The following is a 72,089-nucleotide window of genomic DNA, read 5'->3' on the forward strand; positions in this document are numbered from 1 at the left end:
GTAGCAGAAGCTCGCGATAAGAATGTGAATCAACAGTCCGAGATGATCAACAGAAGTAATATCAATCCAGGATAAAAAAGAAAAGAAAAGGGAAGTGAATCCAAAATGCAGAAGCTGAGACAAGAGGTATATTTCTCAAGACATGACTGACACAAGCATGGTGTGTCCGATTTTGATCCGAAAAAGTTGAAGAAGAATGAACTAGCACCTGCAGCTAGCAAGTGTCAAGGTTCAAATCTAAAGTCTGCATGAAGAACCATTCAAGACTCAAGATCAAGCTTCAGAAGACTTATAGATAGGAATCTTGTAACTCGTAGTTGGCATGCTTAGTTAGTCTTTTACATTTTGATTTTTGATGTAATAACAGGAACCGCGGACTGGAATCTCAACGGCACCTCAATCGGCTTTCCACCTCGGTACTCCATCACTCTTCCTAATTCTGAACTACACGTGGCCTGATTCCTTTATAGCCAAGGATATATAGGCAGCTCAGATACCAGGCCTTGATCACATTCTTCTTTCTCTTAGTTTTTGGTCTCCCTAAATAAGGGTCGGGTCAAAAAACCTGTCTAGTCGTTCTTTGTCTGAAAATACTTTGTGTTTCCAGTCAAAGAAGGACAGCTGTAGACATGTGATTTTTGACCCTCCCCGAAACTTTTTATATTTTAGCATATAAATATTTAGTTAGGCCTAATATCGTTATTTCAACTAATTTCGACTCTTTTACTTTATTTCGTCACAAAATGAACAAAAATATTTTCTTTTATTTAGCTAATTAGAATTTTATCTAGTTACTTTTAATTTATCTACTTTACATAAAATTCAAAAAAACAAAAATAGTTCCACTTTATTTTTAGGAATATTATTTTAATCTTTTGCAATAATTTTAATCTAATTCCTTTTTTATCTTTTAGTATGATATTTGAAAAAATACAAAAAAATAGATTTGTTTTAACGGTTAGTCTTATTTTAATAGTTATTTTATTTAAGTAGGATTAATTAGTATATAGAGTAGTATTTTAGTCTTGTTCACGGAGAAAGGATAAAATTTGGGCTCAAACGACCCATTTTAAACCTAATTTTGAACCTAGTCCATAACAACCCAAGCCCAATACCCAATATCCACTAACTTAACCCTACATACTCTTCATTTTAAAAGATAAAAAAGAAGACCTAGATGCCTAAGAGAAAAAAACTAATCCGTCGTTTTTTACAAAGACCCCACCCCCCTGTATTTCATCTTCTTCACCTCACCCTAGTCAATCGGACCTCACAAATTCACCCATCAGTAGCCAAACCCCACCCAGCTGTTATTTACATGCTGAAGAGACCTTTCATCTTCCAATATTGAGAACCAAAAGAAACTCTAAAAATGGATCTTCTTCAACCTTGAACATACAGCAGCACATAACCTAGCCGCAGAACATGACCTCCCCCCATCGGATTTTTTTTCAGCACAAAAACAACGACCACACCCTTGACCCTCACCCTAGACATCATCTTTTTCTTCAACCTGCAGAACACCAACAAGCAGCCATCAACGACCAAACCAGCTCCCTCACCACCAGAGTTGGCCGAAAATCCGGCGACAACTTTCAATCTCTAGAGCCAACGAACAAAGAAGCTGAAAATAGTGAGGGGTAACCAAACTTGTTTAACACCCTTTCCTGGCGAGTCTTGAATTTTCTGGTTGAGCTTCGATGACTAAGTTTCGATAACTGTTTCCGTTGGTTCTTTTTCGAGGTCCGTTTTTGGGTTCCATTTTAGTTCAAAGAAAAGGGGGATCGCTGTAGGCAACTCTATTGGAACAGATTTTTTCATCTTGGACACCAAAGGAAAAGAATGAGCAATCACAAACTAAACATGAAATAGATATTGCTGAGCTTCCTGGAAGATACAAAAACTTGTCAGAGTTCTTTGATCGTATGCTTTGTTCCTTGAGGTTTATTCTTTCTTCTCCTTTGTTTTAATTTGATAACATTACATGTTTGTCTCTGATTGTAGTCACGTTCTTGGTTGCTCAATGTGATGAATATGTTTGAATTTCTTTTCTTAGCTTAATAAACCTAATGATATCAGTAGATGATAAGGTTATTTGTTGTTTGAATTACTTTAAAGGCTTTTAATTGATGATGAATCCTTACAACTTATGTAATAATTAATATGGTGCTAGGTTGCTAGATATACGGTCTGGGTTTGAATTGGTTTAAGCAACTAAAAGGCTAATGAGAATTAATTGAGGTTTAAGTTCTCCTGTTGGGCTACGATATTTGATCTAAAATAAGGCTTGGAATTTTAGAAGAAATTTTAGGCTACCGGACTTTGATAACTTTCTTGTTCTCATTGTTGTTTTGACCAATTGGATCGCTAGGAGCATACATAGGCCATACATTAATATTCATAAACATCCTAGATTGCTTTAGGCACGTTCAATATACCATCGTGGTTGTGTACACGTTCGAGTGACATAATTACGATCTTGAAAACAAAATCGAAGTATGCGTTCGCGCAACTTCGACTAAATAATCTTAATAATATTAAAGCGTTATTAATTGTGGACACGTATGTGTGACATGATTCTTGACGCATCAAACAAATGGGTACATGTGCGTGTGACCTGTTTTAAGTTAATTTCTTAAATTAAAAAAGGCAAATGCACATAAGTTCTAAAATAAGTAACTAGACAATTTGATTAAGCCAAGTAAGATCAAAGCGACCGTGCTTAAACTACAGAACCCGGGAATGCCTAACACCTTCTCCTGGGTAAACAGAATTCTTTTCCCAGATTCTTGTGTTCGTAGACCATAAATAAGAGTCAACTTCCTCGATTCGGGATTCTAAACCAGTGACTTGGGGCACCATAAATTATCCCAAGTGGCGACTCTGAATTTTAAATAAATAATCTCGTTTTGATTGTCACTTAAATTGGAAAAAACTCCTTTATACTCCCCTTGCGGGGTAGTAAAAAGGAGGTATGACAACAAGTAGACAAACATTCAAAACAGGGTTGAGACAGACTACAAGGGGAGTAGAACATGTTCTAAAATGCTCTGAGAGGGTTAGACTAGCGTGCTAGATGAAGCAGTAATGCAAACATGTCAATTACATGTTGAACAACAGAACCATAGATAGAAACAAATTAGAAATATGATAAACTGAAGCAGTAGAAGAAACATATTGGTTTTGGAACTTGAATTGAAATCAGAACATACTAGTGAAGAGATAGTAAACACAAAGTGAAGAATAGGAGAGCATAATAATTAGCCTTGGCTTGCAGTCGGCTAACTCAGAATAATAGCAAGTAACCAAAGAGAGAGAGCAGAAAATTTTTAAGTGTGAGAGAGTTTGAACTAATGTGTTCGTGTGTGCTGACTGTTAATGAGAGAGAATATATATAGTAGTTCGAAACTAGGTAAAATAAGGTAAGAATCACAATTGTATAGTAATTATGGAACTCAGAACCAATTAGAGCAAAATCAGTACAAGTACTCCCTTAATTAAGGGAATCAGTTCAAACGGTAAGAACAGGTGGCAAATAAGGAAAGAAATCAATGTGTAACTGGAGCATAACAGACAAGGAAATAATTCAAACATAGTAGGCACAGAGTAAACAATTAGGGCTAGGTTCAGAAAATTCTAATTAAGGAGATAGTCGATAAGAATCAAGTAACAATGCAGAAAAGGTAAGGGAAAGTTAGTTTAGGCAAGCAAATCAATCATATTGAGTAAGAAGGTATGAATCGAAGGTTTAAAGAAAAGTTTTCCAATCAAACCAAGAAACAGGGAATTCATAATCAATTAAAGAGAAAGTCATGAAAAGAGTTAGCGTTTAGCATATAAATAAAGTAAGACATGGATAGTCAAGAGTCAACATACAACTCTAGCAAACATAAAAGTTAAACAATAATGATTCAAGGAGAAAGAGGCAAGTCTTGAACAGTCAAGATGAACACAAGCAAATAAAATCAGTGTAAGCTTAGGCTAAGAAACTCAGTAGAAACATATCAAGGTGAGATAATCACGAGAAATCACAGAAACGCAAAACGAGAACCGGTCAGTCATGCTAATACACAGAACGAAATGTAGAACCCTAAAAATTAGGGCTTTCAGCATAAACGAGTTAAGATGTGGTAAACTCACAGAATTAGTCAAAATATGTAAGAAATAGAAGTTTAAACACAAAGAATCAATTAGACAAGTTTTAAAAGAAGTTCTGAAAACCTTGGTTTTAGAAGAAGACGAAAAATACTTGAAATCACATGATTCTTGTAAAGAACCTCACGGATGGTGTAAAACATTTAATAAAGAACTCAAATCGTCCTAGATCTGTACAGATCTAGGAGGTGTAGAAGAAAAATTAGGGTTTCAAAAGAAACCCATTCAGAGATGACGAAACCTGTCTAGAAACCCAAGGATCGTAGCAAATATAGAATGATTTCGCTTTGAATCACACTGGAGTAGCCAGAAATAGGCGGGAGATGAACCCTAGATGCAAGTCGGCATGGCCCTGGGCCCTTGAGGACCTTAGAGAAGACAAGAATGGCATGAGAGAAGCCATTTGAGGCATAGAAATGATGAGAGGTCACCGGAGATGACCAGAGATGGGAGGTCGGCGTTTGAATATTAGGGTTAGGTTGAGAGTATTTTGAGAGCAGAGAGGATTTTAGGGCGGTGGGTGCATAGAAAATGATTAGGGTTGGGGGTTGTTTGGAATTTAAAAAGGTAAGTTTTAACGAGGGCCGTTGATCTTTTAGATCAATGGCCATGATCTGGTGGGGTCTTGGGTTGGGTAATTTGATCTGAAATTGGGTTGGGGTATTGGGTTGAATTGAGGCTAAAATTGAAATACAATTTGGCTAAGCTTTAAATAGCCAATTTAACCCTATATAATTTAAAATAAATAATAAATGATTTCTACAAAAATAATTTCATGCACTAAAATGATTTAAAATAGTTGTTTAATATTTTAAAAATATAAAAGGCCATTTTATGTATTAAAACGTAATTATGCTTTAATAGGGCTAGTATTGCAAATATATGCAAATCGACTTTTAAAAATGCCAATGCAATTATAAAAATGCACAAAAAATATTTTAACAATATTTTAGCATAAATATAGAATTTTATGACTAAATCACCACAAAAATAATTTGAAGGATAATTATTGGAGACTTTATGAGTAAAAAGGAAGGAAATAAATCAATTTGAAGCCTTTAAAAATTATAGAAAAATTATAAAAAATGCTTATGCATCATATACGGAATTTTGAAAGTATAATTATGTATTAAAAATATATAGGGAAAATTTGGGTATCACAGCTGCCCCTCTTTACCCGAGAAGGATGAAAGAGTTTTCGGGTAAAGAAATGATGGCCAATTTTGACTGAGCGGGATGCTTTTAAAAAATAGATGTTGGACTCTGGTGTTCGAGTTGCCTACATATCTCTGGTTTTACAAGAATCAAGTCATGTGTAGTTCTGGATTCATCGGCGGAATATGCCGATGAAATTATTGCAAGAACGGACACGCGATGCGGAAGCGGCTATGGTGAGCGGTTAAGGTTCGGGACAGTTGAAGGAACTGGAGCGAGATCGCTCCTACTAGGATAGTGGTTGCTTACTGATTACCTGCAGATAAAAGATGCTACAAACATGTATTTGCAAAAATTTAAACATGATGTAGATTCCCTTTGGACCATTAAGGTTGTCTTTGGACGGTTAAAGATGACGTCCTTGGACCATGACGTCCTAGGCCATGAATTGTTTAGTGAGGGAATTGTAGGCCATGAAATGATGTTCTCGGGCCATGAAAATGGTGCCTTCGAACCATGACACCTTTGAATAATGATATGCAAATTTGAGAGATCCTCAGGCCATGGCATGGTGTCTTCCGGCTATGAGGATGATGCCTTTAGACTATGATGTCTTCGGATAGATCGGCGATATTTCAGCCCATGATATGCAGTAATGATGTTAACAAGACAAGGCTTAGTCTTGTAAAATGGAGGGCAGATCTTATCTCGATCGAAAAGCAAATAGATAGTGCTAGAAATAGAGCAAAATTTGTGCGAAAAGGGACAGTGCTTAGTCCCATGCAAATGCGGAGGCAGGGATTAACCTCATGCAGATATGGAGGCAGGGATTAGCCTCATGCAAATAGGGAGGCAATGGATTAGCCTCCTAAAAAAAGGAGGCAGGGATTAGCATCATGCAGATATGGAGGCAAGGATTAGCCTCATGCAGGTAAGGAGGCATGGATTAGCCTCATGCAGGTATGGAGGCAAGGATTAGCCTCAAGCAAGTATGGAGGCAAAGATTAGCCTCATGCAGGTATGGAGGCAAGGATTAGCCTCATGCAGAAATGGAGGCACGGATTAGCCTCATGCAAGTATGGAGGAAAGTATTAGCCTCATGCATATATAGAGGTAGGGATTAGCCTCATGCAAGTATGGAGGCAGGGATTAGCCTCATGCAAGTATGGAGGCAAGGATGAGCCTCATGTAGATATGGAGGCAAGGATTAGCCTTATGCAAGTATGGAGGCAAGGATTAGCCTCATGCAAATATGGAGGTAGGGATTATATAGAGGCAGAGATTAGCCTCATGCAAGTATGGAGGCAAGGATTAGCCTTATGCAGGTATGGAGGCAAGGATTAGCCTCATGCAGAAATAGAGGTAGGGATTAGCCTTATGCAAGTATTGAGACAAGTATTAGCCTCATGCAAATATGGAGGCAGGGATTAGCCTCATGCAAATGCGGAGTCAAGGATTAGCCTCATGCAAATATGGAGGCAAGGATTAGCCTCATGCAAATGTGGAGGCAGGGATTAGCCTCATGCAAATAGGGAGGCAGGGATTAGCCTCATGCAGAGAGCGAGTAGCAAATAAGGGTAGTGTATTTCTTAGCTGGAAGTATATTCAGTGTCTGATGGCCAGATGGATGATGAATTTGCTTTGTACATATATGTTTGTGAGTGCTATCGTTACGTCAAATGTGCCTGCGTTCAAAAAAAAGTTGTAAGTTTTGTGGGGGAAGGTTGGTTTGTGCTTCTGTCCGCTGGCTTTGCTTTGCTCCATTCTGAAGGCCTTTCGAGTTCCCCTGGGTGACACCTGACTATTATGAAAATAGAGTATTCAAAAATATGCAATTATTGATAAAAATAGAGTCGTTGTAGAAATATATATCAAGTAATTTTAGATGAACTAGTGATTGTAACACATTTCAAGAGACACTGCAGCTTTCTTATGTAAGAATTTTGAGGGTCCTCCTCAAATTTCTGCCCCGGTTTGGTAGATGATCTTTTGATCGTTTGCGGATGATGGATCCTGCTGAACCTTCTCCGGAATTTTGAGAATCCTTCTTAAAATTCTGCCCCAGTTTTTTAACTGATTACTGACTTCCTGGCATGCGATGGCATCGGCTGGACTTGCTCTGGAATTTTGAGGACCCTCCTCAAAATTTTGCCCCAGTTTCTGATCTTGGGGGAAATGAAAATTTTATTATGATATGACCGAACCCATAAGGCTACCTACATATCCCCTCTTAAATGAGAATCAGGTCAAGCATAGTTCAATTACATCAGATGAGGAGAATGTAAATAATCTAAGCATATTATCTCGTGACTGCGTCTGAATTGATTGGTTTTGGCCAGACTTCTCCGTCCATTTCTGCAAGTATGAGTGCTCCTCCTATCAGCACCCTATGAACCATGTACGGACCTTGCCAGTTAGGAGAGAATTTCCCTTTGGCTTCATCTTGATGTGGGAAGATCTTCTTCAGCACCAACTGACCTGGTGCGAATTGCCGTGGTTTGACCCTTTTGTTGAAAGCTCTGGACATTCTGTTCTAATAAAGTTGGTCATGACACACTGCGTTCATCCTCTTTCCATTGATAAGGGCCAATTGTTCATAGTGACTTCTTATCCACTCTGCGTCGCTGAGATCAGCTTCCTGAATAATTCTTAAAGAAGGAATCTCTACCTCGACTAGAATGACGTCCTCATACCATAAACCAACATGTATGGAGTTGCCCCGGTTGATGTGCGAACTGTAGTGTGGTATCCCAATAAAATAAAGGGTAGCTTTACGTGCCATTGTTTGTGATTCTCTACCATCTTCCTTAGTATCTTCTTGATGTTTTTGTTGGCAGCTTCTACGGCTCCATTCATCTAAGGTCTATAGGTTGTGGAATTCTTGTGCTTGATTTTGAAAGTTTCACACATAGCTTTCATCAGATCACTATTGAGATTGGCGGCATTATCAGTAACAATGGATTCGGGAACACCGAATCGGCAAACAATTCGATCTTTGACAAAATCTACGACGACTTTCTTGGTTACAGATTTGTAGGATGCAGCCTCTACCCATTTTGTGAAGTAATCAATGGCTACCAGAATAAATCTATGTCTGTTTGAAGCAATGGGCTCGATCGTACCAATAACATCCATTCCCCAGGCGGCGAATAGCCATGGTGAGCTCATTGCATTGAGCTCGTTTGGCGGCACTTTTATCATATCGGTGTGCACCTGGCATTGAAAGCACTTGTGGACATACTGGATGCAATCTGTTTTCATGGTCATCCAAAAGTAACCGGCCCTAAGTATCTTCTTAGCCAAGATGAAACCATTCATGTGCGGCCCACAAGTCCCAGTATGTACATCCTCAAGAAGCTTAGAAGCTTACTTTGCATCAACAAACATTAGTAAACCCAAATTAGGAGTTCTCCTGTACAAGTTTCCTCTACTGCGGAAGAATTGATTGGACAATCTCCGGAGTGTGCGCTTCTGAGTGTGGTTTGCATGCTCAGGATATTCTCCCTTTGACAAATACTCCTTGATGTCATGGAACCAAGGCTTTCCATCTGTTTCTTCTTCAATATTAGCAAAATATGCCGGCTGATTATGGATCCTCACCAGAATGGGATCAATATAATTCTTATTTGGATGTTATATCATGGATGACAAAGTGGCCAATGTATCGGCAAACTCATTCTGAATTCTGGACACATGTCGGAATTCTATTTTCGTGAACCTCTTTCTCAATTCCTACACATGGTGCAGATATGGCAATATCTTCGAATGCTTGGTGGCCCACTCTCCTTGTACCTAGTGCACGAGCAAATCTGAATCACCGATCACCAGCAGCTTCTGGATGTTCATGTCGATTGCCATGTTGAGCCCAAGTACGCAAGCTTCAGACTCCGCTATATTGTTGGTGTAGGAAAATCTGAGTTTAGTAGATACCGGATAATGTTGACCCGTTTCTGATACCAAGACTGCTCCAATACCCACTCCTTTAAAATTTTCAGCTCTATCAAAGAACATCCTCCAACCGTCATATGCTTCGGTAATGTCTTCTCCTACAAATGATACTTCTTCATCAGGAAAATAAATTTTCAAGGGTTCGTATTCTCCTCCCATCGAATTTTCAGCAAGGTGATCTGCCAATGCTTGTCCCTTGAACGCCTTTTGAGTTACGTTGACGATGTTGAATCTGCCAATTGGCCAACTTTTTAGTTGGCATGGGTTTCTGGAATATGTACTTCAGAGGGTCCATCCTGGATATGACGTATGTAGTATAGGCACAGAAGTAATGCCTCAATTTCTGAGCTGTCCAGGTCAAAGCATAGCAAGTGCGTTCAAGCAGAGAGTATCGTGCTTTATAAGGTGTGAAATTCTTGCTCAAGTAATATATGGCTTGCTCCTTTATTCCTGTCTCGTCATGTTTTCCCAGAACACATTCGAAGGCTCAATCCAATACAGATAGATAGAGTAGCAAAGGTCGTCCTGGTTCTGGCGGGACCAGAACTGGTGGTGTGGACAGGTACTCCATGATCTTGTCGAAAGTTTTCTGACAATCCTCTGTCCAGCTTTTTTCGGCATCTTTCTCAGCATCTTGAAGATGGGTTCACATATGAATGTGGACTATGCTATAAATTGACTGATGTAGTTGAGACGTCCTAGGAAGCTCATCACGTCCTTTTTGCTCCTAGGTGGCGGTAACTCCTGAATAGCCTTGACTTTGGACGGATCTAACTCGATCCATTGATGGCCAATGATGAATCCCAATAACTTCCTTGCGGGAACCCCAAAGGAACACTATGCGGGATTTTGTTTCAAATTATACCTCCTTAGCCTGTCAAAGAACTTTCTCAGGTCCGCTATGTGATCTGCGGCCTTTTTGGATTTGATAATGACGTTGTCCACATACACCTCTATTTCTTTATGGATCATGTCATGGAAGATAGTTTTCATGACTCTCATGTAAGTGGCCCCAGTATTCTTCAAACCGAATGACATCATCTTGTAATAGAACACACCCCATGGCGTAATAAAGGTTGTTTTCTCTGCGTCTTCTCATCCATTCAAATCTGGTGATAACCCGCGAAGCAATCTACAAAGTATTGGAGTTTATGCTTGGCGCAATTATCAATCAAGATGTGTATATTTGGTAGTGGGAAGTCGTCCTTGGGATTTGCTTTGTTTAAATCCCGATAGTCAACACATACTCTAACCTTCCCATCCTTCTTCGGAACTGGCACAATGTTAGCTAACCAGGTTGGGTACTCAACCACCCTAAGAACTTTGGCTTTGATCTGCTTGGTAACTTCTTCCTTGATTTTCAAGCTCATGTCTGGTTTGAACTTTCTGAGTTTCTGTTTCACTGGCGGACACATAGGATTAGTGGGCAACTTGTAAGCCACTATAGACGTGCTTAAGCCAGTCATATCATCATATGACCATGCGAAAATATCCTCATACTCTTTTAGTAAGCCAATGTACTCTTCCTTCTCTGTTGGTGACAAGTGAATGCTTATGCGAGTCTCCTTGACGGTCTCGGCATCTCCCAAATTCACTGCTTCGGTCTCGTCCAGATTAGACTTAGTCTTATTCTCAAATTTTTCAACCTCCCTGACAATTTCCTCGGGTATCTCATCTTCTTCATCTGAATCACTATTCTCATGTTGCATTTGTCACACCCCATTTTTACACCAAACTTCACTAACCCCTCTTAAATAAATAAAAGGAATTTATAAAAGCTTGAAAAAAGGTTTTCAATTTGAAAAGTGACAAAATTGTGTGTTCAAAAGGATTAACCCAGAGTCGCCACCTGACATTTGATTTCGGTGTGTCAGGTCACCATTTGTCCACAAGTAATAATTTTCCTTTCAAAACACTTTGAACTCTAAAACTAAGTCACCACCAGATTTTCGGGTAAGGGGGTTCATTTGACTCGGGGAGAAGGTGTTAGCCACTACCCAAGTCCCGTAACTAGTACGGTCGCATACTTGATTTAGTCGGCTTTCAGAATATTCGAATTGAGGTAAAACAAACAAGCAAAAATAAACACATAAAAGGGCTCGAGGTCGTCCCCTCCTAATAAAAGAAAAATAAAAATAAAAACAAAATAAACTACTGCAAGCTCTACTTTTGGCCTCCAAATACAAGTACTACGGGGCATACCCCGGATAAAAATATATACAAACTCTACGGGGCATTCCCCTGAATATAAACTAACGGGGACGACCTTTCACCTCGAAAGAAACTAAAAAATAAACGTACTAAAGGTTTTCCTACCCAAGTATTTACGGCTTAAGCGTGCTCCCATGATTAATTAGTTGAATAAAGTAATCAAATGATTAATCCCAGTTGTTACTGTGAGGTTTACTAAACATTTCATAGGCCTATGATTCAATTGGCTCAAAGAATATTGATCATACAAATCAATTCAGCCTAACCCACACGAAATGATTGCAGTAATTAATTACGGAAACACTGAATTCCTATGTCAACTTCTCTTAGCATTAAAAACCCATTTAAGCTCTAAATTGACGACCATAGCAAAGCATAAAGCAAATTGTAAACTCACATAAAATTCTATTATAAGAGTGCATTCAGGGAATATAACACAAATTCTCTCACACAATAACATATACGAACAGATTTGAAGCATAAGATTTAGAAACGGACCTCAAATGAGCAAACTTCTTTTAATATATGAATTTGATTACATCTAACTCCGGCAAACTGAGCCTGAACCGTAGAGATGACATGGTAACAGATCGATAGGAACTCGAATGCCTCAACAAACTTCACCTCAAGCAAAATTCATAGTTGAAATCTCATAATCGAAACCTTCTTATTTGGTGAATCTTATATTTCCCTAATATGTTTCTATCCCTCACGTCCCTCCTCTCTATGTGTGTGTGTGTTTTTGTTGCTGTATCATGCGACGGGAGGGAGGTGGGCAACTATTGTAGCTCGTTTTCCGGCGAGCTGGGTGGCGGCCAGCGTGGTTTATGGAGGTGAAGGTGCCGCTGTTCTCGGTTCATCCATGTTCTCTAGTGTCTAGCATTTTTATAGTTGATGGGAACGGCTGAGGTGTGGTCGACGACTGGGAGATAAGGTGTTGCTGCTGGGTTTTTTGGGTGTTGCCGGAATTCCGGCGAGTTTGGTGGTGGAGTTAAGAGGGTGGCAGATGGAGAGTATTAGGGATCTTTTAGGGTTAGGTCTTGTGTGTAGGTTAAGGTGGCTGCTCCTATGGTCTAGGGATTTTTTGTGTTGTAGTCTAAGGTTGAAGAAGAAGACCCTAGAGTTGGGGTGTAAGGGTTTAAAGAAGAAGGGGTAATGGGTTAGGTCTTGTTGGGCTTAAAAATTGGGCCAAAAGATTAAAAATGGACCTCTCATTAAAAATGTGATAAAACTAACCCAAAAACTCACTCTTCCTTTTGAAAATGATATAAAATTTATAAACAAAAATGTAAAGCTAATCATAATTAATTAAAACAAATAATATTATACTATGAAACTATTTTGGTATTTTTCAAGATTATGTAAAAATAAAATAGGTTCAAGGTAACATATCTTTCTAAAAATATCTAATACGTGAATCAAATAGAGAAATATGGAACTATTTTTTTTGTATTTTTCAATTTTGTGATAAAAATAATGTAAAAGAGTCAAACTTAATTGAAATAATTATATTAGACCTAAACTAAGTATTTTACGCTAAAATGGGTGAAATTTTGGGGAGGGTCAAAAATCACATGTCTACAGCTGCCCCTCTTTGACGGGAAACACAAAGTGTGTTCAGACAAAGAACAACAGGACATGTTTTTTGGCCCGACCCTTATTTATAGAGACAAAAACTAAAGAAAAGAGGATGTGACCGAGCTCTGCCTACATATCCTTGGCTATAAAGGAATCAGGCCATGTGTAGTTCGGAGTGGGATGAGCGATGGAGTATACCGAGGTGGAGAGCCGAGTGAAGTGCCGTCGCGGTTCTGATCCGCGGGTCCTGCCATTATATCAAAAATAAAAGAAAAATTACAGCAGAAGAAAAAGAAAATACAAGATCATATCTACTTCTTGTCTTGAATCTTCCTTGAATCTCTATTTGATCTTCAATATGAGATGGAAAAGTTGACCTTGTTCTTCAGGAGGTCTCCAGATGCTTCTTGAATTTGCGAATTGAAAGTAACTCTGAAATGAATTCACTCGTTCTCCCGGTGGGCACCTTCCAATAGCTTGACTTTGGTATAAAATGTGTTCCCTCGTTCTCTAGGTGGGTGCCTGATTTCCAAAACTTGAATTGTATTCCCTCGTTATCCAGGTGGGCGCCTGATTACCAATAACTTGAATTATATTCCCTCGTTATCCAGGTGGGTGTCTGATTGCTAGAACATGAACTGTATTCCCTCATTATCCAGGTGGGTGCCTGATTGCTAAAACTTAAATTGTATTCCCTCGTTATCCAGGTGGGCGCCTGATTGCTAAAACTTGAACTATATTCTCTCGTTATCCAGGTGGGCGCCTGATTGCTAAAACTTCAACTGTATTACCTCGTTATCCAGGTGGGCGCCTGATTGCTAAAACTTGAACTATATTTCCTCGTTATCCAGGTGGGCGCCTGATTGCTAAAACTTGAAACTGTATTCCCTCGTTATCTAACTGTATTCCCTCGTTTTCCAGGTGGGCGCCTGATTGCTAAAACTTGAAACTGTATTCCCTTGTTATCCAGGTGGGCGCCTGATTACCAAAACTTGAATTGTATTCCCTCGTTATCCAGGTGGGCGCCTGATTACCAAAAACTTGAATTGTATTCCCTTGTTATCCAGGTGGGTGCCTGATTACCAAAACTTGAACTGTATTCCCTCGTTATCCAGGTGGGTGCCTGATTACCAACAACTTCAATTTTTTTCCCTCGTTATCCAGGTGGGTGCTTGATTGCCAAAAATTTGAATTGTATTCCCTCGTTATCCAGGTGGGTGCCTGATTACCAAAACTTGAACTGTATTCCCTCGCTATCCAGGTGGGCGCCTGATTGCTAAAACTTGAAACTGTATTCGCTCATTATCCAGGTGGGCGCCTGATTGCTAAAACTTGAAACTGTATTCCCTCGTTATCCAGGTGGGCGCCTGATTGTTAAAACTTGAAACTGTATTCCCTCGTTATCCAGGTGGGCGCCTGATTGCTAAAACTTGAAATTGTATTCCCTCGTTATCCAGGTGGGCGTCTGATTACCAAAAACTTGAATTGTATTCCCTGATTACCAACAACTTGAATTGTATTCCCTCGTTATCCAGGTGGGCGCCTGATTACCAAAAACTTGAATTGTATTCCCTTGTTATCCAAGTGGGTGCCTGATTACCAAAACTTGAACTGTATTCCCTCGTTATTCAGGTGGGTGCCTGATTACCAACAACTTCAATTTTATTCCCTCGTTATCCAGGTGGGTGCTTGATTGCCAAATATTTGAATTGTATTCCCTCGTTATCCAGGTGGGTGTCTGATTACCAAAACTTGAACTGTATTCCCTCGCTATCCAGGTGGGCGTCTGATTACTAAAACTTGAAACTGTATTCCCTCGTTATCCAGGTGGGCGCCTGATTGCTAAAACTTGAAACTGTATTCCCTCGTTATCCAGGTGGGCGCCTGATTGCTAAAACTTGAAACTGTATTCCCTCGTTATCCAGGTGGGCGTCTGATTACCAAAAACTTGAATTGTATTCCCTGATTACCAACAACTTGAATTGTATTCCCTCGTTATCCAGGTGGGCGCCTGATTGCCAAAAATTTGAATTGTATTCCCTCGTTATCCAGGTGGGTTCCTGATTACCAAAACTTGAACTGTATTCCCTCGTTATCCAGGTGGGTGCCTGATTACCAACAACTTCAATTTTATTCCCTCGTTATCCAGGTGGGTGCTTGATTGCCAAAAATTTGAATTGTATTCCCTCGTTATCCAGGTGGGTGCCTGATTACCAAAACTTGAATTGTATTCCCTCGTTATCCAGGTGGGCGCCTGATTGTTAAAACTTGAAACTGTATTCCCTCGTTATCCAGGTGGGCGCCTGACATTACAACAAAACAGACAAAACAAAAAGAAATTTTCTGCCCCAGTTTGGAATCTGGGCACATCTGTGACTGTTAGTCGAATCATGTTACCTAAAGAGCTCTAAAAATTTAAAAGCTAAATCCCATTATCCAGGAGGGCCCTGAAAACTTCAAATTAAATCTCATCTTAAGAGTGACAACTTTAAAGCTAAATTATATTTCCAAAAGGTAGAACTTACGCTAATTCTTGTTATCTAGGAAGGTCTTGAAATTTAACTAGATCTCATTATCCATGAGGGTCTTGAAAACTTAAAAAATTAAATCTCATTATCTATGAGGGTCCTGAAAAGCCGAGAATGAACTTACCTGAGCCATGCTCTCTTCTTGGAGGATTCTGAACAGAATTTCTTGCCCCTAAGCCATGCCTTCTTCATGGGAGGGTCCCTGTGGATTAACAAATTTCTTGCCCCTGTTTCATACAAATAAAATCTTGTTGGTTTGAAAACATGGTGGTTAGTTTGTTGCATCATTGCTGAGTGTTTGCTTCTGCACTTGCTAAGATAACTTTGATTTCAACTTGGACGACCTTGACTGTTATCGACTACCTATTTTCTTTCAACCCTTATCACAGAAAACACCTCTACTCCATTTGATCCCAATATCCTCTATCTATCACATTTTGCTCATGAATTGACATTTACCGAACCCTTGCATTTCACATGAATCCCAAAGCATGTTGATTGTTACCCACTCAATGCGCATACCACTTTTCTTTGACTTATGCCACTTTGATGTTCTAGCCAAATTCGTTTTGTGCAATTGGAAAGCTTGTAGTAAATTTTAAAGTCATTTCTCACTTGTTCTAATCAAACAGACTCAAGAAGGGACTCAAACAAAACAAGAGGAACAAAATAAGGGACAAGGGAAAGAGATGATACCTAACAAGAAAATTACAAAATAGAAATTTATCAGATGTGGATACCAACTCTAATGATCATGACATGCACCTTTGGATTAAGTGGCCTAATCTCTCAAGCAAGTCTAATATTCAACTCTTATTGTACCTCTTCGCTGTGAAACTGGGCTCAGCGCTTCAATTGTCCCATTTGATCCACAATCCTCAGTCGACTTATAGTGCCCTGAAGGTGTTCACCATCAAGTCTCTCTCATTTTGCTCTTTTCTCAACTCATCGTCGCCTTACGGTGCCCCTAAGGGTTTTTACCGATAAGATTCTCTCATTTTATCGTTTTCTCTCATTGTGCTGAGAACAAAGGTATTACCCATGATGCACGAAGATCATACTTTCACCATATACTTGATTTGACATCCTCAGAGATTGGTTGGAAGGTCTTTCTTTGGACCGTAATGTAGTCTTTTGGACAGGGTTAGAAAGGAAGGATGGCATGAAGACTCAAAATAATTTAAGATGAAAGGGTTCAAAATTACAACTTTTGGAATCAGATCTTTTGGCAAAATTAGAATTTCTGCCCCAGTTTCTTGGAGATTGGGGAATTATTATTTCTTGGGATTTCTAAGAAAAACTGCCCCACTCTTGACTTCGGGGAATTATGCAATATTTTATTTGGTGTGACCGAACCGTAAGGTTGCCTACGTATCTTGTGGCGACAAGAATCAGGTCGAACGTAGTTCAAAAGACAAAGTTGTTGTTTTTTTTTTCTTTTCCTTTTCTCTTTTTTTTTCTTTTTTTTTTATTTTCTCCTTTTTTCTTTTTTTTTTATTTTTCTCTTTTCCTTTTTTTTCTTTTTCTCTTTTTCTTTTCCTTTTCTAGTTCCGAACTCTATTTCTGATTCCAAAAGAGGGGTTTGAAACAAAAAATTAGGGCTCAAAATGGGTAGCAAAGGATAAAAGTGTTTGGGTAACAGAATAAAATGCCTTCGTCATACCAAACTTTAAGAATGCCAGGTACAAGCATGCAATTGAAGATAGACAAATAAATCATACATAGTATTCATTGACGGCATCAACACAAACAAAAAGTGCCAATGGGTAATACCTTTGTCCCAATGAATGACCCTTGCCAGTTCGAAGCATACTTGACTCAACTTTATCTTGATGTGGAAGAATGCATTTCAGCACTGACTGATTTACCTCATAATGCTTGACAGACATTTCCTTGTTGTATGCTCTTATCAACCTCTTGATTTCCCAGACTTACTACCTCAATTTCACTTAATCCAAAGTTCAGGTCATCTCAGAATGCGTGAATCTTTAATTATTTCCTCAAACGCATCCTTTTCTCATATTCAAAATTGTGTCATTGCTTCGTGATTAGACTAACTTTTAAGATCAGGCTGAGAATTATGCGGCATGTCATGTCACTAGAGTCGGCATGAAAAGAACTATAAAATGAAAAATGACCTAAACAAAAACTAACTAGAATTAACAAAAAATAGGAGATTGCATTAGACAGATGATGAAAAGGGTTTGAACAAGACAAGCAAAATAGACATGGATTACAACCATGGAACAATCCTAAATAACACTAGACGAGTTACTACAACTAAACGAACTAGACAAAGTGAGAAGAAGAAGAGTTTGAGTCACAAGACAATATCCGGATTACAACCCTGAAATAACCCGGACAAACAGAAATGACAACAAAATAAACCACCAAAACTCCTCCCTGGCTAGCCAAGAAAGGAGTGTCTTTCCAATTACCAAACTCGACATCTTAGCCACTAGGTTGCACATCAAAATTGCTAGGACCTTCACCAATTTCAATATCGTTAACTTCAGTCAGCAAGTTCCCAAGAGAATTCTCATACTCCCTGCCACCACGCATCTCCCCCACAAAATGTGCATATTCATGTGCAGGTAAAGGATATTGTGCGATATTCTGGGTGTCACTATACTGGACCACAATTATCCCTTCTTGAATCGTTATTTCTATCTCCCTTTTTCAAAGCACGACAATATTCAATGCTATGCCCTTGGACATTAGAGTGGTACATGCACCGTACAGTAGGAACAAAACCTTTTGCATATGGGTCCAGAGTATAGCCGAGGAGAGTCTCAATCAGGCCAGACTGTTTCAACTTTTCAAACAAGCTTGTGTAGGATTCTCCGATTGGCGTGAAACTATTTCTTTGCCTTTGTTCCCTTTTATTACCCTATTTCCTAGGGTTGTTGGGTGCTAGACAATGTTGTGAAGGCGAAAGAGTATTATGCGGTGCTGGTGCTCGCCATAAGGAGTGACCCAGTGGTTGAACAAATGATTGGACGTTGTTCGGAGGATAATACTGAGATGGATTATGTGGAGCTCGGGGATAGGTTTGGGGTTGGGGTCGGGGTCGAGGCTGATTATATTGGTGAGACAGACCCGTTGGTCCATGTCGCGATCCTGATACAGCCATGGCAACATCATCATGTTTTTTCTGAATTGCCTGTGTTTTGGCTTTTAAGGCAAAATAGCTCATGATCTTACTTGACTTCAATCCCTCTTCCACCATTTCTCCCATCTTTACCACATCATTGAAAGGCTTACCAATGGCTGAGATCAAATGGCTGAAGTAAGTAGGCTCCAGGGCTTGAAGAAAGTATTCAACCATCTCATCTTCTTCCATCGGAGGATTGACCCATGCAGCTTGCTCCCTCCATCGGAGACCATATTCTCTAAAGCTTTCACTGGGCTTCTTTTCTACCTTAGTCAGGGACAGGCGATCCGGGATAATATCTATGTTGTACTGAAAATGCCGAGCAAAAGCCTGAGCCAAATCATCCCATGTGTACCACCTGCTGACATCCTGGCAGGTGTACCATTCTAGAGCTACCCTACTCAGACTCTAGCTGAAGTACGCCATCAGTAATTCGTCTTTTCCCCCGACGCCTCTCATTTCACTGCAACAACCTCTCAGATGAGCTACAGGATCCCCATGTCCGTCATACAAGTCAAACTTGGGCATCATGAACCCGGCAGGCAGTTGAACATCAGGGAACATACACAAATCCTTATAAGCCATACTCACCTAGCTTCCTAACCCCTGCATATTTCTCAATGATTGCTCCAGACTCTTTACCTTCCTAAATATCTCCTCATGCTCCGCGTTCTTGGGTGGTTTCTCAGTTTCAACATGAGGCTCAAAGTGAGGAGTGTAATAATAAGGATCTAGGACTTTGAAAGTCGGTTCCAGGGCATAGTATTGGGTATCTAGAGCTGGTAATGCGGTTGTTTTGGCTGGTGGAGCATGGAAAGTTTGGGAGGAAGTGCCAGGGCAATTGTGGTAAGGGGTGAAGCCTGGGGCATGTTGAGGGGAAAGAGCAACAGTAGTAGGAACCTAGGCTTGTGTTTGTGGTAGGATAGTTGCAGGGTTTTTAGTGTACTTAGTAGGGAAGGAGGGTGGAGGATGCCCCCTGATCCAAGATTGATACATTTCTGCCATCTGTTGTTTCAACCTTCGGACCTCCTCTTTCAGTTCCGTTTCTGATTTTATAATCTCCCTTGGTGGGTGTACAACCCCAGTGTCTGTTTCTTTACTAGCCATGACTGCCTTGTGCTTTTTGGTGATGTATGGACGAATCACCAAAGTGCCACAAACTAACCACCCTCTGTTATGTTAACAATAAAAGTAACAAAGAGGAGCAAAACGAAGCCAACATGTTAGCGTTAGGACATTTGTCAGATAAAATATCACATTTCGTGCAATGCCCCTAGTCACAGTTAACGGTTCTAGAATGGCTTCGAGGGTACGAAGGTCATATGGCAGCATCCCAGATTCACTCTTCTTGCCCCATTTCCTTCTTCATTTTCTTTCTAACACCACTTGGTTTTTCATTTCTTTCCCCCTCTTTTCTTTCCACTCATTTCTCACGTCCCACAACTTCATTCTTTTTTTCTCTTTTTCTTCTTTTTGTTTTCTTCTTCTTCTTTTTTTTTATTTTTTTTAAATGATGATTCGATCGAACACTATGTAGGTTGCCTACGTATCATGTCCCTCATGAATCAGATCAAGCGTAGTTCTGAAAAAGTAATGGACAAAATAAATTAAGAAACAAAAATCTTTTTGAATTTTTCATTTATATTTTTTTTGGTCTTTCAAATACAAAACAAAAAGTACGATAATGAAAGACTCGACAAACTCTTAACCACCTAAAAGACTTAAAACCAGGCTCAAAATATAAAATGTCTCCTCAAGTAACTCCTGAACGCAATTGCCCTGGGATATCTGTCATGCTCGAGTCCTGGTACGTAGATCCACACCTGAATGAGAAAAATAGGGCCAAATAGATTAGCGACTCAAGACACTATGTGAGACCACACCTCCTATTGGACACATGCAAGACAACTATTTTTGAAAATTAACCTGCATGGCCAAGAGTGACTATTAATGCAAACTCAACAAGATTGACCTCATGGACATGGAAAATGCCTCATTTTGCAAAAATGACTGATATGGCCAGAAGTGGCTAAAAATGCAAACTCAAAAGGACGAACCTTAAGGTAGTGGGACACTTAGTTGCGAACTCGGGATTCTGAGACATGGGTCAATGAACTACTTTTGCGAAAATGACCCTATTTTGAAAGAATGGCCAATGTGGCCAAAAGTGGCTAAACATGCAAGATATGGCTAAGACCCCGCAAAGCCAAGAACCTAAGACTTACTAGGAAGACCGGACCCTATGTGGGTTGCCTACGTATCACGTCTCGAAAGACGAGAATCAGGTTCGCGTAGTTCGAAAAATTGGACATGGGAGAAAGCTTAAAAAATGATACTAATTCGAAAAAAAATATATTTTGGCCAGAATTGGCTAAAAATGACCGATACGGCCAGAAGTGGCTAAAAATGCAAACTCAAAAGGACGAACCTTAAGGTAGTGGGACACTTAGTTGCGAACTCAGGATTCTGAGACATGGGTCAATGAACTACTTTTGCGAAAATGACCCCATTTTGAAAGAATGGCCAATGTGGCCAAAAGTGGCTAAACATGCAAGATATGGCTAAGACCCCGCAAAACCAAGAACCTAAGATTTACTAGGAAGACCGAACCATATGTGGGTTGCTACGTATCACGTCTCTAAAGACGAAAATCAGGTTCGCGTAGTTCGAAAAAATTGGACATGAGAGAAAGCTTAAAAAAATGACACTAATTCGAAAAAATATATATTGTCTTTTTGAAAAATGATGGAAAATGTAAAATCTTTTTGGATTTTCTTTTTCTTTCTTTTTTTGATTTTTTGGAAAATGATGGGAAAGTGTAAAATCTTTTTTTTTTTTTTTTTTTTTTTTTTTGAAAAAGTTGTGAAAGAAAAATATAACTAAGCCTACTTGCTTCATTTTTCACCCTTCTTTCCAAAGCATCGGTCTGCCAAATAACCTTTTTACCCTCAAAGATGCAACATGTATCACATAAGGATGATTGAATGTCTTTTTGGGCCACGGGCCCATTTTGACAAAATTTGAATAGGCTTCCTACAAAGGGACGCGGTACCTGGGACCGAGCTCTGCTAGGTCTAAATGACATGATGCAAATAAAAATGACCTAAAGGCTGACCTAGGTTTGGGGTTCACTAACAAGGCAATTCGGGGGAGCGTATGGTCGATGGTGGTTGCTCAAGCTTTCCACCCACTCCATACGTCCGACGGCCCCCCTTCTAAATTAAGGGTGACTCAACAAAGAGTTCGTGCACGCGACGCATACTCCGAGACTTGTTGCAGAAAGAAGACCCATGGTTATGCAAATGATGACAGTTTATAATCAGTAACACATTAAGAAAAGCGATAAACAAATAACCAACAAAACAAGAAATAAAACAAACAAACTAAACAAACAAAGCAAATAAATAAAACAAACACCTCAACCGAATATCCTAAAAGTGAACAAGATCAAATATCAGCTCGAACCTGCAACTCCCCAGCAGAGTCGCCAGAGATGTCACACCCCTTTTTTACACCAAACTTCACTAACCCCTCTTAAATAAATAAAAGGAATTTATAAAAGCTTGAAAAAAGGTTTTCAATTTGAAAAGTGACAAAATTGTGTGTTGAAAAGGATTAACTCAGAGTCGTCACCTGACATTTGATTTCGGTGTGTCAGGTCACCATTTGTCCACAAGTAATAATTTTCCTTTCAAAACACTTTGAACTCTAAAACGAAGTCACCACCAGAGATTCGGGTAAGGGGGTTCATTTGACTCGGGGAGAAGGTGTTTGGCACTCCCCAAGTCCCGTAACTAGTACGGTTGCATACTTGATCTAGTCGGCTTACAGAATATTCGAATTGAGGTAAAACAAACAAGCAAAAATAAACACACAAAAGGGCTCGAGGTCGTCCCCTCCTAATAAAAGAAAAATAAAAATTAAAACAAAATAAACTACTACAAGCTCTACTTTTGGCCTTCAAATACAAGTACTACGGGGCATACCCCGGATAAAAATATATACAAAACTCTACGGGGCATTCCCCTGAATATAAACTAACGGGGATGACCTTTCACCTCGAAAGAAACTAAAAAAAATAAACGTACTAAATGTTTGCCTACCCAAGTATTTACGGCTTAAGCATGCTCCCATGATTAATTAGTTGAATAAAGTAATCAAATGATTAATCCCGGTTGTTACTGTGAGGTTTACTAAACATTTCCTAGGCCTATGATTCAATTGGCTCAAAGAATATTAATCATACAAATCAATTTAACCTAACCTACACGAAATGATTGCAGTAATTAATTACGGAAACACTGAATTCCTACGTCAACTTCTCTTAGCATTAAAAATTCATTTAAGCTCTAAAATGACTACCATAGCAAAGCATAAAACAAATTGCAAACTCACATAAAATTCTATTATAAGAGTGCATTCAGGGAAGATAACACAAATTCACTCACACAATAACATATACGAACAGATTTGAAGCATAAAATTTAGAAACAGACCTCAAATGAGCAAACTTTTTTTAATATATGAATTTGATTACATCTAACTCCGGCGAACCGAGCCTGAATCGTAGAGATGACATGGTAACAAATCGATAGGAATTCGAAAGACATCGGGGAACTCGAACTCGAACGCCTCAACAAACTTCACCTCAAGCAAAATTCATAGTTGAAATCTCAGAATCGGAACCTTCTTATTTGGTGAATCTTATATTTCCCTAATATGTTTCTATCCCTCACGTCCCTCCTCTCTATGTGTGTGTGTGTTTTTGTTGCTGTATCAGGCGACGGGAGGGAGGTGGGCGACTATTGTAGCTCGTTTTCCAGCAAGCTGGGTGGCGGTCGGCGTGGTTTATGGAGGTGAAGGTGCCGCTGTTCTTGGTTCAGCCATGTTCTCTAGGGTCTAGCATTCTTATAGTTGAGGGGGACGGCTGAGGTGTGGTCGATGGCTGGGAGCTAAAGTGTTGCTGCTGGGTTTTTTGGGTGTCACCTGAATTCCGGCGAGTTTGGTGGTGGAGTTAAGAGGGTGGCAGCTGGAGAGTATTAGGGATCTTCTAGGGTTAGGTCTTGTGTGTAGGTTAAGATGGCTGCTCCTATGGTCTAGGGTTTTTTTGTGTTGTAGTCTAAGGTTGAAGAAGAAGACCCTAGGGTTGGGGTGTAAGGGTTTAAAGAAGAAGGGGTAATGGGTTAGGTCTTGCTGGGCTTAAAATTTGGCCAAAAGATTAAAAATGGACCTCTCTCATTAAAAATGTGATAAACTAACCCAAAAACTCACTCTTCCTTTTGAAAATGATATAAAATTTATAAATAAAAATATAAAGCTAATCATAATTAATTAAAACAAATAATATTATACTATGAAACTATTTTGGTATTTTTCAAGATTATGTAAAAATAAAATAGGTTCAAGGTAACATATCTTTCTAAAAATATCTAATACGTGAATCAAATAGAGAAATATGGAACTATTTTTTTGTATTTTTCAATTTTGTGATAAAAATAATGTAAAAGAGTCAAACTTAATTGAAATAATTATATTAGACCTAAATTAAGTATTTTACGCTAAAATGGGTGAAATTTCATAAGGGTCAAAAATCACATGTCTACAGTGTTGCCTCATTACATGTCACAGTCACTGGTTCATCAGGAAAAGTAATAATAACGTCGTAGAAAGGAAAAATGTAAAGATAGTAGTGAATAACAAAGAGCAAATATGTTTGATTAAAATTGAAAAATCATCTGAACAAAGTGTGGCTCGATGAATCGAGCATTTATTTTGAAACAAGTAAATCTTAAAACAAAATTACTGAAAATCTTAAATGCCTAGAATGGCTATAGAAGTAAAATCTGCCAAGCTACCCAGGGACTCGGCGGGCTCGAGATGGTGTAGCGGTCCAATTCCTGAGAACAGCTCCCTTGTTTATGGTCTGAATGGTGAGGCCTTCTTCCTCCTCCTCCTCAATTATGGCACTGCAGTCCATGTCCTCATCCTCCAAGAACAAATTCTTCAACCCAGCTAGTACTTCCTCTTCTGCAGTCCCCCATATCGTATCAGCTTGGTGAAAAGCTTGTTCTAGGTGTTGCACTGGTTGCTCGAGAGGGTAATATGTTCTGCGCCATGGAGGCGACCAATCATTGTATTCTTGCCATGTGTACTGATATCCAAGCCCAAAGGTGGTACCATGTTTTTTCAGCCATATTGGTTTGGTGATACCTTTGAGGCTCTTTCCTAATCCTTTGTTGGGTTCATATCCAGACTAGGCCAATATGCTTTCTATTTTACCACTCCACCATTTATCCTTCTCGACGGCGTTGACCCGTTCAATATGATGATAGGTTTCCCCTCCTAGCCTTCTTCTATGTCTAATGTCCAAGATGGTTTGACTAGTGTAAATGGGGTTACTTCCATCTCCGTGAATGATTACCTACTGACGGTTCCATTCAAACTTCACGGCTTGATGTAGTGTGGAAGGCACGGCTCCAGCAGCATGGATCCATGGTCGGCCCAACAGAAGGTTATATGAGGTTGGTATGTCAAGCACCTGAAACTCGACGTCGAACCAAGTTGGCCCCATTTCCAAGCAAATATTGATTTCCCCGATCGCGGCCCTCTGGGACCCGTCAAAAGCCTTCACATTCATGCTTCCTACCCGTATCTCATGGAGTCCTTTGTCCAACCTTTTCAGAGTGTCCAATGGACAAATATTTAGGCTTGAACCTCCATCAACCAAGACCATAGCAATGGATTTGTCTTCAAATTGCACTGTAATGTGCAATGCCCAATTGTTATTCAACCCTTCAGGTGGTAGTTCATCTTCATGGAAGATAATCTTATGACTTTCCAATACTTTCCACACCATATTAGCCATTTCTCTGTTAGTGATGTTATTGGGTACGTAAGCCTCGCTCAGCACTTTCATTAAAGCGTTCTTATGTGCCTCTGAATTTTGCAATAGTGACAGGATAGATATCTGAGCTGGTGTTTTGTTTAGATGGTCAATGACGGAATACTCATTTGCTTGTACTTTCCTCCACAAGTCATCTAGCCTTGTCTTGATAGGTTTCCTAGTAGTGGCATCCTTACTTGAACCTCCCAAATGTTGAGGTGTATAGACTCTCCCAGTTCTAGTCATTCCTTGTGCAGCGCCAGATTCCTCTACCTTGGCCTTCCCTTTTCGTCGAGCCTCGGCAACATAATCCCTAGGTATTGCTTTTGAGTTGAATGGAGGTGTGGTTGATACTGTTACAGTGAAAGGTGTGACCACTTCTACTTCAAATGGAGCGGAAGTGACCGCAGGCAGAGCCACCTCTACCTCGAATGGGACTGATACAGTTACCTCAACCTCGATTGGTGGCTGAGTCTGTACCACGATAGGGGTAAGTGTGACTGCAACTTTAAAGTCATCACCTTCTCGAATAAGCCCAATCGACCCTTCGGGGTCCCATTCTTTGTTCGTCTCTATCACATGTACTCCACCACCTCTATGATCAGGGATGGGGTTGTCGTGGATATTAGGTGCGGCTTCCCTTGCCTGTATGACCTTGTTGTCAATTAACATCTGGATCTTATCCTTTAATGTTCGACACTCAGCAGTGGTGTGCCCCTTCATACTGGAATGGTATGCATAAGTCTTGTTCGAATTAACCCATTGGGATAGGTTTTCTAATGCCACAGCGGGAACAGGAGTGACGTAACTCGCGGCTTTCAACCTTTCATACAACTGGTTGATGGGCTCAGCAATAGCGGTGTATTATTTGGGCGCCTTGCGGTCAAAGTTGGGTCTTGGTTTTGGATAATTTTGGCGAGCTGGTGGTGATTGGAAGTGGGATGGTTGGGAGTTATAAGTGTGATGGACAGTGGTTGTTTGAGAGTATTTGGGAGATGAAGGTTTATATGTAGGCAGTGGTGCTTGGTATGTGGACGGAGGTGTTTGATATGTGGGTGGAGGTGTTTGATATGTAAGTGGAGATTTCGGGCCTTGGGCCACCATTACTGCCCCAACATCTCTCTCCTTTGATATGCCGCCTAATTGTAATGCCCTATTTGTGGCCGATAGTGCCTCAAAATTCGTTATCATCCCGCTTTTGATCCCTTCTTCAATTCTTTCTCCGAGTTTGATGATATCAGAGAATTTATGATTTTCGATAACCATCAACCTTTCATAATATTGCGGATCATATGCTCTGACGAAGAATTTGTTCATCTGTTCTTCGTCCAAAGATGGCCTGACTTTGGCTGCTTTCGACCTCCAACGAGTAGCATAATCACAAAAAGTCTCAGTAGGTTTCTTCTTAAGATTCTGAATGTAGAAAACATCCGGTGTGTTCTCTGTGTTGAACCTGAACCGGTCCATGAAATCTGACACCATACTTACCCAATTGGACCATTTCTTGGGATTTTGGCTGACATACCAGGACAAAGCATCCCCAGTAAGACTCCTCATAAAGAGTTTCATCTGGATCTTTTTATTTTCCCGACCCCGACAAGGTTGTCACAATAGGTCCTTAGATGAACCTTGGGATCACCTGTGCCGCCGAACATCTCGAACTTGGGAGGTTTGTATCCCTCTGGCAGTTCCACATCTAGCTTTATGCATAGGTCTTCATAGTTTAAACCTTTTATTCCTCTGTCGCCTTCAACACCCTGAACTCGGGTGGTTAACTTCTTCAGCTCTTCAGCCATGTTTTTAATGAGCAAGTCCTTTTCGGAGAATTTTGGTGTATAGGAGATGGGTTGGATAGAGCGAGGTACAGTTTCTACGTATATAGGGTTGCTTTGATGGGTGCTAGGAACTTGGGTGTAGTGATGGTCGTTAGTGGAGTGTTGGGGATCGGGAATGGGTTGTGGTGTATTTTGGGGAGTGTGGTAAGTGGTGGTTGGTGGGTACTGAATTGGTTGAGTGTGATGTTGCGGTGGAGTTGGTATTGGAAATGGATTGAGATTTTGGGGTGGAGTTGCATATTGATTTGGTGCGGGAGAATTTTGTGGATGTTGGTTTTGTGTGTTCTGGGGAGGTGCTAGGTTCTTTGTGTTTTGTTGGTAGATGTCGAGGACATTTAAGGTGAGTGATAGGTTTGCCAAGTTGCGAACCAGCTCAAGTTATCCTTGCAGTTCCAGTATCTTTTGTTCTAGTCTCGAGACTAGATCATTTAGGACCGGAGTACTACGGCCATCTGAGGTTTCTGCGTTCTCAATATTTTCCTTTCGGATACCACTTAAATCGTCCATTTTTGCTTTTCCTCTACCTTTTGTATTGCTTGGAGGAGGAGGAGGTGGAGGGCCTCTAAATCTGGTATGATATGCTGATGAGGCTAGTATAAGTGAACCAACTTAAGGGGATGGGAATAATCAAAATAAAGAAAAAACAAAAAAGGTAACAAGTCAGTGAGGATCCTAAAATGTTTGCAGTATTTAAACACATATCGTGGAAATGTAAATTCGCGTCTTAATTTGGGAGTCCCGAGGCAGGCCTAGCGACAAATAGATTTGGAGAACTTTAAATGCCAATAAATGCTTCATTTCATAATATAAAAATAGACGAATCCCAAAACGATACTAAGATAATAGAAAAATAAGTCACTATTGGCACTTGGCCTTATTACATTTTAAGAAAGCAAATAAATCTAGCCTACTTGGTCCCAGAAGGATCTTCCCCAGATTCGATCTTCCTGACTCTATCATATAGGTTCCCCAGTTCGCGCAGACCCAACAACAAGTAGGCTCTGGCCAAATGTCCTCCTTCAGCTCTTTCAGCATTCTGGCAATCCTCGATCCTCTTTATGACTTTACATTCCAGCTCCACTATTCCTCGCTCCAGATATTCCAACTTCCGGTTTGAAGTGACTGCCATTTCTTTCCATTCTTCAATCAACCTCGCATTCCTCTCATGTATTTCTCGGTGCTCATTCTTAGAGTCGTGGACCCTCTTGCGCAGCCTATTGTATTTGACTTGAGCTTCAGCTTCTTCATCTAGGACTCTATTCCCTCGACCAGCTCCTGGCATCACCATTCCCTTTAGATTGTCTTCTAGCCATGGTGGGTAGAGAAGCTCATACCCCGCATGATACCTGTCTGGCTCGATGGTATTCTTTTCAACGATGATTTTGTAGTGCCACATGTGTTGGGCTTGGCACTTGTAAGGGACGTCGTCGTCCTGAAAGTCTGCCCTGAAATGTCTCATCTTGGCAACCCTTGGTACAACCGGTTTCCTGCCTGCTTGCCTCATAACTCGGATAGGGACATAAAGGTATATCCCTCTCAACCCAATCAGCACCAAATGTGGAGCGTCTCTGGATCTGATGATGAATTCATCTATCGGGAACCATTCAAACATCCATTGCACTTGTTCATCGGTCAGATTGTCGAAGAACTCTACCCATTCCTTGGCACTTTCCGGCTGAGCAAATCTGTTTGGAATGTAAGTCATCCGCTTGTGGTGATGGAAGGCAATATGGTTGTTCAAAGCCCTTCGCGAAAATTCTTGGCGATAGTGACCCTTTTGGAAATTCTTCAACAACCATAATTGCAGCAACAAATTACAACCCTCGAAATGTTTGACCCCTCTTTGACAGCGCTCCAAAGCCTTATAGATGTCGGTTATGATCATGGGGACTATGGTATATGTCTGTTCATTAATCCCTTCCATCAAAGTCTTGGCAACCATAGCCAACCTAGTGTAGATTCCTCCCTTTTTCATTGGGAACACTGTCAGGCCTAAGAAGCATACAATAAATACGAACACTCTGCGGTGGATGTGACCCAGAGAAGTGAGAGAGATCTCATAATGGTAGGTACGGAAAGACTTGTTATGGACATACCTCTCATACGGGTATTCGAAAGGTATATAATATTCCTTCAGGCACACTAGGTAGGCATTCTTCTTAAGCCCTATCATCTTTAAGAACCCTTTGCCAGTACGATTTTCTGGTACCAATAACCCGGGACTATCCCAAGTCAATCCCGCAAGCATTCCAATTTCTTCTTGAAGCGGTGTCATTTCTATGTCACCGAAACGAAACACAACCCTTTCACTATCCCAGAATAAAGTGGAAACCTCGATCAACTTGTTATTTGGCTCAATATCTAGCAAGGAAGGCAAGTTACCCAGGTACTTTCTCGCATGTTTCTTATCACTCGAGGAAAGGTCCTCCCACCAATCTAGCGGCAATGGTGGGATGTTGCTAACCATAACGAATCTGGGGACCTCGTGCCTCATTTTCTGCAAAACAAAAGGGTTAGTCCTTACCCCCACCAGACTCGACTATTTATACATTCATGATTAGCATATTGGCATTTAGTTCTCCAAATTAATGCACAGGACGTGGTTGTATCCGTTGGGATTGTGGAAACCTCGGTGGACTTTTGGATAAGGCTTATCTTAAAGGATCATTATGTGGACAGCATAATTGATCCGACTAGGTTTGACCATGATGCATGCATAATTTCAATCAGAGTAAGGTTACTATGGGGTTTTAGACTGGTACCCTCAAGCGAACAACCTAAGGGGGAAGGCACGGAACCGTCGACTGCACCGTTGATCGACTGGTTTTACCGCAAATAAGCCTTTTCGAATTTAAGGGTAGTAAATAGGAAGAGTGCAACCACTCATTAAGCGTTGTTATAGGATTTGATACGCACGAGTGGAATATGATGTGGAACATGATATATGCAGCAATAAATAGCATGTAGTCAAGTATTTGCACGTAGAAAAAATAAATGCAGTATTTAAATAATTGAAATACAGTTACGGAAAAGGAAAACAAAGAGACAAGTCAGTTTCATGAATAAAAGGAATATAAATGCTTAAAATAGGCAGTTAAATTCAACTAAGGGGAAAGGGTACGAGGTAAAACATGCTTGGACTGATTCACAAAAGACAAGTTCGTTATGCTAAAAGCCTAAAGGTATCCCCAGCTGAGTCGTCATGCTGTCGCGCCCCTTTTTTCCCTCCGCGGAGAGAAGTCCGGGTTTCGACATTACATGGGGAGTAATAACTCATTTCCTTTTGGAAATTGGGTATTTGAAGAGTCGTTACCTAACGGATTACGGTGCGTTAGGGCACCTAGAGCGATTAACTCTTGGATTGGTTTGCATTACCAGAGATTTAGGGTAAGGGCTTGAAATAACCTTGAGGGAAAGGTGTTAGGCACCCCTCTCGGTCCATAACGGTGGATCCCGACCGAACTTATACTTATGAACTAGTCCATTAACAAATAAATAGCTTTAAACACATAATTACAAATAAGACATGTGACATTGCATGACTCAGATAATAAGACAAAGGATTTGAACAAGTTATGTACATATAAAATAAAGTTTTAATCAGAAGGGATTTGGGAAAGAGGGATCCTAGGTTGGTTAGCCTACAGGATCATCTCACGCAATGTTCGGTAAACACTCCTTAAAAAGGGGCTACACGTGACATTAGCGCGTAGTCATCATATCATGTTCTACCCTTCCCACCCCTTAACGGTTATTAAAGCGAGTGTTGTTTAACGATCTTTATTGCGTGCTGTTACCTGTCCCTTCTTAATGGTCCTGGAGGAAATCAGGACCTCTACTTATATGCGGTTCTAGACAGACCCTTAAAGTTTAAAAGGAGAAAATACTAAGCAACATGCAAGAACAAATAGGACTTTAGCACATAAGGCATAAAAGAAGCAATTAGAGGCTCAGGTTTACCTCAACAAATAATGCACATAAGCAGCACGGCTCAAACACAAATAAGGGCAGTATTATTAAACAGGATCCTAAGGCATGATGTCTAAGTGAATATCAAAACATAAAAGATAGACAGTTTTTATTTTGTAACTCAGAAGCAGGGGCCCTAATCAGTTTGCCTACTGATTTTAAGCATGTTAATCATTAAGCAGTACACACAAAGAGGCAGCTTTCAGTTTTATAAGAGTTGATTACCTAAGGCTTTGCCTGAGAGCATGCTGTTCTAGGTGTTACAAAACACGGGGATTATTACCAGTTTGTTTAAAGCAGGATGAGACTGTTTATATTTCTTTTCATGCACCAGTAATTTAACTAGGCGTAGCTGAGTGAGTATGAACGAGAACCTAAAAATGGTATCTAATATGCACACATAAGGTATAGAATAATTTATATGCAAGATTCCTAAAGCAGGATTTCTAAATGCACAACATGATTGCAAAATTTCCTAAAAGCAAGATTTCTAAATGCATAAAGGTTACAGCATTGTAGAGTATACTGTCAAGTGTGTAGGAGTAGCAGTTTTTGTTTTAATGCCCTTTATCCTAGAACAGGATTTCTGAGTGATAGCAAGAATGTCAAATGAGATGCTGAAACATTATACATGAAACATAAGAGCATGGTCTCTAATACATGATATGTTTTGCACATGTTGGTTCTAAACATGGATTTTATTGCGCATATAGAAAATGTAAACCTAAAGCATGGTTTCTACCCTTTTGATGTCTATAACATACATAGCTACCCTCCCATTTTCACTATCCATCTCCAGTATCTGTGTACAACAAATTATTACAACCAATATTGCATGAATTACGTAAGTAGATAAGAAAAATAAGAAGTTACACTATAGGGAGCCTGAAGCAGACCTAAATGATTTTCCCAAGCCTCCAATAGCCTCAAATGCCAAATTCCATAGACAATATCATTGTCTAGGTGCGTTAGAGTTCCCTAAAGATCTCAAGGATCCTGGGCAGTGCTCACACCTAGACTTTATAACCAGAACTGAGTAGATGCAGTGTGGAAGAGCCAGCTCCAGTACATCAGAGTTCAGAGGGATCTCATAGGGATCCCAAGGCAGCCACACACTTGAGGGGCAGAACTTAAGGACCTAAGAGTGGAGTGAGAATGCTTGACATAGTTTTGAAAAGATTAAACGAGAAAATAGTTTGAAAAGAGACTTGTTTGAAAGAGTCTTGTAAAAACAATAGAGGGAGTTATTCAATAAGACAGTTTCGAAAAGAGAGTAGAGTAACAGTCCAAACACAACACTCAAAACAGGTTCATACATAATCAAAAAACATAGAACCAAGGCAGGTTCAGCAACCACAAACAGGGGTAACGGGATTTGGGGACACATAGAGCATATAGTATACAGGAGCATAGCAATTCTTGCTGGGGTTTAAGGGATTAGAAGATATCTAGTGGTACCAACACAGTATGAATTTCAGAAACAATCATAGAATCAGCCATTTAAAGTGGCAGATCAATTTGCACAGTAAATGTATATCAAAACTGAATAACAAGTAGACAAGCATTCAAAACAAGGTTGAGACAGACTACCCGGGGAGTAGAACATGTTCTGAAATACCCTAAGAGGGTTAGACTAGCATGCTAGATGAAGCAATAATGCAAATATGTCAATTACATGTTGAACAACAGAACCATAGATAGAAACAAATTAGAAACATGATAAACTGAAGCAATAGAAGAAACATATTGAATTTGGGACTTGAATTGAAATCAAAACATACCAGTGAAGAGATAGTAAATACAAAGTTAAGAATAGGAGAGCACAATAATTAGTCTTGGCTTGCAGCCGGCTAACTCAGAATAATAGCAAGTAACCAAAGAGAGAGAGCAAAAAAGTTTTAAGTGTGAGAGAGTTTGAACTAATGTGTTCGTGTGTGTTGACTGTTAATGAGAGAGCATATATATAGTAGTTCGAAACTAGGTAAAATAAGGTAAGAATCATAATTGCATAGTAATTATGGAACTCAGAACCAATTAGAGCAAAATCAGCAAAAGTACTCCCTTAATTAAGGGAATCAGTTCAAACGGTAAGAACAGGTGGCAAATAAGGAAACAAATCAATGAGTAACTGGAGCATAACAGACAAGGAAATAATTCAAACATAGTAGGCATAGAGTAAACAACTAGGGCTAGGTTCAGAAAATTCTAATTTAGGAGATAGTCGGTAAGAATCAAGTAACAATGCAGACAAGGTAAGGGAAAGTTAGTTTAGGCAAGCAAATCAATCATATTGAGTAAGAAGGTAAGTATCGAAGATTTAAAGGAAAGTTTTTAAATCAAACCAAAAAACAGGGAATTCAGAATCAATTCAGAGAAAGTCATGAAAAGAGATGGCGTTTAGCATATAAATAAAGTAAGACATGGATAGTCAAGAGTCGACATACAACTCTAGCAAACATGAAAGTTAAACAATACCGATTCAAGGAGAAAGAGGCAAGTCTTGAACAGTCAAGATGAACACAAGCACATAGAATCAGTATAAGTTTAGGCTAAGAAACGCAGTAGAAACATATCAAGGCGAGATAGTCACGAGAAATCACAGAAACTCAAAACAAGAACCGGTCAATCATGCTAATACACAGAACCAAACGTAGAACCCTAAAAATTAGGGCTTTCAACATAGACGAGTTAAGATGCAGTAAACTCACAGAATCAGTCAAAATATGTAAGAAATAGAAGTTTAAACACAAAGAATCAGTTAGACAAGGTTTTAAAAGAAGTTCTGAAAACCCTGGTTTTAGAAGAAGACGAAAAACACTTGAAATCACAAGATTCTTATAAAGAACCTCACGGATGGTGTAAAACATTTTAGAAACAACTCAAAATCGTCCTAGATCTGTACAGATCTATGAGGTGTAGAAGAAAAATTAGGGTTTCAAAAGAAACCCATACAGAGATGACGAAACCTGTCTGGAAACCTAAGGATCGTAGCAAATATAGAATAATTTCGCTTGGAATCACACTAGAGTAGCCAGAAACAGGTAGGAGATGAATCCTAGATGCAAGTTCGCATGGCCCTGGGCCTTTGAGGACCTTAGAGAAGGCAAGAATGGCATGAGAGAAGCCACTGGAGGCGTAAGAGACGATGAGAGGTCACCGGGAATGACCGAAGATGGGAGGTCGGCGTTTGAAGATTAGGGTTAGGTTGAGAGTATTTTGAGAGCATAGAGGATTTTAGGGCAACGGGTGCATAGAAAATGATTATGGTTGGGGGTCGTTTGGAATTAAAAAAAGGTAAGTTTTAACGAGGGTCGTTGATCTTTTAGATCAACGACCATGATCTGGTGGGGTCTTAGGTCGGGCAGGTGTATTTAGGGCCTGGGTCGGGTAATTTGATCTGAAATTGGGCTGGGGTATTGGGTTGAATTGATGCTAAATTGAAATAAAATTTGGCTAAGTTTTAAATAGCCAATTTAACCCTATAAAATTTATAATAAATAGTAAATAATTTTTAAAAAAAATAATTTCATGTACTAAAATGATTTAAAATAGTTGTTTAACATTTTAAAAATATAAAAATCCATTTTATGTATTAAAACGTAATTATGCTTTAATAGAGCTAGTATTGCAAATATATGCAAATCGACTTTTAAAAATGTTAATACAATTATAAAAATGCACTAAAAATCTTTTAATAATATTTTGGCATAAATATAGAATTTATATGGCTAAATCACCACAAAAATAATTTGAAGGATAATTATTGGAGACTTTATAGGTAAAAAGGGAGGAAATAAATTAATTTGAAGCCTTTAAAAATTATAGAAAAATTATAAAAAAAATACTTATGCATGTTTATATATGCACATATGCTATTTTGAAAGTATACTTATATATTAAAAATATATAAGGAAAAATTGGGTAAAAATATATATAAATGCAGCAAAGCAAACCAACTACAGTACTTTTTATACTCTAAGAAGTAGTTGAAAGACAAAGTTGTTAATCAACTCCATCTATTAAAGGGAATACTAGGTAGGGTTTGTGAAAGTTGAAACTTGCAGATAATAAAAATTGATGTATATAAATAAGTATCAAAACAGATATAGACGAAATCGCCAAATAATAATATACAAATTGTCCAAAATGGCTTATAAAATTTGAAAGATTTTAAAATAGAATAGTCTAATTTTGTGGCATCAATTTTGGCTTAGGAGTTGGAATATCTACAAAACACTACTAGATAGTATAACTTGATATGGCGATTCAAGTATTCTATCAGTTACTATACTGGTGTGTCTTCTCTGGTAGCAAATTACAACTTTCAAAAACACTTGGTGTCATGACCCGGATTTTCCCACCGTAGAGATCGTGATGGTGCCTAACTCTTTGAAATACTAGGCAAACCAACATATAAAGATCTAATACGTTAACCGCTATCCAAAACAGTAAATAACAATAATTAATCCAAAACGATGTAAAGAAGTGCAGAAATTTATAATAATTCAAAAACTACTACATGACTACCCAAAATCTGGTGTCATAATCCACGAACTTCTAAGAATCACTACAAATACTGGTTTTAAGAAAATACATCTATTCTCAAAATAAAAGAAAAATGGGAAACTAGGATAACTGGAAGGGGACTCTAGGGTCTGCGAATGCCGGCAGATCTATATTGGCTATCATGTGGACTGAAGGCACCAACCCAACCCTGGTCAATGCAGTCCAGTACCAGAATTTGCACAGAAAGTGCAGAGTGTAGTATCAGTACAAACGACCACATGTACTGATAAGTGCTGATCCTAACCTCGGTGAAGTAGTGACAAGGCTAGGACACGACAATAACATGAACCTGTACAGTTAAATCATATACGAGAAGATAACAACAAATGAAAATTTAGCATATATTAATGGGAAGGGGGAGAAACATGCTCGGAGGAATATCAATTCTTGAAATAGTATAGTAAAAAACGCAATAAATAACATGCCTTACACCTATGAAAGTAATAACACAGCAAACAAGTGCATGGCATCACCTTTCGTGTTTTTACTCGCATTCTAATCATAAAAAGCAACAGAAACGGCACAGCATCACCCTTCGTACATTAGCTCGCTCATAACATGGCACGGCATCAACCTTCGTGCATTAACTCTCTCATAGAATACGGCACAGCATCACCCTTTGTGCATTATCACTCACAAAATACGGCACAACATCACCCTTCATGCATTATCACTCACTCACAATACATTGCACGACATCACCCTTCGTGATTTACACTCTTCCTCACCCAAACAACAGAACAATAATAACCCGGCAAGGAAATCATCAATAACCAACCTCGTTTCAATAATTAACTTCACAATATAAATCTCAACTTAAGTCAATAATCAACCAATATCTAATTCCAGGAAAAACATGATAAGATTTGTTTAACATGAAGAATATCCAGTTTAAGCATGAACAGTACGAATAAAGAATACAACAGTCACAAGTAATAGACTCACTCGCATGCTATGACTCGATGACAACGTATACGTACTCCTCACCTCACCTATACGTCGTACTCAACAACCAAACACATAGCAAATAAGGCAACAACATCTAATCCCTCAAGCTAAGGTTAGCCACAACACTTACCTCGATTCCACGGCCGAACTCAAGCCTCAATCGCCGCTTTTCCCTTAGTTTCCACCTCCGAACCACTCGTATCTAGTCATAATTAACTTAATAATATCAATTATCGCTAAAGAAATCAATCCCAATGCACAATTACAAGTTTCCCAACATTTTTCCCAAAAAAGTCAAAAATCGACCCTAGGCCCGCTTGGTCAAAACTCGAGGTTCGGACCAAAACTCATTCATCCATTCATCCCTGAGCCCAAATATGTAATTAGTTTCAAAATCTGACCCCAAATCGAGGTCTAAATTTTAATTATACAAAAATCCCTAATTCTACCCAAACCCCAAATTTCTACCATGAAAACTCTAGATTTTAGGTTGAAAATTGATGAAATGCAATGGATAATTGAAAGAAAGTAGTTTAGAATCATTTACCAATACTTTGGAGAAGAATTTGTCTCTTGAAAATCACCTCTAAGCCTTCCAATTTTTGAAAATATGGAAAAATGGCCTAATCCCGTTTTTTGTTCTGTTTTTAAAACACTGGACAGGTCTTCATCGCGTTCGCGATGGACCTGTCGTGTTCACGATGCATTGCGGCCAGAAGGGCCTTCGCATTCATGAACAACTGCTCGCATTCGCAATGGTCTATCCCCCTGACCATCACGTTCGCGGGCCTGGGACCGCGTTTGCGAAGAGCAACTCAATGATTCCCCAACCCACCTCCATTTTACTCCACGCGTTCGTACGATGCCGGTCGCGTTCGCGAAGAGCAGCCCCCCAGTGCTCCGCGTTCGCGACCATGGCTACGTGCTCATGATGAACAATCACCTCCCTAGCCCAGGTTACACTTCACGTTCGCGAGAGTATCTTCGCGAACGTGAAGAAGAAAAACCAGAAACACTGACTGCAGCAAAACACACCAGATTTCTAAGTGCAAATCACCCCGTAGCCTATCCGACTCACCGAACTCTTGGGGCTCAACACAAAACATGCACACAAGTCTTAAAACATCATACAAACTTGCTCGCGTCATCAAATCGCCAAAATAACAGCTAGAACGACGAATTTAGCAATCAAATTGCATGAAATTTTCAAGAAAGTTCAAAAGTTTTATTTTCTCAACAAAGGTCCAAATCACGTCAAATCAATCCCGTTCCTCATCAAATTTCACATATAGGGTATAAATATCATAACGGACCTGTACCAGACTCCGAAAATACAATACAGACCCGATATCAACAAAATCACTTATTAATCAATTTCTTAAAACCTTTATAATTCCAATTTAACAATTATCATCACAATTATATTTCTCAAGCTAGGGACCTCAGAATTTAATTTCGGGCATACGTCTAGGTCTCATATTTTACTACGAATCCTCCGGGACCGTCAGAACATGAGTCCATGTCCGTTTACTCAAAATGTTGACCGAAGTCAACTAAACTTAACTTTTAAAGGCAAAAATAATATTTTCCTCAAATTTACATAAAGGCTTTCCAGAAACGCGCCCGGACTGCGCCCACAAATCGAGGAGAATTAAGATGAGGTTTTGAAGACCGTAGAACCCCGAATTGGGTTCTAAAATACAAGATGACCTTTCGGGTCATGACCTTTCGGGTAATCACATTCTCCACCTCTAAAACAACTATTCGTCCTCGAACGGACATAGAAAAGTACCTGAGCTAGGGAAAAGATGGGGATATCTGCACTGCATGTCGGACTCAGACTCCCAGATGGTTGCCTCAACAGGCTGACCTCTCCACTGCACACGAACCGAAGGATAACTCTTCAACCTCAACTAACGAACCTGCCGGTCTAGAATAGCTACCTGCTCCTCCTCGTAGGTAAGGTTGTGCATAATTTGGTAAATACCGAATTACCATACCGAAACCGAAAATTTTGGTATTTGGTATACGGTATTTTGTATGGTATTTGGTTTATGTTTTTAAAAAAAATGGTATTAGGTATGGTATTTAGTATTTAAAAATAAAATACCAAAATACCGATACCGTACCGAAATATATATTATATTACACAAAACATATATTATCAATTATAACACAAATATTAAAAATCTAAAATTTTACTTTCCTCTATTCTCTAAGTTCATCAATTAACTCTAAACAAGTAACAAGACGTTTCTAATGATAAAATATTCTTTTATGTACAATTTTCTCAATTTGGGTCGATATTTACTAGTTTTGGACAAAATTTTGTCAACAAACATTTTCAGTTTTGTATTTTTGAGTATTTTAATTAAGAATATTAGAGTTTATAGCTCTATGCACTAGTTAGTATTCAAACCGAATAAACCGAAGTTACCGAACCGAATAAATCGAAACCGAAAGGAGAAAAACCAAACCATACCAAATTTAATTAGGCACGGTATTGGTATAGGATTTTAAGAAACCGAATACCGAAAATACCAAACCGAAATGTTTAAATATCATACTGTACCGACCGACGAACACCCCTACTCATAGGTCAAATCCTTGTCCAGTTGGACAGTGCTTAAATCTAACACGTGGGATGGATCGCCATAATACTTCTGAAGCTTGGACACATGAAACGCTAGGTGTACTACTGATAAACCTGGTGGCAACGCAAGTTTATAGGTCACCTCTCCCACTCGATCCATCCTTTTTCTTTACAAACAACACTGGTGCACCCCAAGGCAATACGCTAGGCCTAATGAAGCCCTTATCAAGCAAATATTGCAATTTCTCCTTCAATTCTTTCAACTCTGGCGGGGTCATACGGTATGACGGAATAGAAATAGGTTGAGTGCCCGAAGCCAAATTAATGCAAAAGTCAATATTCCAGTCGGGCGGCATCCCCGGCAGGTCTGCAAGAAATACCTCTGAAAACTCACGAACAATTGGTACGAAATTCATGGAAGGAACCTCCGCACTGGAATCACGAACATAAGCCAAATAAACCAGACACCCCTTCTCGACCATACGCCAAGCCTTCACATAAGAATAATCCTACTAGTAAAATGACCAAGAGTCCTCCACTCCAATCGAGGCAACCCCGACAAGGCTAAGGTCACATTCTTGGCATGACAGTCTAATATAGCATGATAAGGTGACAGCCAATCCATCCCCAAAATAACATTGAAGTCAACCATATCGAGAAGTAGGAGATCTACGCTGGTCTCAAGATCCCCCAATAATAACCATACACGAGCGATAGACACGATCTACAATAATAGAATCACAAACCGGTGTGGACACATACACAGGAGCACTAAAAGAATCACGAGGCACAACCAAACATGAAGCAAAGTAAGATGATACATACGAATAAGTAGATCCCAGGTCAAATAATACTGAGGCATCCCTACTGCAAACTGAAACCGTACCTGTGATAACGGCATCGGATGCCTCAGCCTCAGGCCTGGCTGGAAAAGCATAACATCGGGGATGGGCCCCACCACTCTAAACTACATCCATGGGACGGCCTCCTGCTGGCTGGCCCCCACCTCTAGCGGTCTGACCTTCACCTTTAATACCTCGACCTCTACCTCTACATGTTTGACCCCTACCTCTACCTAATTGAGCAGGCGGTGGAACACCCGGTGCCGGGACCATGGAACGAGAACCCTAATGTTGAGAACTGCTCGATGTTCGAGGGCAATACCTAGAAATATGCCTCGGATCGCCACAAGTATAACAAGACCTCAGCTGCTGAGGCTGCTGACCCTGAAACTGACCTTGACGACCTGGATAACCACCCTGAAAACTCTTGAGCGGAGGTGCACTGATAGGAGCTGATGGTGCACTGTAGGCTAGCTGATCAGAATACTGCATATGAGAGCCATGGCCACTTAAAGCATCGTGAAAAGCCTGAAGTGCTGAATGAAACGGCCTAAGAGGATGGCATCTACCAAAAGAATCCCTACCTCAAGATGAGGCACCACTAAACCTATTAGAATGACGAGGCCTCTTGTCAGAACCCTGACCACTTCCCTGAGCTAAAACCATCTCAACTCGCCTGGTCACATTGGTCGCATCCTGGAAAGAAATCTCGCTCTCTATCTCCTTAGCCATCTGCAATCTGATAGGCTGAGCGAGTCCCTCAATAAACATCTTCACCCTCTCTCGGTAAGAAGTATAAGAAGAGCATGACGGGCCAAATCAACAAACCTAATCTCGTACTGAGTGACAGTCATAGAACTCTACTGAAGATGCTCGAACCGCCTACGATAGTCCTGTCTCTGCGTAACAAGAAGGAACTTCTCGAGAAATAGCTGAAAGAACTGGTCTCAAGTCAAGGCAGGCGACCCAGCTAGTCTAGTCAACAAAAAATCATTCCACCATCTCTTGGCGGACCTTATCATCTGGAATACAGAAAAGTTGACTCTATTAGTCTCCACTATCCCCATGTTCCGCAATACATCATGGCAGCGGTCAAGATAATCTTGTGGGTCCTCAGAAGCTGCCCCACTGTAATGAACCGGGAAAAGCTTGGTGAACTTGTCCAACCTCAACAAAGCCTCAGAAGACATGACTGATCCACCAGCGGCCTATGCCGCAATAGCTGGTTGAGTTGTCGGAGTCTGAAACTGAGGAACCATCTGCTCCGAAGTGTGGGTAGCGAGAGTCTAGATCTTCCCTCAGCCTGAGAGACTGCTGGTGCTACAGGAAATGTGCCAGTCTGAGCTACGCTCTCCATAAGGCACTAGACGGACCAAAGCATCCTGAAGTACCGAGGTGGCGATGAACCCCTCGGGAACCTGAGCTGGCCCTGCCGGAATGGTCTGACCCGGAACCTCATCATGGAACTCCACCTGAGGCTCCGTTACTGGTGTTGCTGCTCGAGCTCTAGGCTGAGCCCTGCCCCTACCTCGGCCTCTGGCACGGCCTCAGCCTCTGCCCCTCGTAGGAGCTGCCACTGGGGGCTTGAGCTACTGATCAGTTGATAAAGAGGTACGTGTTCTCGCCACCTGCAAAAGAACAAGAGTATAAAGTTCGATTAGCATTGAGAAATCAAATCGCACGACAGAGAAGAATAGAAGTGAAGTTGTTCCTAAGCTCTATAACTTCTAACGGATAAGCACAGACGTCTCCATACCGATCCCTCGGACTCTACCTAGCTTGTTCGTGAATTGTGAAACCTATACAACTTAGTACTCTGATACCAACTTGTCACGACCTGGATATCCCTACCGTCAGGATCGTGATGGCGCCTAACTCTTCGAAATGCTAGGCAATCCAACACATAAAGATCTAATATGCTAACCGCTATCCAAAACAGTAAATAACAATAATTAAGCCAAAACGAAGTGAAGAAGAGCAAAAAATTTATAATAATTCAAAAATTACTGCACGATTATCCAAAAATCTGCTCTCGCAATCCACGAACTTCTAAGAGTCACTACAAATACTAGTTTTAAGAAAATACATTTGTTCTCGAAATAAAAGAAAACAGGGAAACTAGGATAACTGGAAGAGGACTCAAGGGTTTGCGAACGCCGGCAAATCTACCTTGGGTCTCCTATGGACTGAAGGCAGCGAACCAACTCTAATCAATGCGGTCCAATACCAGAATCTGCACAAAAAATGCAGTGTACAGTATCCGTACAACCGACCCCATGTACTGGTAAGTGTCTAGCCTAACCTCGGTGAAGTAAAGACAAGGCTAGGACACGACAATAACATGAACTTGTGCAGTTAAATCATATATGAGAAGATAACAACAAATGGAAATTTAACAGATATTAACGGGAAGGTGGAGAAACATGCTGAGGGGAATATCAATTCTTGAAATAGTACAATAAAGAAACGCAGTAAATAACATGCCTTACACCTATGAAAGTAATAAAACGGCAAACAAGTGTGTGGCATCACCCTTCGTGTTTTTACTATCATTCTCACCATAAGAAGCAACAGAAACGGCATGACATCACCCTTCGTGCATTAGCTCGCTCATAACATGGCATGACATCGCCCTTCGTGCATTAACTCTCTCATAAAATACGGCACGGCATCGCCCTTCGAGCATTATCACTCACAGAATATGGCACGGCATCACCCATCGTGCATTATCACTCACAATACATTGCACAGTATCACCCTTCGTGTTTTACACTCTTCCTCACCCAAACAACAGAACAATAACAACCCGACAATGGAATTATCAATAACCAACCTCGTTTCAATATTTAACTTTCACAATATAAATCTCAACTTTAGTCAATACTCAACCAATATCTAATTCCACGAAAAACATGATAAGATTTGTTTAACATGAAGAATAACCAGTTTAAGCATGAACAGTACAAATAAAGAATACAACAGTCACAAGTAATAGACTCACTCGCATGCTATGACTCGATGACAACGTATACGTACTCCTCACCTCACCTATATGTCGTACTCAACAACCAAACACATAGCAAATAAGGCAACAACACTTAATCCCTCAAGCTAAGGTTAGCCACAACACTTACCTCGATTCCACGACCGAACTCAAGCCTCTATCACTGTTTTCCCTTAGTTTCCACCTCTGAACCACTCGTATCTAGTCATAATTAACTTTATAATATCAATTATCGCTAAAGAAAGCAATCCCAATGCACAATTACAAGTTTCCCAACATTTTTCCCAAAAAGTCAAAAACCGACCTCGGGCCCGCTTGGTGAAAATTCGAGGTTCGGACCAAAACTCATTCACCCATTCATCCCCGAGCCCAAATATGTAATTAGATTTGGAATCCGACCCCAAATCGAGGTCTAAATTTCAATTATACAAAAATCTCTAATTCTACCCCAACACTCAATTTCTACCAACACTTTGGGGAAGAATTTGTCTCTTGAAAATCACCTCTAAACCTTCTAGTTTTTGAAAATATGGATGAATGGCCTAATCCCGTTTTTGGTTCTGTTTTTAAAACACTGGACAGGTCTTCATCGCGTTCATGATGCATTGCGGCCAGAAGGGCCTTCGCGTTCGCGAAGAGCTGCTCGCGTTCATGATGGTCTGTCCCCCTGACCATCGCGTTCCAGGGCCTAGGACTGTGTTCGCGAAGAGCAACTCAATGATTCCCCAGCCTACCTCCATTTTACTCTACGCGTTCGTGTAATGTTGGTCGCGTTCGCGACCATGGCTATGTGTTCGCGGTGAACAATCCCCTCCCCAAGCCAGGTTACACTTCGCATTCGTGAGAGTATCTTCGTGAACGCGAAGAAGAAAAACCAGAAACACTAACTGCAGCAAAACACACCAGATTTCTAAGTGCAAATCACCCTGTAGCCTATCCGAAACTCACCCGAGCCCTCGGGGCTCCAAACCAAACATGCACACAAGTCTTAAAATATCATACGAACTTGCTCGCGTGATCAAATCGTCAAAATAATACCTAGAACTACGAATTTAGCATCAAATTACATGAAAATTTCAAGAAAGTTCAAAAGTTCTATTTTCTCACCCAAAGGTCCAAATCACGTCAAATTAGTCTCATTCCTCACCAAATTTCATAGATAGAGTATAAATATCATAATGGAGATGTACCGGGCTCCGGAACCACAATACGGACCCGGTATCAACAAAATCACTTATTAATCAATTTCTTAAAACCTTTATCATTCCAGTTTAATAATTTTCATCAAAAATTCATTTCTCGGGCTAAGGACCTCGAAATTTGATTCCGGGTATGCCCAGGTTCCATATTTTACTACGGACCCTCTAGGCCGTCAGAATACGAGTCCGGGTCCGTTTACTCAAAATATTGATCGAGGTCAACTAAAATTAACTTTTAAAGGCAAAAATAATATTTTTCTCAAATTTTCACATAAAGGCTTTTCGAAAATGCGCTCGGACTGTGCACGCAAATCAAGGAGAAATAAGATGAGGTTTTGAAAGCCTCGGAACCCCAAATTGGGTTCTAAAACACAACATGACCTTTCGGGTCATCATACCTGGCATATTGCAATACAACCTCCAGCAAACAGGGTACCTGCATAGCCGCAATGTCACATCAAAGAACACCTTAAAAGAGGGACGAAGATGAGTTCTCTTAGAAATTAGTTCCCCTAAAAGTAAAAGATAATAAATGGACGCTTATTAAAGACAACATTTATCTGCACCACATTCTATATGCATCTTTTGACATTAAAGCTGGACAATATATTTATCGTCCTATTTACATATAATACACGAAGGGACACGATGATAGAAGATTCCTTTCCGTTATAGCCATATAACCAATGCCCTCAGGATAAGTTTCTTTCATCAGAAAGTAAACATATCCGAAAGACAAAGTGCAAAAAATTCCTTATAAAAATATTATAACTCATCTTAAACATCGGTATTATTAGTATACCAGTGTGCTACTCTACTTTGATACTCTGTAAGTGGCACACTGCATCTGTCTAAGTTACCACCTTGCTGCGAAGGTCAATTCGATAGTATTACCCTTATTTTTAATTAGAGACATTCTTACTTCTATTTTGCTTTGCATTCTCGGAATGCTTATTAATGAAAAGGCTTATTTTGTCAACAAAAAAAGGAACTACCTGAGCTATTGATGTAAAGCACTCTAGTAGGGAAGAAAGATCTTTGTGTAAATGTGAAAGCTGCTGCAAGTTTTCAAACTTAAGATCAGGATATAATTACCAGTAAATGAATAATAAAGAACAATTAGGTATTAGAAGCCTAATATTTTTTAATAGGCAAAAGCATTACGAAAAAGTACCTGTGATCATTATTAAAAAAGTCACTAACATATAGAAAGATAAGAGAACACAAACAGTGAAGTAAGGTATTAACTGTACCTGATTTATCCGTCAATCCCAACAGTATTTTACAATTTTCCAATGACATCATAAACAACTATAAGGTTCCCTCTGCAATATATTCTAAATGCACACATCAATAAGAAAAGAAGGCAGTTTTGTTTTACATTTTGTATATCAATACCCCCATATACCCCAATGCTTTTGGCTGGTGAAGACTTAGTAAAAAAAAATATTTTTGTCTTTATTACTTATTTGCTTACGTCTTCATTAAAAAGTTCAAAAAAGATAGTGCACAGAATATTATAATCACTAAAATATGGAGCATTTTATAATACGGAGTAGAGGGTTGAGTTTGGGAATAAAATCAGGTGAAGCATTATAACTTTCTCAATACAAAATGTCTGTGTAGCTCAATTTCTAACATGTGGAAGGTCCCTATCTACCATAAAAAATTTGCACATTCTACTGCAGTATCAAAGCAATCCAGTGCAGCTTTGAAGTTGAAACATACCTGGTGCACGGGAGTATGAGAAATAACTTCACCAAGACTCATGCATAAAGACCTGGTGAGGTCTTGCACTTCTTGTCCATCTCCTCCTGTTTATGAATTTCAACAAAAGAAATTAGTATATGCTGACGAAGATGAAATAACAAAATTTAAAGTAGGGAGATGTAACACCCCGTAAATTCGGCTTAGGTATGAATGAGTTAAAGAGTAGTAAGGTTATATTTTGAACATGTGAAGTCCCATCGGGATGATTATGGGTGAAAATAGTTGTTTCAAAATCAAGATGGAAAGTAAGGCGCATAAGATTTGACAAAATCGACTAAGTTTGCAGAAGGTTTGTCTTCCATCAGGTTTTAGTGAAAATGTGTAAAGCATTTAGGAAAACTCAAAACACGAAAGTTGTAGGCCTTTGAAATAGCTTTCCAACGATATATTATAGAGCCCGATCGGATCTCTGTGCAAAAAGTTATGCACGTTTTACAAAACAGTATGTGATGTGCGCGCCCTGTAGCGCGCGCCCCTAGCTCGGCCACGCTTGTTTTGAGGCAGTGTTACTGCCGTTTTACGCGGTCAGTAGCGCGGTAAGGTCTTCAGGTGTGCGGACGCGCTCGTGGGGGATCGTTTTAAAGCCATATTTCGTCCCCCACAGCCCCAAAACATAAAAACTTGCTCAAGAAAGGGGAACTCTCAAAAACCTAACTCCTTAAGGGTCCTTCCACCACCCAAGGTAAGTTCTAATGGTGATTCTAAGTTAATTTCAATTCCCCAACATCTTATTAACATGGGTAAACCCTCCAAATCATTAGATATTTGATTGGGGCATCATTGTTGAGAGAAGGAACCCTAGAACTCGAATTCAAGAAGATTGAACGTCAAGAAGGTAATACATTCACCCTCTAATTGATTCTAGCATTGGATTAATGATTATAGACTCTAGGTCATGAGATATGAGTTAATGGGTTTGATAGAAAAGCATGAACGGATTATAGGTTTGGTTGTTGATTGTTGATTATTGGTTAAAGGTATTGTTTACCTTATGGGTGATAAAGAATGATGTTGATTGTAACCATTTGAGACTTTAGAATTTATTAGGAACAACAAAATGTGTTATTGGGTGTAGAGACACCATTAATAAGGACCATGAAGCATTATGCCATCAAGTGTTTGAGAAAATGCCTAAGTAATCAAAACATGAGTATTATTACTAATATGGAATCTCTTTGACTTGTATTGATATAGATTAAAGTTGAAAGGGTTGGCGAACGTTGCATTACGCTCAAGAGCAGGAAGTTAAGGTATGTGAGGCTAACTTTCTATGTTTGGGAATGTTAAAGATTCTCCCTACACTATGTTTCTTTTACCATGTTACCAATTACCTCAGAAATATAGTTAAGCCTAGTTTCCTTGAATAGTTGCAGAGCTTCTATTCTCTAGCTTCGTAACTCGTTCATGACTTTCATTCTGAATGTCGTGAGCTCAGTGCGTATTCAATATAGACTTGGGTTTGATGCCCCCGAGTCTTAGTATAGATTACTCAGTATGCCATAAATAGTTGAAGTTTCAGTATTCATAATCAGTTCAAGAATACATGTCTCAGCCTAGTCCTATTCAGTATTTCAGTATCATGTAAATCAGTGTGATTCAGTATTTCACTATCATATATTGCAATATGATTCTCAGTTCCTGATTTCAAATCCCTGAATGTCGAACACCTGTATTTGGGCTTGAGGCCGTAGTTTATGCTTTATGCATGTTTGGGCCTGAGGCCATAGTTTATGTTTTATGCATTTTGGGCCTGAAGCCGTAGTTATGTATACGTATACTTGGGCCTGAGGCCGTAGCTTGTGCACATATATATTGGGCCCGAGGTCGTAGCTTATTCAGATAAACAGGTTGTTCATCATTCAGAAGAGGAAGTATTCATATCCTTACTTCCTTTATCATTTCAGTTATCAGTTACCAGTTATCAGTTCAGTTATCCGTTATCAGTTATCAGTTATCAGTTATCAGTTATCAGTTATCAGTTATCAGTTATCAGTTATCAGTTATCAGTTATCAGTTATCATTTCAGTTTCAGTTTCAATAGTTATCATTTCAGTTATCAATTATCAATTCCCAGTTATCAGCTTAGTTTTAGTTTCAGCATTTATAATTCTTTCTTTTAGTTGTTTTACATACCTGTGCAATTCAAATGTACTGACGTCCCTTTTGTCCGGAGCCTGCATCTCACAATGCAGGTAATAATTTACAGGTTGATGATTCAGAGCGCTAGGATTCTCGTACCAGCTACTTGGTGATCCCCAGTTCTTCCGAGGCATTATCATTACCTTACAGTTTTCAGTATTTTCAGACAGTCAGTGTTTTTAATACTTCATTAGAGGTTTCATAGACTAGAGTAACAGTTAGACAGAGTCTCAGGCCTTTCATGTTAAGCAATGTTGGCTACATATATGTTTCAGACTTGTTTTAGTATTTCCGCACTTTGATTTATATCATCCAGACTTTCAGTATATCAGCATGTGTTAGTTTATCTTCCGCATTCAGTATGTTATGATATCACATGTTGATTCAGCCAGCCACTTGGTTCGCTCGGTCACATGTAGTTAGGCACCGAGTGTCGTGTTACATCTAGGCTCAGGTTCGGGGCGTGACAGGAGACACTGGCCAAGTATAGAAGAAAAATGAAACATTATAATGAATATACTTTATAAAGCTTTATAAAGCACATCACATATTTAAATAGAGATTATTATATTCTATTTCTTATATCTTCGCTCTCCAATTCACTTATCCAACAGTTCTTCTCAATATTCTTATCAATAGTTTTTGTTTTGACAAAAAGGGATTGTTATCCGTACTTCAAATCTTAAAATTAATATAACTTTCATAATTGTGGATATAAGCTAATCAGTATTGATTTTCAAGATACACTTCCAATAACCTATCTAAACAAAATAATTTTGTACCGTAATGATGAAGAATTTAAAGAATCTCGAAAGTCAGTAGTCACCTTGAATTTTCTTGTAAGGTCCTCGTGACTTCATAATGGAGCAACTTTCGTCATTGCTTTCTTTGAATTGCTGAGTTTATGATTTACCTCTGCCTGTAAAATGAGAAATGTTCAATCTTGTTACATCTTGTGAAAGTATTGCTTCAAGACTATTGTGATATATAGGATCACAAAAGTATGCATACAGAAGATCTACATGTTGAACAGAATAACAGATAAAAGAACGTAAAAATTGGAAGGCACTGTCATGAAAGACTGGAAAAGCTCTCGAATACAGTAACCATCAGGTATTAAGATCCAGAACTTCATTAAATTGTTCAAAGGTTTAACGCCATCTTTATGGAATTGTATTATTCTTTAGCCAGATGATAGAAGATACAATAATGAAAAAGCAAATAATTGATACTCCTAGGGTAACATGTGATCGTATGTCACCAATGAAAGTTCCCAGGTGGTAGTATCTTTAATAAGCAACAACAGCTTTCTGTTCAGAATAATTACAAACTACTTTCTCTGACGTTTCTAAATGGATGGAACACTTGCAGTGCTTTTATCTTGCTCCATTTCTTTAATGAGTTGAACTATGTAGTTGAAGCATTAGATCTTCAGTTTCTTTTTGATAAAAATTGGAATCCGATCTTTTCTATATTTAGTCGAGATTTTTGCAGAATTTTAGTGATCAAAAGCTTTAGCAGCTTTTGAAGTGGAAAGTCTCTTTGCAGCTGCCCATGGCATTAAACCACTTCATCTTTCTTTATCCCCCAAAATATGAGACAATGAGCTCCATTGAATTCTTTGATTTCCTTATGTTCCCTTTTCCCAAGCATTGTCACCTACATTCGACCCTCGAGGTTTGCCAGCGGAATCACTAATGTCAAATTTATCTATGGCCTCCTCGTTTTGAGAAATTATGGCATAGGGGTCGACCGCGTTAATATGCAAATCCCTGCTATATATAAAGAAAAATGCACAAAAAAACCACATAAAAGAGTGAAAATTTTCATTAAATGCGAAGAGCATAGACTAAGTTGCAAAGCCAGAGTGCGACATTCAGTCGAGGGAGCAGCTTCACCAGAAATATCAATTGATGAAGCTGCCTGCGAGCAAGGGAAGCAATAACAGAAAGCAGATTTGGGGTTTCGACTAATGCCTCGATATTCAATTCCAAAGCAATGAGGAAAGAAATTTTATACATTCGATTTCAAAATCAAATAACATAAGTGTTGTATGAAAATAATTTTCAGCTTTAAATCAACATACAAAGCTAATAATTGATCAGAAACTCAACTGTCCACCGAAAGAAAAATTCACACCCAGATGAAAAAATCACATAAAAATAGACTCGAAAGAAAATAACACGAAAAGAAAATTACCGGCAAGTTACCAAGAGAAGAAAGAATGAAGTTGAGACAGTGATCGAAAGCGTCAGAAAATTTTGTAACTTATAGAGTTAGCGGAGAAAGGTTGGAAAACAGGAGGAGGAGAGAAACGAGAAACGGTGTCTGTACGTCGGCAGCCTGGCCATATGACGATGATAGACGTGTATACTTTATTAAGTGTGTCACGACCCCAAAGTATCTCGCTAGTGAGACGTGTATCACATTACCGGGCAAGCCAATTAAACTTTTACCATATTCAACTCTTTTTGTAAATTTATTTTTCCAAAACAGGTTAAGTTTTAAATCTTTCATATGCAATATATGATATGTGAAATATATATATATATATATATATATATACAGAAATATGTGGAAACCAGTACGAAAATACACTAATACAACCCGAATCTGGTGTCACTAGTCATGAGTCTCTAAGTACAATCCAACATTATCTAATTAATACAAAATAAGTCTGAAATACAAAGTACTAAGATAGGAAGGAGAAAGGCAGGGCTGCGAACGTCGTGCAGCTACCTTGCGATCTCCGGATAAGACTCTGAGAGTGCTGGAAGCTCTCACTCTGATGCTCGGGCACCTGGATTTGCACACAAGGTGCAAGGGGTAACGTGAGTACACCAACTCAGTAAGTAACTAAAGTAAATAAAGTCTGAGTGCAGTGACGAGCATTTTAAAATCACTTGCATACTTATCAAAAAATCTCCATAGAAATATCAAATCAAAAATCTGCAGTTCAATAACCAATTATCTCGTAAAACTCCAGTTTCAATTAAAATCCTTTAAGTCATTTATTCAACATTTTTCAATAGAGGCTTAGTATAAAAGAAGAGTGAAAGCAGCAAAATGTCATAAACAAGCCCCATGGGCAAGGTATCACTCATAACTATAGCCTCTCGGGCAAGCCTCTCAGTCACTCGTGACTCATCTCTCATCAATCAGTACTCATACTCAACACTCCAGCTCAATAGATATCTCATAATAATAATAATAATAATAATAATAATAATAATAATAATAATAATAATAATAATAATAATAATAATAATAATAATAACCAATGCGGCGTGCAACCCGATCCATAATATATAGTCGACTATGCTCACTAGGGGTGTACAAACTCCGGAGGGGCTTCAACAGCCCAAGCATCATATCATTGTGGCGTGTAGCCCGATCCATATAAATATCGATGCGGCGTGCAGCCCGATCCATAACACACACACACACACACATATAAATATATATATATATATATATATATATATATAAAATCCTCACCATTAGGTCCTTAACCTCTCTCAGTCATTAACCTCACGGCCACTCGGGCATATCAGTAAAAATCAGGGAAACCCAACCCAAATATTTTTCATATATTAAGAAGTAAAGTGATGAAATCAGATTAAACAATAAACAGGTAAAACATGAGTGAGGATATGCTTTTAAATCGAATTAGTGTAAGGGAAGTAATAAAATACCCCTAAGGGTTTAAACTGGTCGGCACAAAGGCCCCAAATATGGCATTCAGCCCAAGTTAACAAGCCAATTTCTAAAACACATGGATATCATATACAACATATCAAAATATGCAACTATACAGTCGCCACAGGACAGACCAAGTCACAATCCCTGCGGGTTCATGCCCACACGCCTGTCACCTAGCATGTGTCTCATCTCATTTATCAAAACATTACGAAATTTCGGGGTTTCATACTCTCAGGTCTAGATTTACAATCGTTACTTACCTCAAACCGGATGAAATACTACTACGCGATGCCCTTTCCTCTCGACTCGGCCTCAACTCGTGTCGAATCTATCCAAAATCATAATCATAACATCAATAAATGCTAAGGGAACGAAGCCCATGCGAAAATAATCAAATTACATCAAGAATTCCAAAATTGGTCAAACCCGACCCTGGGACCACGTCTCTAAATCCGATTAAAATTACATCAATAGAATCTTTATCCTCTCACGAGTCTATACATACTAAGAACATCAAAATCGGACCTCAATTGGTCCCTCAAATCCCCAATTTTACCTCTCCAATTTTAAGCCCTAACTTTCCCAATTTTTCGTCCTTAATCTCATAAATTTCATGCTTAAACAACTAAAAATCAACATAGAATTGAGTTTTAGATTCAAGAAACTCACCTCAATGGAAACCCCCTTGATTCCCTCTTCAAAACCCTCCAAAAAACTTAAAACTCCGGATAAAAATAGTGGAAAACAACCCAAATTCGCGAAGGGGAACTTATATACTTTCTAACTCAGGGATTCTGCACCTGCGGTCCTTTTCACGCTTCTGCGGTCTAACCCACCACATCTGCAGTTTCCACTTAATGTCCTGGGACCGCACCTGCGCCCATCTATCTGCACTTTCGGTCTCGTAGGTGCGTTACACCTCCCGCACCTGCGACTTCTGGCCTTCTCACATATGGCCGCATCTACGGCTGATCTAACGCTTCTGCGATCTCGCACCTGCGGTCCCCAATCCGTAGGTGCGGTTATGACAGGAACTCAGTAGGTTCAGCTGCAAACTCTAACTTTCAACTTTCCGATAACCATCCGAAATTACCCCGAGGCCCTCGGGACCTCAACCAAAAGTACGAACAAGTCATATTCCACTATTCAAACTTATACCAATCTGCAGAACACTCAAAACAACATCGAATCATCAAAACACCCTCGAATTCACACCTAAGGTTTCCAAAACTTTCACATCCCGCAAATGATCAAAAAGTCTACCAAACCTCGTCCGAATGACCTGAAATTTTGCACACACGTCATAAATGATACAACGGACCTACTTCAATTTCTGTAATTCCATTTCGACCCCGATATCTAAATTTTCACTACCAACCGAAAAATGCCAAAATTCCAATTCAAGCCTAAATCTATCACGAACCTCCAAATTACATTCCAAACATGCTCCTAAGTCCCAAATTACCTAACGAAGTTATCCGAACCATAAAAATCAAATTCCGAGATCGTTTACACATAAGTCAACTTCTGGTTGATTTTTCAGCTAAAAGGCCAACTTATGAGACTAAGTGTCTCATAACACTCCGAAACTACATCCAAACCCGAACCAACCGATACTGTGAGCACGTGATTTTTTCTTCACAAAGAACTACTCCAAAATAAATCAAGATAAAATAATTTTTCCTTTACACAAAATTTTGAGAGTTTTTTTGTGGCATGTTGTTAATTATCTGTATTTGTCTGTGCATGTTTGTCTTCATTTTATTAAAGGAAAAATATAAAATATATGTTGCATGCACATTTAGGATTTAATTTTGCAATTAGGAATTAATTGAACCATATTTGGTTTTTAAAAGAACGAAAATCACAGAAAATATGTATTTTAGTCCAATTGTGTGATTTTGTTTGTAATTGATGTTTAATTGTGTTAATAGTTGTAATAGAAGTTAATTTGTATTTTTAACAAGTTAATTTAAGTTCTATAATTTAATTTAAGATTTTTTGGAATTTAATTTTTGGTAATTAGGAATTATAAAGAAGTTAAAAGAAAAGGAAGAAATGAAAAATCCAAAGAAATCGAAACTGGGCCATTTTATTTTGACCAAAACCAGGCCCAAATTTCACCCCTTTACCCAGTCCAATCACCAGCCCAGTTTGCCCCCCTGATCTAATCTGGACCGTCAATCTTCATTGATCCAACGGACCACATTAATCTCACCATCTCAATATACCAAACTCCTAAACCCCTTACCTTCCATTTCCCGACCCCTCTTCTTCGTCTCCTAAACCACAGACCAAACGACCCCTCGAAACCCTAGAGCCACCACCCCACACCTTCGCCAGAAACCCGGCGGCAACAACGCCGCCGGCCACCCAAATAACACCGCTGAACCTCCATGCCTTCCTCTTTCCGAATCCATACCCCTTTAACCTCGAATCATGATAAAGCTCTTCGAATCTTAGATCGAAAAATCTGACCAAAAAACCTAGTTTACCCAATCGCCCCCAAACTTACACATGTTGACCACTAGACCTCCCCAGTCCCAAATCACACCCCAGTTTCGTTCGAATCTCATCGGAACTATTCAAATCCCAAATCGAACAAACAAACCCTAACACCAAACCTAGAGGCAGTCCGAGGAAAAATTGGGGGTTTCTAATCGAGAACACTCGATTAAAGTCCGTTTTTACCCCAAAAGGCTCAAGTCGGAGTTACGAGCAGAGCGAGTGAGAGATAGGTCTGAGTTCGGAGGTATTTCTTCTGTTTCTCTGTTTGTTTTTCATGTTTTGTTGTTTGTTTGTTTAAGATGAGTTCAAATTCGTCTTTATTAATTACTCTTTTCTTTCTCCATCAGACCTTTTATTTGGTCCAATTTTATCATTGCTTCTGTTTGTTGTCGATTGTTATATGTTATAATTTGTGTAATCAATTGAATAAGTGTCGTCGATTAGTCTGTTATGCTTGAATGTTAGATTAGCATGATAATAGTTTAATTTTTGGTTCATTCCAATAGGTTTACCCTCCTGTTTCTTTTCTGTTCTAATTTTGTGTTGAAATAAACTTGTTGGTATCATTTGTTTCAAATTGTTCCAATTTCCCTTTCTCATTGTTATTCACCATGTTTTTTTCATATGAGTTTAGTTTGTTTCGTTCAGTGTTCATTTGTTCTTGTTTAGGTTAGAATTGGTTAGCTTATTCACTGTATCTGTGTGAATCAATCTGACCTTAATAGTTCAATATATGTTGCCCGGAATCATTGGTTTCATTCTGATGATATTTGATCTAAACTAAGTTTCTAGCTTGATTCGTTAACTAATTCTAATAAGTTTGAATTGGTTATAGCTGATGTGTTTATTGTTTAGAGTCAGTTCATTTGTTTTCAGTCATTAATTAAGGATTAGTTTAGGTTAATCAGTGATTAGGTTTCTTATTTAAGAATTGATTATAGTTGATATGGTCGCAAGGGTTTGAGGTAGAATAGTTGTTCAGGGCATCACAGGGTAATTTGGGGTGTCAAAACTTGAAAAATGTTTTAGTTTGAATGGCTGTCAGTAAGGTACTAATGGATCATTAAACTATTGTATTTGTTTAAGAGTAGTGGGAAACAAGACATAGTGATATAAATAAAGGAAAAATGGGCTGGAAAGTAAAAAGAGGGGAATAATAATGAAAAAGCTAAAATGGTTCACATGGGGAGGAATATTAAAAAGCTGGAAAGCAAAAGAAACTTAGGGGTAATAATAAAAGATCCTTCTTACAGCTGTAAAGAAAGGAGGAGGGGCGAAAAGGGTTGAAGAGTTTGGGTTTAAATATAGAGATGAGTAGAGACATAAAAGGAGGGGGAACAGGCAGAAAAGGAAAAAAGAGTTAAAAGCTTGAATACAAAAACAGAGTGTTGAGAGTTTGGGGAATATTTCTAAAAGCATTGAAAGAGAGTCTGAAGAGTTCTTAGACAACATTTTGAGAATTCTTAAGAGCATTTTTTATCAGTTCAGAGAGAGTTCAAAAGCCGTCAAGCATTTTAATTTTGGAGAGTGAGGAAAGGTCATTGTTACCTTAAAAAGAAGAGCTGGTTGCTTGCACTTCAGTCCCTGTGTTCAAACTTGAGTTTTGGTATTATTTTGGGGCTATTTTATCGAGCCTGTTTGGTTTTCTTCAAATCTTTTTGGGCTTCGAGTTTGGTTTGAATCGCTGTTGTTGGGTTGCTGTTGTATTGCTGTGTTATTACTGTTGCTGACTGCTCCTTCATCTTCTTGTATTTCCATTATCCAGGTGCACGTTCTAAAGCTCTCAAATTTAATGGAAAGGAAGTAAAGAATTGTTGGAATGGATTTCTGAATTTCCCCTGTTTCTTTGTGTTTAATTTAATGTATAAGCAGTAGTTCACTTGATATTTCATAGTATGTATTAGAATGACTTTGGAATGCATAAACTGGACTGATTGAATCTATTTCTACAAACATGTGAATATCAATTGTAATTAATCTTAGTTGGTGGTTACTAGTTATGAAATATACTGTATTTAATTCTTTTTCAGTAGTCGTGAAATAGTTTCAAATAGTTTATGTCACAAAACAGGTTCAAATAGTTTATGGAAATCAGCATGTTTGTTTAATAGGTCTAATTCTGAAATTGCGAGTTCACTTGAGTAAATAACATCATTTTAAATAGCAATGTAAATAATGTTAGTAACTAATGTTAGTGATTAATGTTAGCCTGATGTCAGTTTTTAAGCATTGATGCATTTTTCAACAAGTCGTAAAAAGAGTTCAAAAAATGGCTTTGTATTACACATAGTTAATTCCAATAGCCCAATTCATCTAATAAAGCTAAAGTTGAATTGGATCGAAATGGTAGCTGGTTTGTTAATATTTACAATGGCAGGAGGCGGATCTTAAGTTAGGTAGCGGGTTCAAACTAGAAGGTGTTACCTTTTGTTTGCACCCAGACTTGAACTTGAAGCCCGAACTTTTAATGATAATTGATTAGGATTTTTCTTTATTCTTAAAGACAAATAAATAGAAAATCATAGTCGCTTTAAGATATCCTTGAATAAAAATGAGATGAGCCTCGCCAAATAAAAATGCAACTTTGCGGGGCCCTCAATAAATGGGTAAAATAAAACATTTAGAATTCGGGACGGGCTGTTTAGTGAATTTTATGGCCTTCCCCAAAATAATAATGTGTTAGTCTCTTTAGGCGCGTATTTTAATAACACTACCTCCCTAAACTCGGGTGCACATTTATGTGACCCAAATCCAATTCTCAACGGAGTCGAGATGTGTCAACAACCACGGGTACATTGATGTGACGTGGTTCGAGACGCGCTTTTACGACGTTGCAATTCTCTATTAAAATAATAATAAAGCGGTAAAAAGTTAAAATTTGCACATAGGTTCAACATGTATTAAAATCAGATAAATAAGCCGAATATGACAGTTGAGCGACCGTGCTAGAACCACGGAACTCGGGAATGCCCAACACCTTCTCCCGGGTTAACAGAATTCCTTACTCGGATTTCTGATTCGCGGACTGTAATATAGAGTCGATCTTTTCCTCGATTCGGGATTTAACCGGTGACTTGGGACACCATAAATCTCCCAAGTGGCGACTCTGAATCTTTAAATAAAATCTCGTTTCGATTTGTCCTTTAATTGAAAAAACTCATTTACGCCCCTGCAGGCATAGGCAAAAAGGAGGTGTGACAGATACGATACGATGAAATGAAGCTGAACAACACATAAAGAATCAGAAATGGGGAAAACAGAGCGGTAACTCATGAAACAACCGGTCGGGTCATTATAGCTTCCCCCTCTTAAACAAACGTTTGTCCTCGAACGGGTCAAAAAACATACCTGAAGCCTCAAATAGGTGAGTATATCTACTCTGCATCTCCCGCTCAGTCTCCCAGGTATCCTCTTCCACGGGCCGACCTTGCCACTACACTTTCACTAAAGCTATATCCTTTGATCTTAACTTTCGAACCTGGCACTCCAAAATAGCCACTGGCTCCACATCATAAGTCAAATCATCATCTAACTGAACCGTGCTAAAATCCAAAACATGAGACGGATCGTCAATATACTTCCGGTACATAGAAACATGAAATACCTAATGCACACTCGACAATCTGGGTAGCAAAGCAAGCTCATAAGCCACCTCCCCAATCCTTCGAAGCACCTCAAAAGGCCCAATGAACCGAGGACTCAATTTACCCTTCTTCCCAAATCTCATAAGACCCTTCATGGGTGAAACCTTTAGTAGAACCTTCTCCCCTACCATGTAAGACACATCACGGATCTTCCTATCAGCATAACTCTTTTGTCTGGACTGCGCCGTACGAAGCCGCTCCTGAATCACATTTACCTTGTCCTAAGCATCATGCACTAAGTCTGTACCCAAAAGCCTAGCCTCACCCTCTCAAACCAACTAACTGAAGATCTACACCATCTCCAATATAAAGTCTCATATAGAGCCATCTGAATACTCGACTGATAACTGTTGTTGTAAGCAAGCTCCGCGAGCGGTAGAAATGGATCCCATGACCCTCCAAAATTAATGACACAAGCGTACAACATGTCCTTCAATATCTGAATAGTGCGCTCAGATTGTCCGTCCGTCTGAGGGTGAAAAGCTGCACTCAACTCAACCTGAGTACCCAACTCTCACTGCACGGCCCTCCAAAACTGCAAAGTGAACTGAGTACCTCTGTCTGAAATGATGGAAACTAGGACACCATGCAAGCGAATAATCTCTCGGATATAAATCTCTACTAACCGCTCTAAGAGAATAGGTAGTACACACAGGAATTAAGTACGCGGACTTGGTCAGTTGATCCACAATCACCCAAATAGCATCGAACTTCTTCAAAGTTTGTAGAAGCCTAACTACAAAGTTCATGGTGATCCGCTCTCACTTCCACTCTGGAATATCCATCTGCTGAAACAAGCCACCCGGTCTTTGATGCTCATATTTCACCTGCTAACAATTGAGAAACCGAGCTAAAAATCCCATAATATCTTTCTTTATTCTTGTCCACCAATAATGCTGTCTCAAATCCTTATACATCTCCGTGGCACCCGAATGGATGGAATACTGCGAGCTATGGGTCTCGTCCAGAATCAACTCTCGAAGCCCATCCACATTAGGTACGCATATTCGGACATGCATCCTTAATACTCCGTCATCACCAATAGTCACTCTCTAGTATCATCATGTTGAACCCTGTCCTTAAGGACAAGCAAATGAGGATCATCATATTGGCGCTCTCTAATGCGATCGAACAAGGAAGACCGAGAAACCACACAAGCTAAGACCCAACTGGGCTCCGAAATATCCAACCTCACAAATCGATTGGCCAAGGCCTGAACATCAACTGCAAGAGGTCTCTCCCCAACAGGAATATACACCAAACTCCCCATACTCACCGACTTCCTACTCAAGGCATCGGCCACCACATTGGCTTTTCCCGGATGGTACAAGATAGTGATATCATAATCCTTTAGCAGCTCCAACCATCTCCGCTGCCTCAAATTAAGATCCTTCCATTTAAACAAATACTGGAGGCTACGATGATCAGTAAACACCTCACAAGACACACCGTACAAATAATGCCTCCAAATCTTCAACGTGTGAACAATGGCAGCTAACTCCAAATTATGAACAGGGTAGTTCTTCTTATGGGGCTTCAATTGGCGAGAAGCATAAGCAATCACTCTACCCTCCTGCATTAACACACACCCAATACCAACTCTCGAAGCATCACAATACACGGTATATGAACCTAAAGCTGAAGGCAAAACAAACATTGGAGTTGTGGTCAAGGCAGTCTTGAGCTTCTGAAAGCTCGCCTCACACTCATCCGACACCTGAATGGAGCACCCTTTTGAGTCAATTTGGTCAAGGGTGATGCAATAGATGAAAATCCCTGAACGAACCGACGATAATAGCCCACTAAACCAAGGAAGCTGCGAATCTCTGTAGCTGAGGACGGTCTGGGCCAACTCTAAACCGCCTCTATCTTCTTCGGATCTACCTGAATACCCTCACTAGACACCACGTGCCCTAATAAAGCCACTGAATGGATCCAAAACTTACACTTGGAGAACTTTGCATAAAGTTTCTCCTCCCTCAATCTCTGCAACACAACTCTCAAGTGCTCCTCCTGACTACGCGAGTATACTATTGATACCCAATTTTTCCTATATATTTTTCATATGTATAAATACCTTTTAAATAGCATATATATGCATATATAAGCATGCACAAAGTTTTTATAATTTTTTTCCATAATTTTAAGGATTTAAATTGATTTATTTCCTCCCCTTTTATTCATAAAATCCCAATAATTATTTCCCAAATTATTGTTATGATGATTTATTCATTTAATTTCTATACTTCTACCAAAATATGGTTAATAATTTTTTTATGCATTTTTATATTTAAATTTGGTATTTTTAAGCTAAATTGCATATAATTGCAATGTTAGCCCATTAAATGTATTTTATATGCATAAAATTGGTCCTTATATTTTTAAATGAAAATTACATATTTTAAATCATTTTTGTATAGAAAATTATTTTTTAGAAATTGTTTATTACTTATTATAAATTAAATAGGGAAAAGTGGCTATTTAAATTATAGCCAGATTTAGCTTTCAATTGTAGCCTAAATTGAATTCAAACCCAGCCCAATTTCCTACCAAATTACCCGACCCAGACTCTATATACGCTTACCCAAACCCGAAACCCATCTACCCGATCAAATCTTGGTCGTTGATCTCCTAGATCAACGGTCCATACGATCTCTTTCCTTTTTTAATCCTAATCCCCCCTAACCCTAGTCATTCCTCACAGTCCGCCTCCTCTGAAACCTCTCGTCTCCTCTATCCATTCAACCTAACTTTAAATCCTTTTCAACTGCCTCCCTTCTCCGGTCTTCTCCGGCGACCACTCTTCAACCGCAAGCCTCAAATGGCTCCTCCATTGCCCTACTCATCCTCTCTGAGGCCTTCAAGGGCCCTGGGCCATGCCGACTTGTATCTAGGGTTGCTATTTTGGATGTTCATGACTTCTCCGGTGTGATTTTGGGAAAAGTTACACTATATTTGTTACGATCTTTGAAGTTTAAAGCAGGTTCTTCCATCCATATTTAGGTTTCTTTTGAAACCCTAATTTTCGTCTGTATCTCTTAGATCTAGGGCATTTTTAAATGATTCGAGTCTGTTCCTTCTATGTTTTATATTGTTCTCGAACCTCTTTTGAAAAATCATCGACTTCAAGCTATTTTTACTTTCTTTAAAGTTAGGGTTTCTCGGAGTTTCTTCTACACTTGTTTAAACCGATTTTTCTTTATGTTTAAACCTCTATCCTTTGCATATCTCGACTGATTCTGTGTTTCTACTCCTTTTTCAACTCGTCTATGTGAAAACCCTAGCTCTTGGTCTTAACCCTGGGTTCTGAGTCTGTATTTGATGATTTGTTCGTCTAATCTATATGCTTGCTTGTTTCTCATGAATCCCTGAATTTTCTGTGATTTTACCCTGCTATGCTCATTAGGGTTTCTAATTTTTTGCTTCTTCCGCCTCTACTATGTTTATTCTATTAAACTCCTCTAATCAGTACTATGTTCCATGTGAATCCCTGATTTTGTATGATTTTTACCCTACTGTGCTATTAGGGTTTCTGATTTTTGCCTCTTCCTGCCTATCATGTGTTTATTCCGTTTGTTCATAGAAATTTATGGTAATTCCCCCTAAATCAATACTATTGTCCATCGGAATCCTTGATTCCCTATGATTGATATCCTTCTAATCTCTTGTAATATTCTCTACTGATTTTCAGCCTCTAAGTTGTTTTCCTTGCCTTATTTTATGGTCGACTATGTTGTCAACTGACTCTTATATTATTTCCTTAATTGGGATATTATGTACTTAGCCTTAATTACATGTTCTATACTTGCACTATGGTGAAACTATTTCCTTGTGTGTTATATTCCAGTCTTATGTGATCTCTTTCCTTATTTGTCTTTACCGTTTGAAATTAACTCCCTTAATTAAGGGAGTACTTCTACTAATTTTATACTAATTGATATCTAGTTCCATAATTACTGCTTGATTTTGATTCTTACCTTATTATTCTACCTAATTTCAAACTATATATATGATCTCTCATTAACACACACAGACACGAACTCTTGGTTCAAAAACTATCTCTCATACTTAAAAATTTCGGCTCTCTCTCTTGTGCTACTTGCTACTGCTTTAAGTTAGCCGGCTGCAAGCCAAGGCTAATCATTTGTGTTCTCTTGTTCTTTCATTCTGCTCACTATCCTCTTTATTGGTATGTCCTAGTTTCAATTCAAAGTTCCAACAACAATATGATTCTCTTATTGTTTCAGTTTATCTTGTTTCTAGTTTGCTTCTATTTGTGGTTTTGTTGTGAAACTTGTAGTTGAGGGTTACATTATTAGCATGTCATCATGTCTTCCCCTCCCTTAAGATCAGTATATTTCCCCTTCTGTTTGTTTCTGAGCATGTCTACACCAATCATCTCTTACTTGTTATATGTTTACCACCATGAATTCCCCAAATCCCTATCCCCTTGCATGTGAGTCTGTCCTTTATGTCTGATTTTGTGACTATGTCTAGTTAGTTGCTTATGGGCATGACTATACTAATTCCCAGGTCTTTGCTTAATTATGTGTCCTATGTATTCCCAAATCCCCCTTTACCCCTGTTTGTGACTACCAAACCTGCCTTGATGTTGTGACTTCTGGCTGCGTATGAACTTATCCTAAGGTGTTTGGACTTTGTTAACTACTCCAATCTCTTTTTCAAATAGTCTGTGTTGCTTTACTAAATTACTTTCAAAAAGACTTTTGTTTTAATACAGATTTTTACTAAAACCTTCCAACTTGTGTAAATTACTTTCACTCTACTCTTAGTTAATAAGTTTGCCCCCTCCAGTATGTGTACTGACTTGGGATTCTCTTGAGAACCCTCTGAACTCTGGCATACTGAGGCTGGCCCTTCCACATTGCACTTGTTCAATTTTGGTCTAGGTGTAAGCACTGCTCGGGATCCTTGAGATCTTTAGGGAACTTTGATGCACCTAGACTATGTCATTGTCTATGGAATTGAGGCATATGAGGTCATTGGAGGCTTTGGGAAATCTAGGCCTAATTGAAGGCTCCCTATAGAATAGCTTCTTGATTTTTTATTTACTTGGTAATTCATTCATTGGTCGGTAATAACTTGTAAACAGATATTGGGGTATTTAGTGAAAAGGGTGGGTAGATACATGATTTATGGGGTAATACGGGTAGAAATCATGCTCCTAGGATCTTACTTTTAAATATGTTTGCTTTACTAAGTAGAAATCATGCCTATAAGGTTCTACATCTTGTCACGTCTAGAAACCATGCCTATAGGATTCGGATAATTTCGTAATAAGAATCATGCTTTCAATGTCTTAAAAAATTGGATTAACTTATAGATGTCATGCCTATAGGACTTAATTCGAATTCTGGTGCAACGAATGTTATGTATGTTTCCATGCCTGCAAATCGTTAAAATCGGTATTACACTTAGATATCATGCCTATAGGGAATCATATTCGAAATTCTTCCTTTCAATCTAATTTAGTCTAAATAAGTCAACTTGATCACGCCTAGTTCATTTCTGAATTGGCTTTATTAAGTATTAAGTATTTCCTGAAACAAGTTCTTTCAAACTGCCTCAATCTCATTAGATATCATGCCTATAGGTATTAAATAAGTCCGTTTCAAAACCCGCTTTGCTTCTGTATTAATATAGACATCAGTACTTCGAGTATAGGCAAGCCCTTAGGGCATTTTCAAAACTGCATCTCTGAAACTGTCTCTATTGCTTAATGTCTTCTGATCCTAACAGGCTTTAAAAATCCATAAGCAATTGCTAGGGTTATAACTTCTGAGTCTAAAAGAGGTTATTTGTCTTCTGCATATTCAAATAGATATCCTGCTTTAGGACATTGTCTAATAAAAGACCTTAACTGTGCTTGAGTCGTGCTGCTTATGTGTTTGTTTGAGGAGGAAATTCTGAGCCTCTAATTGCTCCCTTTATGTGTTGAAAGTCCTAAGTGTTTTTGATTGTCGCCTTTAAAAACCTTAAGGGTACGTCTAGAACCAACTATAGGTAGAGATCCTAAATCCCTCCAGGACCATTAAGAAGGGACGGGTAGTAGCACGTAATAGAAACTGTTGACCAAACACTCGCTTTGCATGATCAATAAGGGGATGGGAAAGGTAGATATGGGATTTGATGACTACGCGCTAATGTCACGTATAGCCCCTCATTGAGGAGTGTTTACCAGACATTGTGTGGAGTGATCCTATAGGATAACCAACCTAGGACCCCTCTTTACCAGATTCCCTTTTTATTTAAACCTTTGTTTTACAACTTGTCCAAATCTTACTACTTGAGTTATCCCAACGTGTTTTGCTTGCGACCTATTTGATTTAACTGTTTACTTGTAATGGACTAATTTGTGAAGATAAGTTCGGCCAGAACCCACAATTGTGGACTAAGACGGGGGCCTAACACCTTCCCCTCGAGGTTACTTCGAGCCCTTACCCTAATCTATGGTAATACTAACCAACCCAAGAGTTAATCACTCTAGGTGCCCTAACGCACCATAATCCGTTAGGTGGCAACTCTTTAAATACCCAATTCCTAAAAGGAGATGAGTCATTACACCCCGTGAATGTCAAAACCCGGACTTCCCCGTCAAAAGAGGAAAAAAGGGGCGCGACATATACCAGAATACCATCAATGAATACAATAACGAACGAGTCGAGATAAGGTCGAAACACGTTGTTCATCAAATGCATGAATGTTGTTGGGGCATTGGTCATCTCAAAAGACATCACAAGGAATTCATAATGACCATATTGGGTCTTGAAAGCTGTCTTAAGAATATCTGAGTCCCTGATCTTCAACTGGTGATACCATGAACAGAGATCAATCTTGGAGAACACTCTCGCTCCCTGAAGCTGGTCAAATAAATCATAGATACGAGGCAAAGGATACTTGTTCTTGATTGCAACTTTGTTCAACTGGCTGTAATCAATTCACATTCTCATCGTGCCATCCTTCTTCTTCACAAATAGAACAAGCGCACCCCAAGATGACACACTAGGCCGAATAAACCCCTTATCAAGGAGTTCCTGAAGCTGCTCCTTCAACTCTTTCAAATCCGTCAGTGCCATACGATGCGGCAGAATAGAAATGGGTTGAGTGCCTGGCACCAAATCAATATCAAAGTCAATATCCCTGTCTGGTGGCATGCCCGGCAGGTCTACAGGAAACACATCGAGAAAATCCCTCACTATAGGAAAAAAATCAATATTAGGAGTCTCTGCACTGACATCCCTCACAAAGGCTAAGTATGAAAGACAACCCTTTCCAACCATTCGCTGAGCCTTCAGAAATGAAATCACCCTACTGGGGACAAAATCAGTCGAACCTCGCCACTCAATCCATGGCACACCCGGCATAGCCAACGTCATTGTCTTAGCATGACAATATAATATAGAACGACAAGGAGATAGATAATCCATGCCTAATATCACATCAAAGTCCACCATACAAAGCAACAAAAGGTCCACTCGGGTCTCCAGACCCCCAATAGTCACCACACACGACCGATACATACGGTCCACAATAATAGTATTGCCCACCGGAGTAGATACACAAACAGATGAAACAAGAGACTCACGAGGCGTATCCAAATAACGAGCAAAATATGATGACACATATGAAAAGGTGGAACCAGGATCAAATAATATAGAGGCATCTCTGTGGCAGATTGAGACAATACCTGCAATCACAGCATCTAAAGCAATAGCTTCTGGTCTGGCTGGGAGTGCATAAAAACGGGCCTGACCACCACCTGATCGACCTTCCCCTATGGGGTGACCCCTAGCTGACTGACCCCCCACCCCTTGCTACCTGAGCAGGTGGTGAAGTAACTAGAGCTGAAGTCGATGGTTGACTCCTTTGCTGAGACGAACCTTCAAGAAGACGAGGACACTGCCTCCTCATATGTCCAAACTCTCCACACTCGTAACAACTCCCTGGTACGGGGAACGGGGACTGAAGGGAACCCCTAGCATCGGAATGACCAGTAGAAGGACCTGGCATGGAGGAACCTGATCGCGGCAAACTCAACCTTACGCAATGGTAGGAAGAGCGGGCGCTAAGACTTTTACCCGAATAGTGGTATCAGGGTCAATTTCCACAGGGAGCTTGGAATGGAGTTGCGTATTTGTTCAGACTAGGAATGCGTATTTGCTCCTAATTGTGCTTCTATCATTTTTTTGGGTCGATTCCTAATTGTATCAACTACAAGTTTAAGCTAATTTATGCTAAAGGGAGATGTTCTAAGTTGTGATTAATATAGAAAAAGGCATTAGGGTCGTGGCATCACCTAGGTGGTTAACTAACGGGTAGAGACTAATAATAATAGATTGACATATTTGGGATCAATGTTATAACCATTGCACAATTATACCCACTCTCACACCTCTCGGTAGAGAGAGAGATTTTGCCTAATTGACTCTCTCGAGACCAATTGGGTAGGCCAATTAGACCAAACAACTAGGGTTCAAGTAGGGTGATTACTCTCTCTAGGTTTAACCCGTTAATTGGACTACCATTTCTCATGGGTCCATCCCAATTCCTTGTTGGGTCAATTTTGGGGTCATAGACTCTTTTTCTCAAGAAGAGTCAAGACCCACTAAGCTAGAATCAATGTTTGCAACCAACAATCCTTAATTAAACCATAAAATTAACCCAAATAACAAACACCCAATATCAATCTATCATTAAGAAGCTACACCCATTAATTACCTACACTAGGGTTGAGCCACAACCCTAGCTAATGGGTTTAGCTAAACATAGCTAAAGAAGAAAATGAAGAAATAGAAGATGAAACAACCATATTAATTAATTGCTAATGTTAAACTACAATAATCTATGATGAAACTAAGCTAAAAATGCCCAAGATAGGCCAAAACATAAGTCTCACGAGTGCAGCAGCTATCAGATGTACCCAACTTAACCTAAAAATGGTAAAATGTTCTATTTATAGTGGGCTGGAAAAACTGGACAAAACTGCCCCTGCGGGGTTAGTGCGGTCCGCACAAATATGGCACGCGGCCGTACTGGGTTGCTTGACCTCTGAATTTTGCTCTCTGAAGATGGTGATGCGGACCGCACAAAGTTGGAATGTGGTCGCATGAAAACTGGCGCGGACCGCACAAAGTTGTTATGCGGCCGCATGAATGGTTTTGGCAGCTTCTATAAACTTCACTGATGCGGGCCACGTGACCATAGAGTGCGGCCGTATGGAGAGGGACGCGGACCGCATGAAGTCGAACGCGGCCGCGTGGTTTGCTTCTGGAATATGACACTCTATGAACTTCTTGGACGCGACAGCATAGCAATATTGTGCGGCCGCATGAGTGAGACGCGTGCCATATGAAGTGGGACGCGGCCGTATGAGCTTGACTTGTAGTTTCACAGTCTCTGAACTCCTATGGTGCGGCTGCATGACATGATGGTGTGGTCCGCACCAAGTTCTGAATGTCCTTACTTTAATGATCTTTGACCCTTGAGCAGGTTTCACTCCAATTTGAGCCGATCTTTGACGATTTGTCACTTTATAGCTCAAACCTGCAATCAAGCACAATCTGTAAGCATTTTGGGACTATTTTATAGCAAATTACACTCAAAGCGTAGGCAAGTATGGGTATAAAACATGTTAAAATCCTACTTATCAACTCCCCCAAACTTAACCCTTTGCTTGTCCTCAAGCAAACAAAACAAGACTCACCCCTCAAAGGCAACATCCAAGCAATTTTCAGCTTATCCTAAAGTAACCTCAACAAGCATCAATTGGGACTAACAATTGCCCTCAATGCGAATGCATCATTAACACATTTAAACTTTGAAAACTTGTGGATCAAGTGTGACACAAGAGCATCAAGAGTTGACACATTTCATCAAAGAACTTTTCTCAATTACTTTGGCCATTGTGGAACCCAAACTCACACATCCTCAACTCTCCCTAAGTGAATCTCACCTTTTAAAGTATTGACACACAAACCGAGGTTGATGGATTTTCACTCATCTCTCTCAAGAAAGAGGCCACAAGTCCGGCTCTAAGTACCATATGCTTGCCCCTTATGTAAGTATCCACTAATGTAGGTTCCCTTCAACTCAAAATCATGTAGGGCTTTTGTGGAGTCATTGTGAAGGCTTTTGGGTAAGGGTAGGACATATTTTTGTTCAAGTGCGTTCAATCTTCCCTTAAGCACTTCTTTTGATTCATTTTGGCACACTTTTTTGACTCATTTGAGTATTCACTTCTTTTTCAAGGGGTTAGAGAGACACATTGTCACCCTTTCTTATGCAATTCAACACATTTCTCCTTTTTCTACTTTTCCCCCCACCCTTTTTCACTTTTGTTTTCTTTAAATCCCCTTTTTGACCTTATTCAATTAGGTCTTTCTTTTTGTCTTATCTTTTCTTTCTTTTTTTCATTACCTTTCTTTTCTTTTTGCTTTTGTACCTTTTACCACATTGTTTCCTTTCTTGTCTCCCCTAAACTTAGATATTTGCCATCTACTCAAGGGAAGATTTGGGTTCCAAGAGAGGGTATCATTAAGAACGGGTATAGGCTTGTAGCTTTGGTTCTTGAAAGAAGAAGGTTCAAGGCTCAAAAGGGTTAACTAGGGATCATTTCATTGGTAGGTCATGGAATTGTTCAATCTTAGCATTTTGGATCAAGAGAGCCTACAATCACTTCTCAAGCCAAATTTCACCTAAGATTTCGCCTCAACAAACATTCGGGGCAAGTTCTAGACCATCGGCTCGGGACTTGGACTCGCAAATCGAATTCTCACCACACACACTCAAGGATTGCTAAAGATATTGAGTCGAGGGCCCACAACGACCTTAGTTATGATTCAAGCGCACAATGGTCCAATACGACCACATGATGACTGTTTGGTCAACACAAGAGTCTCAAGGCCATGACTTTCACCATCCTAAGCACAACATTATTTCTTTAACCATGGGATCAAAGGCAAATGTGTTAGGCCCAAGTGAAGCTTTGCCTAAGGTACCTTTAATTGCAAAAACGAACCGTGGCATTAAGAAAGAACCCTTAAGAAAGAAAAATAAAAAACGGACTCAAGCCCTTAAGAAGGTTGTCACACTATCTCTCATTGGGAAGAGCCACCCGGTTCGCACAACACTCTACCCTTGGAAAGAACCGTGGCATTAAGAAAACCAAGGGCTTATTGCAAAAGCCAACACAAAACAAAAAGGTTACAAGCCTGCTATGAAACTAAAAACGAATAATTTTAACGAAAATAGAAAAACCGAATGAATAGTACAATAGGGGAGTAGAATATACAATGGGGGGAATGAATATGTACATTAAGTAGAAAAGTAACTAGAATGAAAAGTTATGTACAGGCCAACTATCAACTATCAACATAAGCTAAGAGTCAAATAAATATGTACAGTCATCTCAAATGTATAAACCATCAAAATACAAAATAGTAGGGCGCACCCCCACGAATAAAAGTTGGTATTGTCCCCAATGCCAACTACCAAAATAAGCATATAAACAGAGAAAGGATATAGAGTGGATCCTCAAGCCTGATCCGTCGTCATGGGCTGATCAGTGGTCCCCTGGTCCTCTGTACTGGCGGGAACCTCAGACTGGTTCCCGACCTGCTGCTGCTCTGTTGCTGGGACAGGGGCCGGGTCATGGACCGGCTGCACATCTGGTGGAGCACTGAAAGTATCCTCCTAAACCTGTGCTACCTCTATCACAACACCCTCAGTGCTAGGAAGCTTCCTCTTCTTCCTTGGGTGCCTAGGCTCCTCCTCCTGTTGTGGCTCCGGTACAACTACTGCTGGTGGAGGTGCTGACTCATCAAAGAACAAGTCTAAAGGCAGCTGGTCTACCTTTAGCTTGTCAACCTTAGCTCGGAGCTCCTTCACCTATTCCTTAGATGCCCGAGATTTTCTCATCTTCTTGTGTTCTCTGGCAAGCTCCTTTAGAGCTTTGCCCTGTGCATCAACTGCCTTTGTCATGGCAGCCTGAGTAGCCAAAATCTTCTCTTGGTTGGCCAGGAGTGTCTTCAATGTCTCCTCAATAGACTGAGGAATCTCAACGGTGGCTGGAACAGACTGGGCCGCAACTATGGTAGCCAAAGTGGACAACTTGGATGTCGAGACTAACATCCAGTTGTTCAAACTGGCCAATGTCTTTGCTAACTGCTGGGTCGTGAGGGGATTGGATTTGAATGTGGGAACCACTGGGCCAGTTGAAGAACTGGGACCTGCAGAGGAGGGTGGGATGTCCGGAACAGTAGTGGCAGCAGGGGTAGGTGGCTCAATAGAGGCCTCTACCGCAACTGGCTCCTCAGACTAGCCAGTCGGGGCAGAGGTGGATGTTTTTCCCTTCTTATCCCCCTTCGGGTTGTTCGGACCCTGAATATTAAACCATGAGAACGGGGACACCGACTGGACTCCAACATCGAAGGGGTATTTTTTCACCTTTGCATCTTCAAAGTACATTGTTAGGGTGTTCGGGTAGGGGTAGTTTCTGTCCGTATCAATGCCAATGGATGTGATCACATTGTACATAACATTCCCCACATTAATGGGGAAACCTTCCATGATGGATGCAATGAGAACCGCTCGAGCGATTGGAATGGTCTGGTCATGGGACGAAGGGTCCAACCTGTTGCATACAAAAGTTAACCATCCTCTCGCCTCAAAATTGAGGTCCTTTCACAGTATTTTCTTCCCCACCTGAATCCAATTCGGAACAGTACCCGGCTAAGCTAAAAACTGTGCCACCCAAGGACGAGCTTCCTCTTTCAATTCTAACTTCTCTTTGTACTGAGAGTCATCTTCCTTATTGAAACCCAAATATTCGTTCAACGCCTCTCCCGAGAACACTATCTTCTTATCCCGTACTTTGGTTGCAATTGACCCTTCTTTTGTGTGGGCCACATTGCTGTAGAATTCCTTCACCATATGTTCATTTGCATCGACCAGCTCATCTTTAAAGAAATCCCACCTCACTCTAGTAAGAAATTGTTCATGGACTCAGGTAAGGTAGGGTAACAAATCCCGGGTGACTACTCTTCTTTCTGGAATCACCTTCTTCTTGGGCCATACTTCCCGGAATTTATGAAAGGCCACCTCGCTGACAAATCTGTCCTGCCATACAACTGGGTTTCTAGTTCTTTCAATTCCCCCAACTCTAAGTACCCCACTATCCGGGACCTCCTCATCACTATTGTTTTTATCTTCTGCACCCTCCCCAGATTCTGAAGCTGTGGGGGAGGTGGAGTATTTGGCACTGCCTACTTCTGAGCCCTCAGACGACTCAGGTTGTATAACAGTTGGAGCTTTAGCTGGGCCTGCGGGGGCTTTCCCCGAATCAGTTGAGACATCCTGGGAGAGGAGGTACTCACTCCCCGACTGCTCTTCATCACTCATCACCTGCTTTCTTGTTTTTAACTTTGGTTGGGGAGTGAGTTTCTTCAATTTTGCTTTACCTCCCCGGGAGGGGTCAGCTCCTCGTCCGGGTTGTTTAGCTCCACGCCCTCGTTGTTTAACTATTTCCTGCACACAAATAATTCTAACATTGTTAGTTCAGGTAATTGCAGAGTTTAAGTACAGAATAGAAACACATACAGAGAACAGGTGATAGCAGTGTGGACCGCACAAACAAGGCATGCGGACCGCACAAACAAGGCATGCGGACCGCACTGACCAAATTGGGAAATGAACACCTCTCTGATTAGGAACCATGTGGACCGCATGAACAAGGGGTGC

The 72,089-nt window shown here is 39.7% G+C and overlaps 1 protein-coding gene across 20 annotated transcripts; it reads right to left on the reverse strand.

The window, feature by feature from the left end:
* Nucleotides 1-20,414: 20,414 nt before the first annotated feature.
* LOC138876875 (uncharacterized) lies at nucleotides 20,415-50,867 on the reverse strand. Of its 20 annotated transcripts, none has more exons than XR_011402178.1 (8): nucleotides 50,677-50,866; nucleotides 49,304-49,396; nucleotides 46,297-46,382; nucleotides 45,564-45,626; nucleotides 44,967-45,004; nucleotides 40,410-41,993; nucleotides 37,061-37,132; nucleotides 20,415-20,552 (listed from the first exon to the last, which is right to left on the reverse strand). XR_011402178.1 is itself a non-coding variant. In XM_070155953.1 (8 exons), exons 4-8 carry the CDS (start codon nucleotides 45,871-45,873, stop codon nucleotides 20,463-20,465), a joined length of 312 nt encoding a protein of 103 aa, XP_070012054.1. In that variant the 5' UTR covers nucleotides 45,874-45,893; nucleotides 46,297-46,382; nucleotides 48,472-48,620; nucleotides 49,304-49,390; the 3' UTR covers nucleotides 20,415-20,462. The 20 variants fall into 20 exon arrangements, 16 of the variants coding, with proteins under 16 accessions (XP_070012054.1, XP_070012053.1, XP_070012057.1 ...); XM_070155953.1 differs by lacking the exons at nucleotides 40,410-41,993; nucleotides 50,677-50,866 and adding exons at nucleotides 45,822-45,893; nucleotides 48,472-48,620 and having other exon boundaries at nucleotides 45,564-45,623; nucleotides 49,304-49,390; XM_070155952.1 differs by lacking the exons at nucleotides 40,410-41,993; nucleotides 50,677-50,866 and adding exons at nucleotides 45,822-45,893; nucleotides 48,472-48,620 and having other exon boundaries at nucleotides 49,304-49,390.
* Between the last annotated feature and the right edge of the window lie 21,222 nt (nucleotides 50,868-72,089).

The sequence above is a fragment of the Nicotiana sylvestris genome, chromosome 9, assembly GCF_000393655.2.
Source record: "Nicotiana sylvestris chromosome 9, ASM39365v2, whole genome shotgun sequence".
NCBI lineage: Eukaryota > Viridiplantae > Streptophyta > Magnoliopsida > Solanales > Solanaceae > Nicotiana > Nicotiana sylvestris.

Excerpts from the sequence above, each read along its gene's own strand:
- LOC138876875 (XM_070155949.1), bottom strand. The coding sequence starts at position 49,337 with ATGAAGTCACGAGGACCTTACAAGAAAATTCAAG. Across the intron at positions 46,383-49,303 it reads ACCTTACAAGAAAATTCAAG|GAGGAGATGGACAAGAAGTG; the intron begins GTGACTACTGAC and ends ATTCATAAACAG. Across the intron at positions 45,005-45,563 it reads GCTTTACATCAATAGCTCAG|GTACCCTGTTTGCTGGAGGT; the intron begins GTAGTTCCTTTT and ends GCGGCTATGCAG.